We start from the raw sequence: 71,265 nt of genomic DNA on the forward strand, positions 1-71,265 counted from the left end.
GGAGAGCCAGCCAGTTCTTTCTTTGCCTCAGTTGAGCAGCAGAGGAAAACACTGGCTAACATTTAGAACACTGAAACAGAAAGGCTTATCTCTGTATGATCAGATGCTGCAGTGATCTGACCAGGGAAGGGCCTGTTCATGCTCTATGTTATACACACACACACACACACACACACACACACACACACACACACACACATATACTCGTGTAAATGCACACACATGTATACACACATGCATGTACACACACACATATATACATACACGCACATGAATGTACACACACACCTACACACACATATACACATACATGTACATACACACATGCACATACATACACACATGTAGTGGAATATCTTCACACTACATTTGTATAAAGCTTGGCAATTGGGCTGTATGAGAGGTAGGAGGAGTGAGGAACCAGAAGGAGAGGAAGAGAAGGAGGAAGAGGAGGAGCTAGGGGAGAGATGTAGGAGCGATGGAGAACCATGCACGGATTCGGGATGGTCCTGGGTAATGATTTATATCATAAGATTAGATATTGGGTTACAACTCTAATTGTATGGGCATCTTGTTAATTGAGCATTTCCAATTATATAAAGCCTTTGGATAATATTGAGCATTAGAGTCTCATTTCTACCAGGTACCACGTGGACGGCTGGTATTGTTTGGCATTCAGCCAAGCTTTGTAGAGACAGCATAGTAGATTGGCAGAGCCGTCTCCCACGCTGGCATCTCGTGGGTGGCAGGGCCGGTGCTTCTGCCCGCCAGAACCGCAGCGGAGAGAACATTCCGCCGCTTTTGGCCTCAGGCCTTGCGTAGTCGGGAACATGGCGGCCCCATAACAAGAAGCCAGATTGGGCCATGCCGATTTAAATTTTCACAGCAACACACACACACACATCACCATCTGCAAAAGGAGCAATAGAGCTGTACTGTGTCTCTATGCGCCAATACATCACTGTACGAACCTCCCGCCACTCTATGAGCCCATCCCCCCCCAACCCTTTCCAGCTAAACCACACCAATGACTTGATGCAAACTAAACAGGCCCTTCAACTAACCTCACCTTTATACCAGCACCTCAGTCTCATCCACCTTGGGTTGTCGATCTCAAATTCCTGACCCATAGAAACCATGTGCTCATAAATGCCTATCATTTTAAGCCACTACATGTGAGGGTGATTGGTTATGCAGAACACACATGCAGAATGCTAACACCAGAGTAACCTGCAGGTTGAGAAACACTCTGGTAGAAGGAGTTTTGTGGTAGAGTTGCTGAGACTGCAGTTGCTTTTATTTATTTATTTTTTAAGATGTGTTTGTTTGTTTAGAGACAGGGTCTCACTATGTAGACTAGGCTGACTTTGAACTCACATTGATCTGCCTGCCTCTGCCTCCCTGGTGCTGGGATTGAAAGCATGCACCACCACATCCCATTATTTTTACTTATTTATGTATGTATGTATGTATGTATGTATGTATGTATATGTGTATGTATGTATGTATGTATCTGTGTAAGTGCATGCCTTGTATGTAGAGTTAGAAGAGAGAACTGGATCCCCTGGAACTGGAGGTACAGGCAGTTGGAAGCCACCTGACATGGTGCTAGGAACCAAACTCTGATCCTCTGAAAAAATAGTAAGTGTTTTTAATAATTCCCCTGACACAGGGTTTCTCTGTGTAGCTCTGGCTGTCCTAGAACTCTCTTTGTTTGCACTGTGCTTCCTCTAGACAGGCAGGTCATATTCAAAAGGGGGATGGAGTGGGACAAGTGTGAGTCCTCAGGTTGGTACCAAAAGTAGGACCATGGCTAGGCCACTGGGTGGTAGCTTGGGCAAGGGAGAGATGGCCTCCCCAACCCCTGCCCCTAACAGCAAGAGAGCTGGCCCCTAGGGTATGAGAGCAGGAGAGCTGGCCTTACCCCTGCTGGCTGTAGCATTGGGTGAGCTAGCCTGGGTTGTGCTGGAGAGCTCACCCTGGTGGTGTGGGCACAGGAGAGCTGGCCAGTGAACCAACTCAGACACCATCCAGGGCTTTGAGTTGGCCCACTCCAACATCTACCCCATCTATGAACTCCTTGAGCATGTGAAGGGGCTGGTCCTGCAGATCCAAAGAAGAACGATCTCTACGACACAGGGCAACAACAGGATATCCGAGAGGAGTCCCAGCATTGATAGTGTAGAGAAGCCAGAGGTCTCAAACCAGACCAATGACTCATTTAAATAAATGTTTGCAAGCAAAGATGTGTGGACAAAAGGGAATATATACTGTGTGACACACTATGACACACTGCAGTTTCCATGATGAGATTTTTTTTTATTGTTTGTTTTTTCTTTTAGTTGGGAGTTTGCAAGGGCAGAGGGAGGATATGAAGGAGCAGGAAGATGGCTGGGATAGGGGTGTGTGATATAAAATTCATAAAGAATCAATAAAAAAAGTAGGGTCAAGTTAACTTACCGCATAGAAAGTAAAGGGCCAGACACCATGGCACTCACAATATTCCTGTCACCTGGGAGGCAGATGCAGGCAGATCTCTGAGAGTTCAAAACCAACCTGATTTACAGGGTGAATTTGAGGCCAGCCAGGGCTCCATAGTGACAGCCTGTCTTAAATTAAATAAATAAATAAATAAATAAGGCATAGAATCCCAGAATTTGGGAGGCTGAGGCAGAGGATTACCAAGACTTTGAGACCAGCCATGGATATACTGAAAAATTTTGCCTCAAATGAACAAAAAAAAAATAAACAAAATGCATTGTTTAACTGTTTAAAAATGAAAACATTACTATCGCTAGGCACCTACTGATCCTCTGTGTACCTCATAGGACGCTTATGGACTCAACTGCAACCTAGCAGACGACGTGTAGAATAACATCTGGATGGCACCGAGTCCTGCTTCCACTGCACTCCAGTAAAAATAAACCTCACTGTTCAAATAGAGCACAGTTAGAAGTGCCATGTTTTACAGAAGAGGCAGTTATTTAACATTAAAAATAGACAAGTTTTGGCTCCCTCAAATAGCCAGGCATTAGCAATGTGATTTTCAAATGGAAACGGAATAAGACACTCACACATATCCGGCCTGACTCAGCTATTTAACAAGCCTACGTAGGGTTTATGCAGTGTGGCTGGCACATGCCTTTAATCCCAGCACTTGGGAGGCAGATGCAGGCAGATCTCTGTGAGTTTGAGGCCAGCCTGGTCTACAGAGTAAGTTCCAGGACAGCCAGAGCTATACAGAGAAACTCTGTCTCAAACAAACAAACAATTCACACTTAGGTCTTGGTATAGTACTCACTTGTATTCACTGAGCCATCCCCTTTCCCTTCATCCCTATCTTTGTGAACTGGAGATTGAACCTGGGGCCTCAAGCCTGTTTGGAATGTGCTCTACCATCAAGTAACATTCTCCAGTCCTTTCCCTTTCCAACAGGGTCTTGAACTCTGTCTTATAGCCCAGGCTAGCCTTGAATTTGTGACCTTCTTGCCTTAGTCTCCCAAGCAGTGAGGCACAGAGGCTTATGCTACCACGTTACCCTGGTAAAAAAGGAACCCAGCCTTCAGTTTGCCTGGGGGAATGGGTTATATGTAGAAAGGCAGGAGGCTCATCTCCACCACAGAGGCTGCCACTGTTGGGTGCCAGAGGTGGCAGGGACTGTGGCACATTCCCTTCAATGCTTTGAGGCAGGCAAAGCCAGGCAGTAAGGGAAGGCTGAGGTGCTATTACTGTCAAGGTCATCCAGCAGGTGGAGGCCAGAGCCTGGACCCAAACCCAGTCTGACCTCTCCAAAGCCCCTCTGTCCTGAGGCACTGGGCATCTGTGGCCCTGCTACTATGCAGCCAGACTGTTCTTCCCAACTCCAAGAAGTAAAAGACCTTGACAAGAGTCTAAAACCTCTGTTGGTAACTTAGGACAGCAGGGGAGAAACATGTTAAGAGTGACACTCCCTCCTGTATTTTTAACACACCTTAGAAAAATAAAGAGGCCGGGCAGTGGTGGCGCACGCCTTTAATCCCAGCACTTGGAAGGCAGAGGCAGGAGGATTTCTGAGTTCAAGGCCAGCCTGGTCTACAGAGTGAGTTCCAGGACTACACAGAGAAACCCTGTCTCGAAAGAAAAAAAAGAAAAAGAAAAAAAAAGAACAGATTTGCTTTAAATGGTTTTATTAAAAACTGTACCACTTGATGGGTGAGAGGATATTTACACATGTATACATATAAAGAACCAAAAAAAAAGTCAAATATTATATACAGGTTAAAAAATAACGGTCCCCATCCCTTTCCTTAAGGCAGAATGCCCAGACCCCAGGCTAACCAAACTGGGGATGAAGGAAATGCTACATCTCACTGGGTCTCCCCATGTCAGTTCCTGTGGACCCAGAGATAAGGTGGACATCAGACAACTGTAGAGAGAGCCAGTGCAAGCCTGGGGCCACATACCTCATAGCACCTTGGCCAAAGCTGGCATAGACAGAAGAGCCCAGCTTTGCTCTGCTGTCTCCTTGAGGCTCTGTCTCCTAGGCCTGAAGCCCACAGGGATCCCAGGAAACTTTAAATGTCTGTGGCTCCATCCTGTATCCCTCTGGGTCCAACCAGGGTACCAGGCCAGGATAGCCTGCCTCCAAAAGTCCTTATCTTCATAGAGCCACAGTTTGCTCCTCTGGGGGATAGTGGCTATAGTACTCATTCCCCCCCAAATCCTGCAGAGCCATATCTGATGTCTTATGTTACTCCATGCCCCCGTGCCCCATTCCCTACCAAGTCCCCAGAAAGGAAAGCTCTCGTCGGAATATTCCTCACTGACCAGGACGGTCACAGTGACTTCACTGCTTAGTTCCTGGAAAGCTTGAGGCAGACAGGGGCCTTGGCTAGACTGTCCCCAACACCTACTCCCTGCCATGCTTAGGGTTGGGCTAGGGTTTCATGTCTAGGGCAGCAAGGCAGGCCAGCCGGGCCTCTCTGGGCCCTGGAAAGAAGCTCTGCCACATAGCTCTGGACACAGCCCATCCCCTGGGGCCTGAAGGAGGTCACCGGGAGGTGATCTTTTTCCACCTCTGATTGAGCAAGACAAGGCCACTGGGGAAAACTGAACAGCACTGCCAAACTTTGAAACAGAGAGACAGGGCCAGGCAGAGTGCCCACCCCCCACCCTCCTTCGTACCACCCCAGCCTCCCTGGGGGAGTCAGTGACTGGACTGGGGGGATGTTCCCCTCCAGATCCGTTCACTGGCTTTTAGAAATGCCTCCTGGGGATTGTGAATTAGGAGGGCAGTCTGGCCCTGAATATGGGGCTTCTGTTCCCCTAGGGCATTTCTACACTGCATTTTCCAGCCCCTCTCCCACCCCCATCCTCAGCACACCACACAAGCCTCCTCCTTCAGCTGGTTACAGGTCACCACACAGGTCAGACCTTCCCTCCCTCTGAATCTGAATCTCCACTCTTCACTAGAGACAGCCAGGCTCCTGGAGTTGGGGAGAGGCAAAGGGGAGGGGTTGTCCTGGGGCTGGACTGGGAGACTATAAAGCCAATTCACCAGGCAGAGATCACCGGTCAATTAAAGCAACCAGCCAGGGGGAACTTCTTGCCTCCTTGAGCTGGCCTCCTTGAGCTGGGCTGCCAGCGGCCTCCTAGAGGTTGGGGGAGGAGGAGGTATTTAGATTTATTTATATTTTACAGTCCTGGGATCCACCCAAGGGTCTCTTGACTGACAGACAAGCCCTTTACCATTGAACTTCAACTCCAGCCTGGATTCAGGTCGGAGGAAGATAAAAGAGGGTTTCAGTTTTACCCTGGCTTGCCCAAGTTACTGAGTTTGGTCCAAAGTGGAGACAGTGCATTCTGACCAGCTTCTGCCTGGTCCCAGGCTCAATGTTCAGGTCAAACTCTGGGCTCGGTTCTCAGGGCACAGGGTACCCAGCCTGCACCTGGCAAGGTTGCTGAAGCTGACAGTCATGCCTTAGCATAGATAAAAAGTCTACTAAGTCATGTTAACGGTGACTGATGTACAAGGTTCTGTATGGGGAGGGGCACACATGTACCATCAAGCACATGTATCATAGCACATATACCAAGCACATGCCAGAAGCCTGCCTGTCATAGCCTTGATCCAGGAAAGGGGAAGACCACATATGTCCCCCACACATCTAAACTGCAGTGTGTGGGGGGGATGTAGGAAGGATGGGCTTCACAATAATGAATGTGCCTCAGAACCAGTCCTCATATTCATTACTTGGGTCCCCTCTCCTTGCAAACAGGAACCCATTTTCTTAGCTGACGAACCATGGTATACACCCTGAGAAAATGATTGTGGCCAAGAAGAGGTAATATCTCCAGGTCATCTTAGCAGAAAAACACAAAGGCTTATCCACATGCTTTAAGGCCCTCCTCAGGACCACTGAGAGCATACACAGTACCTTTGTGCAAATCAGGAAAGACATTCCTAACTCTGGGTAGACCCAGCCCACATCAGGACGTACAGCCTACAGAGCAGAGCACAGGGTAAACTTCAGCCTCTCTGAGCCCCTCTGTAGGGAGCCTTGTGAAGTGAGAAACCTGCCCAACTGTACACCCAGGAGATCAGGTGCCCTTCTATGGTAGTACTGAAACCCGCCTGCTCTCTGAAGAAATGGGGAGTCACTGGGCTTGTTCAATTTGAGTCTACTCTGAGTTCCTCCTCCACGTTCCTTGAATAACCTTGTCTAGGCCCTTGGATCTCCTTTGTTCAGGGAAGCCATCTTTTCTTTGAGCCTTGGGTCATCTTCATTATAGCACCAATGTCTTTCCTTACATGCATAAAAATTAGGACTTAATTTCTAAGGTCAGCTGCTTTACGTTCCCTCCCTGAGCACTACAGCAGGGAGAGAGGGAAGAAGTTCAGAGGCAGCTGAGATCCTGCTGGGTTCTAGAACTCTCCCTTCTGGCCTAGCTGAAAGCTAAAGGCAGATTCGAGATGTGTCAGCTCTGCAGGTTCCATATTCTAAACACTGTCTGTTACTTCCAAAGTCACGTTTCAGCTGACAAAGCCACTGTCCTAACTTCTTCCTGTATCCCACTAGGTACAGAAGAGGAATGGGGGTTAGAGGGAGGAGGTACACGTTTCCAAGGAAACCAAGTGGTCTAGGATTCCCCTGGGACAGACTTATCAGTGGGATGGCTGCTTGGTTCCCACGTCCCCAGCAAGCCCACCCCATCTTGAAGTGCTGCTGCTGAGCTGGATGCAGTCCAATCCAGTCCAGTCATTGGCAGGGTCTTTTGAAAGCAGAGCTGACAAAGGCACAGGCCGCTGGGTACAACAGCATGGTGACTGGCTACTTGGGTCCCACATGGTTGACACCCAGGCAGCAAAGGTGGCAGTAATTTGCACCCTTGGGACCAATCAAGGGGCTTCCATGTAGGACCAAGTCAGACTTGAAGCCTCTCAAGTTTGATTCATTTTGTGGCACCTTCGAGGGGTTCTTGGAGAAGTCCAACCCTCCCTGAGGTCTTCTGGAGGTTGACAGCGTCTAAGTAAGAATCCCTGAGCCCATGCAGTGGGCACTGACTGTGCCAAGTAGGAACCCAGATGTAAAGCTGGCTAGCCAAAGCACAGCTGTTCTTAGCCAGGAAGCTCGCAGGCAAGGTCCTGGTGGGTTAAATCATGATTCCATCAGGCACGAGGGAAGGCTGATATGTTTGATGGTACTGGGAGTCTAACCTGACTTAACCAGCTCCAGTAGCAGCCTTAGTCCACTTCCTGGAGAACATCACCAACTGGTCATCTTCAGAGCCGTAGAAACTCTACCACCAGACACAGCTGCCTCTCTCTCCTTCAACAGTGTTTGACAAAGGTCCCCATCCCCAGTGGAGGTTCTGGACGGGGAAAGAAGATCCCACTGGGGTATGTAATATGTACACATGAAAAATTAAGAATAACAAAACTTGACAAGACAGTATCTGTCCTCCCAGAATGTCTGTTGCAGACTGCATTCCTGGTGATCCATCCAACAAGGGCAGGTCAGCCTCACCAGGGACCCACCCCTTCCCTGTTTTCTTGTCTGTTCAGGGCCAAGTTTTGAAGGAAGAGGAAGACCTGCCACCATGCTCGGTCTCGGTTCTGCTGGTGCTGTAAGGGAAAGAGAGGACTATTAGTACCAGGCGCCAGCTTAGAACATAGGCTCTTTACTGGTTTCCAAACAGGCTCCCACTGCCAGATCTCAGGCTGGCACCATTATGCCATCCAGCAAACTGGGAGACAAGGGACAAAACTCCAAAGACAACTGCAGATTGGGCATTAAGAACACCACGCTGGGCTGTGCGCATTGTGCACAGGAGGATCAGCCTCTCTCCCTTGCTTGCAGGATTTTTCCAGAGTTTAGCCAAGTACTGCTTTTAATCAGATTGGCTCCTGAGCCCCCCCCAACTTTAGCTGCATGAACAACAATCTTGCCTGAGCGAGAAAGACAAGAAGTCCCTCCCTATCCCCCATTCCAAAGGAACACAGAGAACAAGAGAGGGGAGGGGGAGGGGGAGCCTCCATCTGCAAGTGATTTGACACTGTGAAGGTCAAAGGGTTAATCTTCAATTTAAACCACACTGCTGAGGCAGCAAAAATCTGATTTCATCCAGTACAAACACACACATACACACACTCTCTCTCTCTCTCTCTCTCTCTCTCTCTCTCTCTCTCTTATGGAGAGCCCGCCCTCTCTCCACTTCAGCATCCCCAGCTCTGGGCTGCCCTTTTTATAGCTGCTTTTGACAGTAAGCCATAAATAATCCCTCTTGGAGTGCTTTCCTACTGACTGGAGCCAATTAAACGTTAAGCAAGAACACACTTGAAAACAAAACAAAAACAAAGAATGCACACCAGCTCTGGAGGTTATCCCAGGTCCTACTGTTAAGCTGGGAAGCCAGGGGCCAAAGTTCAGAGGTCAGAAGCACAAAGGTTTCTGGCTGGTGTCCTGTCTATACAGGTACCATTTCCCAGAAGCCAGCAAAGGCCTGAAGGGGACAAGGGAGTCCTAGAAGAGGCAGTCTTTGTTCTCTCCCTGTCTGTCAGGGAAGAAGGACAGGCTGGGGCCTCTCCATGGGGTTCTTAGTGGACAGAGGAATAAAATCCTAGTGTGCAGAGAGGAGGCCTGCACAGGCTGGATTCGGATTCCTTCAGTACCCAGTGAGCAAGCAAGTTTGCGTGAGGTGTCCAGGGGGGACGGGGGCCATCTCTCAGGCAGTCTTTAACCACAAGCCCTGTTGAATCAGCTCCTACCAGGAAATGCCTACTCACATGGGAGAAGAGTAAGAAAAGCAGGTCATATTCCCAGGTTTCCTGGACTCCTGAAATTTTGAAGTTCCATCCTGCCCTGGGTTTCCCCAGGGAACCAAGCCAGCTGTGAGTCCCCTCCCCGCTGTCCTCAGCCACAAAAAGGAATATAGTGTCTAAGTGAGGTTGACACAGAATACCGCACGTCCACGGCAATGGTGGAGGGGAGGGTGGTGGGTAGGCGAGTGAGTGAGGTATAGTGACTGCCAAACGGGTTAAGGGAAATGGGGTGTGCCACAGAGAAGCCTGGCAGAGGCGCTGAGGAGACTGATAGCTTCCTCATGTTTTGTAAACAAAGATGAGCAAAAAGAGGAAACACACCCTGCTTAACAAAATCTGGTTCCAGTAGAGCAGCCTGAACTTCAGCTGCAAAGCTAGAGACTCAGGCTGTGACAGCTGGGAGAACTCCCTCCACCACGGTCCCTCCCCACCTGCTGTCTACAACAGGTGCCAGGGTCATGAGTGGAACAGGAGACCCCGGGAAAAGACAGGTCCCCGGAGAGGCCAGTCTGCTGGCATTGTGAATCTCCTCAGGTATGTGTTTGAAAAAACAGAGTGATTCGCAACCAGAATAGAAACAGACTGTAGTGGTTCCATACTGGGTGCTCTCCACTCCTGCTTCTTAAAGTGTGGTCCCCAGGACAACAAGTGCTCACTAGAAAATGCTGGCCCGTTGAACCAGAATGTGCATTTTCAACGAGACCCCCAGAATTTTGAGGTTTACAGTACGGAACAAGATAAAGAGGATTCTTCTATCTATGGTAAAGCCCATCACCTCCCAAACCCTATGAAATGGATCTATATTATCATGACCATCTCAGATGAGGTAACTGAAGATCTAATCCAGCCATCAGATGGCTAGTAAGTAGCCAGGACTGGCTAGAACACAGAGTAATATCCCTACCTATGGTCACTGGACATCAAGTGCCACCAGTCATCACTCTTTGTGCCCAAGAAGATTCTCCCTCCTCCTCTTGCTACATCATCTCAAAATAGCTTAATGGCCAAGGAAGGAAACCATAACTCAACACTTACACCAATCCCAGCTCCATATGCCTTGGTTTCTCCCAAATTCTACCAAGGGAGGTCATTTGCTACAGAGGAAGCTTCCTGGGCCACTGAGGTCCTCTGGAAGTAAGGCAAGGCAACAATCTGACCACATCTTTTGGCAGAGTTTAGCATCAGAAAAGCATCTTTGAGCTGGCAAGTGGTCAGATAGAATGGCTGAAGGCTTGCAAGGGGCAGGGCAAGCATGGAGCACACAGTGGGGCGCAAAGGCCAGTCGGGGCAAGTGTGGAGCACACAGTGGGGCGCACAGGCCAGTCTTTGATACCAACAGCACCAAGCCTCTGTGGTGAGGTTTCAGGGCTTATGAGCTAGAAAGAAAGTACTAAAGGGGGGAGTTAGAGCTTCAGATCAGGAACCAGAGAGCCTGGCTGTAGACTGGATCTCTCACTGTTTGTAAGGAAAACACTGGTGTTATAATAGATATATGACTTCTAAACCCAACTATGTGCTGACAGGGTCAGAATGTCCAGGGAAGGAGCCCAGGAGTGTACATACTGAACAAGCTCCATGAAGAACAGTTTAAAAATCAGAAGAGGCAGACAGGCTAGAAGGCTCAGTGATTAGGAGTGTGTACTACTCTCGAAGACCCAAGTTTGGTTCCCAGCATCCACAGCAGTGGCTCACAACCACTTGTAATTCCAGCTCCAGGGAATCTGATGCTCTGGTTCCAAGGACACCTGCACTCATGTGCACATAAACTCACACAGACACAAATACGTGCATATAATTCAAAATAAGTATTTTCTTTTAAATCAGAAGGGGGCTGGGAATGTGGCTCAATGAAAGAACATTTGCCTAGCACACAGAGAGGCCCTGAGTTCAATCCCCAGTGTGGCAAAAACAAAAGAAAGGAAGAAAGATCAAAAGGAAAAATGCATTAAATATTTAGACAATAAAGGCAATATATATTCATTGTAGAAATATAAAATGGAAGAAATTACAGAGAAGAATATAAAAGCCAGCCATGATCCTACAGCCTAGAAGAAAACACTTCATAATTTGGCACCTTCTTCAGAGCCTTTTAACCTCTTTCCATTGAACCAGTGTCTTGCCCTGGTGGCCGAGCCAAAGGTAGATCCTGCCCAGGTGCCTGTGCAGCAGCCAGGCCACAGACAGGCTTTTGGAAACCATGGAGGTACTTTCCAAACCCAAGGAGTTTGTGACCACAGTTGCCTTCAGGAGTACAACACAGTGCCAAGGCCTGAGTCTTGTCAATCGTCCTAGCAGTGCTTGGGCAGGCCTGGACACTGGCTAGGGAGGGCTGGGAGCCTATTCCCGAACCCTGAGCACTCTCCCAGGGCATAAACCAAGCCTAGAATATTGTGCCTAGGTCTATCCTGCACACCCCAAAATAGAAAGCAAGTTCACACACACCAAGAGTCAAGATTACGAGGAACAACAATAAACAAAAATATTTCTACAAGTCAAGCAAAAGAGATTGATGAGAAAGAAAGAGAAAGGACCGGAGAGGAGGTCAGAGAGAGCCACTGCTGAGGAAGGAGGTCTGCCTCTACCAAACAGGATGAAAGTTACAAAGACAGCAGAACAGCAAACAGCACTTGTCCTTCCAAAGGAGCAAGAAGGGAGGGGGAACCAGGAAAGTCTCTGCCGGCCTCTGGGTCTCAGGCACCTGGCCCAGGACCCAGCATACAATCTGCAATCTCTGAGGGCAAACTCCTGGAACAGGGCCCAGCTTTCCTTGACAGACATATGTGCCTTGGGCTGGAAGCTCCCAGAAACCACAATGGAGTGACCCAAAGATGAGAGACTGGGAATAAGGTATGGAACACTTACCCCAAAGCCCCCTACACACACACACACACACACACACACACACACACACACACGCCCACACACAAAGCTTTAGACCCAAGAGTGGAGGGAAAGACTAGAAACTGTTCAAGGGGGCTGACTACATGACTCAGAGGATAAAGGTGCTTGCCACCAAGCCTTATGATCTGAGTTCAATTCCTAGAACCCACAGGGCATGACAACAACATGCCTTTAATCCCAGCACTCAGGAGGCCTGGTTTACATAGCAAGTTCCAGGCCAGTCAGGGCTACATAGTAAGACCCTGTCTCATAAAAAAAAAAAACCCTAGAATCCATAAAGTGGAGAGAGGGACTCCTGAAGGTTGTTCTTTGAATTCTGTTGCACACATAGGCCCCCACCTAACCGGAAGCAAAACAAACAAAACTTAAATGTTTAAGAAAGAGAGCATGAGTAACCCCAGCAGCTAACCAAAGGTCAAACTCTCCTCCTGCTATGAAATGGGAAAGGGAAGTGTTTAAATGCCCACTGGGAACAAGACACTACAACTGAATGTCTGGCTACTCATCCTGTGCAGTAGGGAAGCTGGGAGACACACTGTGGCTTCTCAACCGATTGATGCACATGGTCTGACTGCAAAAGAGTCAGACCTTCAAGATAACCCAGGTGTCTAAGGCCAGGAATACCAAAAGTCTGCCCAGGTGAAGAGATGTCCTTTATGTGATAGATTCAGCCTCTTGTCTGGGAGAGGCCAAATAGTAAAAAGAGAAAGAGAGAGGGAGGGGGAAGGAGAGAAAAGGAGCGAAATCTAGCTGCCTGTGGTATCTGACACAGCTAGATTACACAAATCAAACTCTGTTTGGTCCCTCAGGGCCTGTGCATTAAGCACAAAGCATGTCCCTGGCCCTCCCTGGATAAGAATCTCCCTGTGCCTCTCCCTAATCCAGATTCAATTCCGGCCCTCTGGGAGCTTCAGGTGTCACCAGCGTTCCAGAAACCCCTGCGGCTAAGTCACCCAAAGAATCAGAAAAAGAGGTTTTCAAAAGATCTAACACTTGAAAAGCAAATTTACCAAACAGCAATTTGTACCATGTCAGGCTCAGTGATTTTGTATCTCTTCACTGTGTCATAGGACAGGCAGGTATTACCAACCCCGTTCTACAGATGGGGAAGCAGAGTCTAAAAAAAATACTCAAATCCCTGACTTCTGGATGCCAAACTATTCTGTTTAAAAATGAAGGAAGGAACGGAAGGAGGGAGGGAGGGAGGCAGGGAAGCCTGGAGAGGTTAATAGCACTTGCTGTTCTTACAGAGGACCTAGTTTCAATTCCCAGCACCTACAAGATAGCTCATAACCAGCTCCAGGGGAGCTGCTGCCCTCTTCTGGCCTCTGAGGGCAGCAGACATCTACACCCACGTGCTGAACAGACATTACCTCCAGGCAAAACACCTATACAGTTGATACAAGAAACTTGTTTATTTATTTACAATGCTGGGGATCAAACCTAGGGTCTTGGGTATGCAAGTAAGTACTCTACTTCTGAGATGTTGTTCCAATCCTATAAGGCTTTTCTTTCCTTAATTCACTGTGGTGTCAGCTGGACATGGTGGCGTACACCTTTAGTCCCAGCACTCAAGAGGCAGAGGCAAGCAGATCACTGAGGACAGGGCCAGCCTAGACTACAGAGCTAATTCCAGGACAACCAGAGCTATATAGGGAAACCCTATCTTGGGAAAAAAAGTTGCAGTGTTTACTTACATTATGCAAATAGTATTACCTTTGCAAAGAGAACCTCTCCCCTAGTATGCTTAAAAACATTGCTTCCAGATCGTTAACTATTCAGAAAGGATGATGTGTGGACCACAAAAAGAAAAAAAGAAAAAAAAAAGAAAGAAAAGAAAAAAAACCTTTCAGAGAAAGAGCTAACTGAAGATCAAACAGAACTAAAGACTGGTCTGAAATTAGGACCTCAGAGCATGGTTTGAAACCACCCTCATTTACTTCAAAATGCAGAATTGCATGGTCTACGCCACAGAGGGATTTTCACACTGGCCTCTCATTCTCTCATCACACTGTAAACCTACCCAGGCCAAGGTTGAAGGAAAGAGCCTGTGGCTGAGAGCAGGGACAGTGATAAAGCAACTTTAGGAAAATTCCACTCTCCAGAGGTTGGGAAGATGTTTTTGCTGAAGCCACTGAGGTTCTATGGCACGCAGAGAGCTAAGAGTCACAAGGAAACACAAAGGCAATTCAGGTATAATATCATTCTCAGTGACTTTACAATCTAATGAAGAATAAATTAAGAGAACAGGATTAAGTGTCAGATTGGTTAGGGTGGTAAATGACAGCTCCATCATATCCTTGCCTTTGAGCATGTGTTTGCCAAGAAACAGGGATGGGGAGGTAGAAATGTCATTGTTTTAGAATCAGCGGTCACAACCCCAGAGTTCCCCACTTACAGAGTAACTTAGGCATGCTGCTTTGCTTCTATATGCCTGTTTTGTATGGAATAGGAACAATGGAATTGGATATTCAAGGCCACTCTGCTCATGACTATACATTTGTCCTGAGGCCTGGTGGCAGCACTAAGCAGCGTGGACACATTCTGCTCACAATCCTGACCCTGCCCCTGCCCCAGCAAGCACCACCTCCTGCGAAGACTCATGCAGTCCTTGGGACAGGCCAGCCTTCCTATTTTGAGACTGGTCCAGTAGCCAGAGGCAGCTGAGCTCAGGTTTCAAGGCTTTCAAACTAACTTGGGGTCTGACACCCAGAGGGTCATCCAGGGACCCAGTGAGCCGCTGCCCAGACACTCTATGATTGGCAACATAGCAAAATGAAAAAGGAAAGAAATATTCCTTCCCAAAGGCTTTCTCAGCAAGGGCAACAGTATTAACAGGATCTGAGAACTGCCAAAGCAAAGCCCATCACTTCTCCAAGGAAGAAAGGATGGCCTAGAACAACCACTTCTTGAATGGAGGTGACAGGGCTTCCTCTGACACAACTGAAAGTCAGTGGATCTGGCCACTGGGAGTCAAGTGGCAAGACAGGAGACAGTGCTGTGGAACACTGTCGATGTCCCTACTTCCATAGCCAGGAAGTAGAAACTCCTGACATCCTTACCAAACTCCCTCAGGGTGTTTCAGTTTCTTTGTCTCAGACCAGCTTTGGGAGTCTACAGGACAAGTTCTGAAGACCTCTGGAGGGAAGTATCTCAGTTAATGAGGAAGGAGGGAGGAGGTGAGCAGGAGGGGTGGGCCTGTTCCAAGACTACACTGCTATGGAGAATGAACCCCCAGGCTCATTCTCAACTTGGAGCCTTGGCAGTTGGCTACTCTTTTTCTCTATGGGGTCAGTCTGCTGGACAGAACAAGAAAGACTGGGCAAGGAAAAAGGTTGGAACCCTTCTCTCAGCACACAGGAGACTATTCTTGCTTTGGTCATGGAATGTGCCCTCTTGGCTTGCCAGGCATGGATCAAAAGGCAAACCAGGCACTTTTCTTTATTCTTCTTTGTGTTTCCTCCAATCCTGTCTTCCCACCACCTCCCCCAACCCTGAAAACACACCAAAGCTAACTCCCATCCCCATGGCCTGTCTTGGTGGGCAGAGAGGGATGAACTGCCCGGAACTAGAAGGCCTTCTCTTGGAAGAAAGAACAGTCAGGTGCAGAGTGTGTGGGGAACTTGGCCTCTAGTCTGCCACACGGATGACTCAGAAGCTAAATATAGCGAGTGATATAAACAGAGCCAGCCACAGAGCAAACACAGGGCCCCCAAGCCCCAGCACAGACTCTCACGAACACTGAGCTTTCGGCGACCCCTCCCCCAGCCCCACTCTTCCCCCAGCATTGTCCTGCATAGACCTCCTTCTCCTGGGACAGAAGATGGCTTCCCAGGGACACCTCTCACTCTAGGACAAACCTCTGGGGCTCCTGCACCGGCTGTTCTCTCTAGAGCATGAGTGGTCTCATCAGCCATAGTCTCTGCTCCAGAAAACTACTGAGCATCCTAAAGATCAGGAAGCAGTCAGGGACTCCCAGAATAAAAGGATGCTGGGTAGAAAAGCTGCCAGGCGATGAACCATCGTAACACCAATCTGGATACAGCTTCCAAAAGAGCTCCCCAGGAATTATCAAGTCGGGTCCAAGCAAAATCCCCAATCCATCATGTATGTGTGCACACACTAGGCAAACTTTCTACCACTGATCTATATATCCTTGGTTACATTTTGATACAGTCTTCTTAAGTTGCCCAGGCGGTCCTTGAACTTGCATTCTTCCTTTCTTCCTCCAGCCCTGCTAGTAGCATGTGTTCAATGTTCCAAGCCACCATGATTTCTTGGTTTTGTTTTTTTGCAGTTGGGCATCAAAGCCAGGGTCTTCAGGATGCTAGGAAAGCATCTAATGCCTACCTGAGCTACAAGACCATGTCAATAGTGCTTTGCATTACAATTCCCAAAGGCCTTTCACAGCAACCCTGCCAGATTAGCACTGGAACCTGAGGCTGGATCAGCAAAATGATCAGCTCTCACTCACAGCTTGTGTAAGTGGCAGGGGAGATATTCTTCCCAGATCTGCTGTTTGAAAGTCCACCATCCTTCCTTTGATAATTGCAAATGAAGATGGTTTCAAACAAAGGGCTGAACATGTCCTTAGATTTCATTTCCAAAATGTCTAATTACTATTTAGAGAATTTCTAAATCTGACTTTTATAAATGGACACATTCCTGGTCTCCATTCCAAGTAAGAAAAAAAAAAAGTCCAACATATAGAACTCTAACCTTCTTGTTCACCTATTCAATGGCCCACAGTAACTACTTTTTTTGAGCTTCTCAACACCATCTAGAAATATCACTTCAGACTTGGCCACAGCAGACTTTTCCACAGGGAAGGAAACAAGTTATTGACTCTCCCTAGGCCTGCACTGGCTGGAGGGGGGGTGAGGAGGAGCAGCACTCACAGAGAACAGAGAGACACAGAGGCTCAGACATCCTGATCAGGGCAGCTGTGAGTTTGTCAGGAACTGAATCTGATCCTCCCTCCTCCACAGAGAAACTGAAGGGACCACTCTCTCAGAACCCATCCTTGTCATCAGAATGTCAATGTCATTGAGATTTCAGACATCCCTCCTGCAGCCTGCCAGCCAAGAAGAATAGAGCCTCCCCCAACCCCCTGACCCTGCAGAGAGGTGGATACACACACCAGCTTGAAAAGGCTTTCCCTTAAACTGGACATGGTGGTACATGCCTGTAATTCCAGAACTCAGAGAGACTAAATCCAATTTGAGTTATATAGCAAGACCCTGTGGTACCTACCCAACCCCAGAAAGAAAGAAGGAGGGAAGAGAGGGAGGGAAAGAGGGAGGAAGGAAGGAGATGAGAGAGGAAAGGAGGGAGGGAATGAGAGGAGGGAGGGAAGGTGAGAGGGGAGAGAGGGAAGGAGAGAGAGGAAGAGGGAGGGAATTTTTTTTTTTTTACCTCCACTCACATCACCACCTGCTTTAGAAACCTGAGGAACTAGCAGTGAGTAGTGCCTGACTGATTTCTGCCTATAAAGCCTTGTCTGTGACTCTAGGGGAGCCACTCTGAACCAGCCACCTGGGGAGCCAGATAAGTCTTCCCCCAGACACACTCCTCAGGAAATATGTGAGAAAGACAAATGGCCTAGAGGTAGGCTCAAGGAATATGGCCAACATAAACTAACACCCAGGGCAGTTTGACACCTGCTGCCTTGGGGCCACAATTGATACACCCAATCTGCCAGCATGCCATTCTACACCATTGTTATGTCCCACATCTCGCTGTGCAGGAAAAGGAGAAAACAACAACAACAACAGCAACCAAGGTCTATTACAAGGACAAAAGGGCAGCTAAAAGTCATACTCTCATGCAATTCTCCTTCCCACCTCTTGGGGGCGCTCTGGATGAGACAATAGCACCATATCTAGAACTGACCTGTGCCCTCAGAGAAGCAGCCCTAACTAGGAGAATTAATTTATCAGCCAGTGAAGAGGAAAGAGATCTTAGGACAGGGTCTTCTGAACCTACGTTCACCTGTGAGGAGGCCTCTAGCCTAGTCCCCAGCATATCAGAGCTCACTAATGGACAGGGGACTATCCTGGGAAACAGCTGCTGGGAGAGGCTGGATTACTGTGAAGAAAGGATGCCTTCCAGACGTGCTCTAGATGAGGCTAGGGATGATGGCCACTGTGTCTTCCCATCCTCATCAGTACCAGGACCAGATACCACGAGTTAGCTGGGCTGAGCCAAGTGGATTAAACCAAGGTGGATTAAATGTGCAGGAAAGAATCAGGAGGCATCCATACATGGACTGGGAGGGACTCGCTAAGCCAAGATTGTACAATATAATCATAGAAGGAATGGGGACCGTGGCTGGGCCACAGCAATTAGCCAGGCAGCCTTTTAACCAAGCACAGAGCCACCCTCTCTCCAGATCACTTAAGGACTGGGAAAACCCATCAGAAATAGCTGTAGCCCAAAATCCCTCTCAGACGCCCTGACAGAGAGCATTAGTAAACTAATAACACCCTGTGGCCTGTTTTCAGAAAACTCAGGGTCAGCTCCACCCTCTCCTGCCCACAGTGGTGTGTGTCTTTCAAGTCAAAGTTACTATTACCAATAACTATTCTGGTTATCTGAAATTGCCTATCTAATCTGCGGTTATGCCCAGCCCTGACAGTTATTTGTTCCTGTGATCTAAACACACACACACACACACACACACACACACACACACACAACTACAGAGCAAGGATAAGAACACAGTCCCACAGATAGAGACTGTGTTCATTCCGCTGTCTGGTGGCTTTGCCAGGTAGCAGTACCAGCAAGGATCCAGCCCCAGTCTCCGCCCCTGCCTTGGCAGCCATTCAGAAAGCCAGCCTGCCTGGGAAGGGTTAAGCACCTGGGGGCCCAGCACAGACGGTGGCTGGGCTGTCAAGCAGGACAACCTCCCATCCATGGCACAACAGGCTCCAGCACGAGCCTGCCAGCCGCCGCCTTTGTTGATGGACTCTGCCACATGCTCGGCTGACACGCGATGCTCCGCCCTGGCGGGGCTGGTGCCAGGCTGCCGGCCAAGCACCAGGCACAGCGCCCTGCCGGCCGCGGGTCTGGGGAGACTCTGAGGTACAATCTCCAGAGTCCTGCGCCTGGGTTCCCAGACACAGACAGTGAGGACTGGCTCCCCAGCTGGAAAGTGTCAGGTTTCAACCGGTTCTACCACTTTCCCCCACTCAGGCCCCATCTCAGGACTGATTACTGGTTTCCCACTGTTCCTTGGCCAGGCACACCCCCAACTGCTCAGTTTCACTGCTGCATTCTGCAAGAGGCAAGCCCTCCCCTTGGGTCCGGAGAGTTTGACAAACCAGACTGCAGGAAGCCATCCCATTGGCAGGGAGAGATGGCAGTATCTCCCACCTCTTGTGAAGCTGAGTAGGCAGCTTGGACAGGAGTACTCATCTAACTGTGCCTAACCCAGTCCATCGTAACTGACAGTAGCTAAGACCAAAACTCTGAAACACACCCAGAGGTCTAGTAACCCTTGGCCCTGGCTTCCCAGCCTCAACCCCCCTCCCAACCCTCATGCCTACTTGTTGCATATGAAGCCGATGGAACTGGTCTGCAATGCACTGAAGCTTTCTGGCGATCTGTACCTCTGCTCGGTGCTGAAGGAACTGTCCTTCAGGGGGCTGTTCCCCAAGGGGTGAGCCTGCAGGGAAACTGGTAGGGAGAGGAAGCCTGTAGCCAGCATTGCCTGCAAAAAACAGAGGATCCACAGCTCAGCATTTTCTCCTTTCAGCCCATCTTCTCCGTGTCAGCCCTTTCTGGCCAAGACCTGGAGTTACTGGTAAATCTTAGGATAGAAGGAAGAGGAAGCAGCCTGCCTTTACCAGGGCATCCTGCCAAACTTGGACAGCTGCCCAAGAATATAAAAGTTGGTACAGGGGCTGAGGGTGTAGTTTAGAAGTAGCTGAATATTTAGCACACTTGAGCGAGTACATGCACACGCATATACACACGCACACACATGGACACACAGCTGTGCTAGAAGAAACAGAAAAGAATATAGACCCTGCCTTCTCCTCAGCACTCTGCTTTCAGTACCATGGCATAGTGCAGGGTGCTAACGTGTATGATGGACATGCCAATCTTCTGTCATTTATCAAGCTCTATGAGACCTTAATGTACTACTCATGTAGCAGTAGGTGGAAGCTCTCCTCTGAGATAATTCTCCAGAGTTCCTGGGTTGTACAAAAGCAGACAGAAAAGCAAAACAAACAAAAACCCAAAAGTGTCTTTGTTTTTCTAGTACAGTTAGGGAAAGCTGGGCTCATCACTCAAAGATCAGAGCAGCAGCAGAAAAGCGGATCAGAAAACTCCTGAGGCCCACAGAGCAGCCAAGTCGGCTCACCGAGCGCTGGCACCAGAATGGCCGCTGGGGGCGCCCGCCACCTCCTGCCTCCTCCCTCTTCCAGCCCGAAGCAGGCCTCATCCAGCTTCGCAGACTCCCGCCAGAACTGCTTTTCCAGAAGTGCCCTATGGGCAGCTCCCTCTGAGATTAAGTGCAGCAGCTCCTCAGTCTGTTCCCGCAGACACAGCAGGATGACCTCTGAGCCTTTACCCTCCCTCCACAGGCCAGTGTGCTAAAAGAAGAAAACAGACCGAGTGTCTAATCCTGCCCTTTTGCCAGAGGAGGGCATATTTCTCATAAAACAAACCATTTAAGCCCACAAATGAAGGGGTCTTGTCTGATTTAGCCTTGGAAACAGCCCCTCTCCTGGCACTGAGCCCAGATAGGCCCAACCTCTTTCTCCAGTTCCTCTTCCAAGCACAGAAAGTCCCAAATGGCAATTTGAAGCACCTTCTGTCTTTAGGAACCTTCTGTATAAGAACTGGCTGAGCTTTTTCTGCAGTGGTAACAGTAACACATGGTTTAACATTCCCTTCCACCTCGAAAGGCAAATCAGCACTGGGGCACAAAGGGCAGAGCCATTGAAAGGAGAGAGGATGCAAAAGGAGATTGCATGGACCAAGAAACTCCTCCAAGAAGAACAGAAAGAACAAAGCAATTTGTTCTACTGGGGACCCAGGCTCAGGTGAGGAAGGTTAAAAGCTCACGAATAGATAGCCCTGGCTGTTCAATTTGAGGAAGGAAATAGTACAGAGCAGGTTTAGGAAGGGAAAGCCCCCTCTTTCCCCCAATCTCTAAGGTTAAGAGCACTCACCGTAAAACAGTCTCTGAGGTTCCTCTGTCACCCCACAAGGCAGCATGACACCCTGGCTTGGGGAAGCTGGGCTGAGGGTCTGAGTGGCCTTGTCTTCCTGGCTTATGGGCCGGAGCCCAGGACCACAGCAGTGGGTGAGAGGGAAGAGCTGCAGCCGACTGAGGGGACAATCCAGCTGGCTCTGGGCAAACAGGTCAGCAGAGAGCAAGCTCCCAGGCTGCGTCCCTGGCTCTCCATCCTCTGGCTGGAACACATCATCTTCTAGGTCCTCCACACACTGAGGTGGCTCCATCTCTCCTGCCAGAGAACAATGGAAGCATCTGGGCTGCTGTCCTACTGAGGCCAGACCTAGGATTCCCCTCCCTTCCTTCCTTTCCCGATCTTCTTATGTAAGGGAACCAAGCCAACTTCTGATGATACACAACCCTGGTAATAAAACACTGCCAAAGGTAACATTCACCTCCAAAATGTAGTCTCTATGGTCAAGGTCCCTTCATACTTCTTCTCTGTAACCACCCTTCCTCCCAACTCCCCCCCCCCGCAACTCCTCTGACCTAGGCTGATCACAAAGTTTGACACTGAGGATTGTGAGCAGGGGTAGGATCAGGTGCTAACCCCAGGTACCTGGGAAAATAGAAGCAAGATTAGCCTCTGTAAATGACTGTGGAGGCACAGAAGGAGACACTTACTGACTGTACAAAGTGTACAACATACATGTGCACACACACACACACATGCACACACACACATGCACACTTCCTAAGGAGGAACCTCCGGGTTCTCGTCTAAGTCTGGACTCCAGGCTTAGCAGCAAAAACAAGAGCCAGCAATTGTAGAGTAGCCAGGTTCCCTCCTAAAGTGCTAAGCCCCACCCTACTGCACATCTCCACCCCCTCCTTGCACAACACAACAAACAGGCTCTGTGGTGTGGTGAGTGTGTCCTGGAACAGGGGACCTAACTTAGTCACTCCAGCTGGCCAGCTGGCTTAGCTCCTGTCCAGAGGAGCAAAGCTGTCTGCCTACCACAGGTTAATCTTAAAGGTTGAATCAGCCTCTAACAAAGTGTCCAGCTAATTCTTCTCACTAATCTTCCTGACTTCAAATTCTCATCCACTCAGCCTCCCATTCCTGCCAGAGCTGAACCTGAGATAGGTGCAATGTGCCTCACAAAAGGAAGTGAAATTGAGCCCTCCTGCTGTGCTCTCTCTCCCAGCCTACACAGTGGGGCTGTTTCTTAGTGTTAAGTTCCTCTCGATCCACCTGACAGCTCATGAAATTCTGCACTCGGAGTCACCCAGCAGCTTGAACTTCCAAGCTGACCTCGCCTCAGTCAGGGCCCGTGGGGCAACCAGAAGCATCAACAAGCACCTGAATGGTTAAGGCAATGCAAAGACAAAGTTTGTCATCACCAGTCTGCTGGGGATTCCAGGGAGCTCTAATGCCCACTTTCCTGCCTTTGAAAGACAACTGGTTTGTGGGGTGACAACTTTAAAGAAATCTCAGTTGAGTTCAGAAACCTTCCTTTCCCAAATGCAAGCTCTACAAGGTTCTTGCTTCAACCCCATCCCATCCCTGAGCTATCTGTGGTCTTGTGCCCTCTTCCCTGGAGAATCATGCCTGCTATTGTTCTGATAGGTAAGGGGTAACTCCAGCTTATCAGCAACAAGAAATAAATTTCCCAGATGAAAGGACCAAGAGATGTCACCTAGCAGAGCTTCTTCTGTCCTTCAACCTCTTCTTTGGAGTGTGGCTATCCCAACCAAACTAGAAACTCTCCAGAGCCAATCACAAGCAGGAGTCATTGTCTTGGTGTTTCTTTTGAAGCCTATCACTCCCCTCCCCCTCCCAGCAAAGCCCCAAAGTTCAACCCTGGCCTAGACTGGGCAGTGGGGGAGGTGCAGCCAGAGGGTGTGGCTCTGAAAACGCAGAGACCCCCCCTCCCACTTTGTACAAGAACTGCAGGTGGCTCTCCAGTTGGTGTGAGCCTCGGAGGGGACTCTGGGCAAAATCAAAAGTAAACTGGGAAAGAGTGGATAACCTCAGCTTCCCGGAGCTAAAGCGGTAATGTCCAGACTGGTAGGAAGAGGGCACTTCCTGAGAGCACAGCCAGGGAATGCTTTATTCCTAGGAAAGGTCTTAAAGTCCTCTGGAGCCATCCCAGAACCTCGGGCGCTCCAACTAGGATGCTCAATATAAACTCCTCCTCTTCTTAGGAGTTAGCGCTAGCCTTGGACTCGATAGTGGCTAAGATCTCAGAACACACACGCACGCACATGCACACGCGCACACACACACCTGGGTGACTCCAGGACAGCGTCTCAGCCTCCGAGTCGTGATGCCAGGGCTCTGCGCCAGGGTCCAGGGTGACGAACACTCGGGGGGCTTGGCGCCCACACTCGATTGGGAAGGAGGGGGCAAACTCCAGCTGTTAAGAAGAGGTGCCTTCAGACTCCGCAGGGAGGCAAAACGCACCACAACTCACGGTCCCATCCCACAGTTACACCCGGAGGCCAGAGCGTCCTGGGAGCTTGGCAGTGGACCCCAGGATCATTTGTTCACGGACTTTCAACTCCGAATTCCAAAAGCTTCCCGAAAGCCCCTCTTGGAGCAGCAACCACAACTTTACGCTCTGCACCTCGTTCCCACATCCCTGCACCCCAATTCCCCGTGGTCACCCCAGATGCCCGCAGTCCAAATCCTTCCCCAGGCCCCCACGCGCTGCGCGACTCCGCTCCCCACTTCCCCGAGGAGGTACGATCCAACTCTGCCTGGCCCCCGGCCGCCCGAGCGCTCACCGGGCTGCAGTGGGAGGCGGTGGCGCGGGCTGGGGTAGCGACTGCTGCGGGCGCTAGCTGGCGCGGGAGGAGGCCACGGCGCACCGCGCGGTATTGTTTCCAAAATACGCCCGCTCCGGGCATCCCGCAAACAGCTGATGAGGCCCCGCCCCCTTTGCGTCACTCTAATCACTGACCAATGGCAAGTGGAGCTCCAAGTCTCAAGCTGGGCAGCCGCCAGGGACAGTCACCAATGTACGAACCTTCCCTTGGAAACATTATAAGGGGCCGGGCGCATTTCTGACCTCCGCCAGAAGCGCAATTGGAGCGCTGTAGAGGGTGAGAATTCGGTTCCTAATGCAAGTCCCAGAAACAACAGAGAGTCCCTGGGTTCTCTACTAGGTTGTGGGGACAAGACACCTAAGTGACTTTTGTCTATTTGGAAATGGGCTGAATTATTGCGGAACTTCCAGAAAGCAGGCTCAGGATGAGACTGGGAGCTTTCAGCCGCGACTTGTAAAGTATAGCGGAAAAAAAACGAGCTGCTGATCCCTAGTGAGAAAAACAAAACAAAACAAAAAACTGAAAAAAAAAAAAAACCCGCCCTCTTGCCTGTTGGGCGTGTCTGAGGAAAGCTAGAGGAGAACACGTGTGTCTGTGTGTAGAACCAAATGACATTCGGATCCATCAAGTGCAAAGAAAGGCCATGTCTTCTCTCCTAGACTGTGCAAGATCACTGTTGAAAAAGGACTCTGGCAGAGGAGAAATCAAAGGGGGCATCTTGGGCAGCCCTGCTTATGGCAGCATCAGAAGGCTGTTCCTGGGCTGCTAGGAAAGCAAAATGCATCTCGTGTACTATAGCCAATATAAGGATGACTGCACATTTTTTGAACACCTAGTGTGTGCCAGATACTGGTCTAAGTGCCAGACTTCTGGTGCCTGACCTCGGTGAACTTAGACTCCACTTGTGAATGACGGAAACCAGCATGAACGATGCTATTTTAGGGATAATATGCAAAGACTTTTGAATTGGGCATTGAAGAATGAAGAATTTTTCACTAAATAAAAACCAAATAAAACAGTCCTGACCCAGAGAGGGCAGGGAGCTAGGATAAAGTACCTAGCTGGTCTGGGAGGCAAGGTCAGGCCCCTCTATCACGCTATCTGGCATCCTCACTATGATTTAGAATGTGAAGTATGGCCAGGTAGATACAGGTCAGATTGCAGAGGTGCCCCCTGGAATACCAGGCTAAGGAATCTGTACTTTAAAAAAATAATTTATTTATTTTTACCTTATGTGCATTAGAGTTTTGCCTATATGAATGTCTTTGTGACAGCGGGTCCTCTGGAACTGGAGTTACAGACAGCTATGAGCTGCCACCTAGGTTCTTACAATGGAACCTGGGACCTCTGGAAGAGCAACCAGTGCTTTTAACCACTAAGCCATCTCTTCAGCCCCAAGGAATCTGTATTTTATAGAGGCCCTTTACAGAAGGTGAATTTTGGGGAAAACTGAGGGTGGGGCCAGAAATCAGTGAAAGGAACCAAACCCTGCTACAACCTAAATGAGCTGCAATAGAGGCTTGGTCAAACCCGAGCAGCTGGGGTCAGTAGTCTCTGCCTACAACTGGCTCTAAGATACATGCTGGGTGGAGCTGGGGCTCCCAGACTTAATTGTCTTTGGCTATTTTCATTTTTAAAATTTTATTTATTTACGTTGGTTTCTTTCTTTCTGTTTTTCTTTTAAAATTGTTTTTAGATGTATTTATTTTTACTTTGTTTATGTGGGTGTTTTGGCTTCATGTATGTTTGTGTACCTTGCATGTGCCTGATGCCCCAGAGGATTATAAGAGGGGATAGAATCTCCTGAAACTGGAGTTAAAGATGGGTGTGAACCACCATGTGGGTGCTGGAAACCAAACCCTAGTTCTCTGCAAGAGCAACAAGTGCTCTTAACTGCAGAGCCTCTCTTCAGCACCCCTCCCTTCCTTTTTTTTTTTTTTTTTTTTGAGATAGTGCCTTGTGTGTACCAGGCTGACCTCAGACTCTGTGTAGCCAAAGATGACCTGATCTTCCTGCCTCCAGCTCTCAAAAGCTGGGATTGCAGCCGTGCATCATCATGCCAGGCTCCTGGGCCTTTACTGTCTATTATGCCAGGCTCCTGGGCCTTTACTGTCTATTATACCAGGCTCCTGGGCCTTTACTGTCTATTATACCAGGCTCCTGGGCCTTTACTGTCTATTATGCCAGGCTCCTGGGCCTTTACTGTCTATTATGCCAGGCTCCTGGGCCTTTACTGTCTATTATGCCAGGTTCCTGGGACTTTACCATCTATTATTTCCTTTGTTCTCTCAAAACCCACCGGAAAGAAGAGTAAAGAAGGCACATAGTGGGGCTGTGCTCTGTGGTTGCTCATGTAAGAAAATATTAATCCCAGAGGACAGAAACAGGGGTGAAGACAGAAGGAAGGGTCAACTAGGATTGGCCAGTAGCCCAGGCCTACCAGGAGTTGACAGCTGTCCAATAAGAGATGCTAAAGCCAAAAGGAGGTGCATTATCTTACCAGGAGGCTTGGCCAAGTGAGAGTGTCAGAGGGTCAGGGTGACCTTGGACCCATGCCACATATGGGGAGATGAAGCATGAGGAACCCACCACTGCTCCTCATGCACTGAATTCCTTCCATCCCTTCCCTTCATTCTCATCATTGGCGTTCCACTTGGGCCTGTGCCTCAGGCTGCCTTAAGTGCATCTCTGGGGGTCTGTCTTAGTCACTGTTCTATTGATAGGAAGAGACATCTTGATTATAGCAACTCTTACAACAGAAAGCACTTAACTGGGGGCTTGGCTATAATTTCAGATGATTAGTCCATTATCATCATGGTGGACAGGATGATAGCATGGTGCTAGAAATGTAGGTAAGAGCTGTGTCCTGATCCACAGGCAAAGTAAGACTGGGTCTGGCATGGGCTTTTGAAATCTCAAAGCCTACTCCCAGTGACACACTTCCTCAAACAAGGCCACACCTCCTAATCCTCCTAATCATTTCAAACAGTTCTTCTCCCTGGTTACAAAGCATTCAAATATATGAGCCCACAGGGACCATTCTTATTCAAGCCTTGGCAAATTCTCTGTGCATCAGTCTGTCTTCCCACAAAATAATAGTAATAATAATAACAGTAACAATAATAAACTAAACAAGTGTAGAAGCAATATCTGTAATCCCAGCCCTGGAGACATATGGCAGGAAGACTGCTGTGATTTCAAAGAATATTCCAGAACAGACTGGTTTCTGCAAGTTATGCACATGGAATAACTTGATGTGCAGGTCAGTGAACTTACTACTCACTTCTTATGTTCTTGGGGATTCAGTAGAAGAAGCAGATGCTGAAGAGACAGCATCTCGGGATTCAGAAACCCAACGTAGAAAATGGTTGTGGAGTTCAGGGTCCTGTGCTCTGTGATGCCCAGCATAGGCTCAGTCTTGTTTCAGAAACTACTCAGTACATATCTGTGGAGGGAATACAGGAGTGCACGGTTTCCCATTTCAAAAGGAACAGAAACAAGAGTTACAACACAGGAAGAAAGCAGCCTGGGGACATCTCAATAAGTGCCTTATCTAAATTGTGTTTGTCCTTGGGATGCCTAGCCTTCCTTAGGTTCCCATCTGCAGAGGGAATCCCTCTAGGAGGCAGAGATAAGATCAACTGACCCTAGTCCATATTTAGGACATTGCAAAGTCTTTGTCTGTGCAGACAGTTTACTTAAAAAATCCCAAGCCAGGTACCAGAGCTGTGCTCTGGAGTCCTCTCCTACCTGAGGCCTAGCCCAAGGGAAAGAAGTTGGTTTCATCTTTCTGGGGGTTGGAAAGATCCAATCAACGTATACTTCCTTCCGCTTCACTAACACCAAAAGAGGGCGGCCGCTCTAGGACAGAAGTGCATCAGTGCATCACTACACACTTTTCTCTGAGATTAACAGAGAAATTACAGGATTTTCCAGGGGAGACCAAAGAGGTGGGGTGCTAGCAAGGAGTCCTGACACTGTGCTGGGGTGGGGACCAATCCTTCCTAACTTAATTAATATCTGGGGTGGTTTGGACAAGAATGCTCCCATAGTCTCAGGCATTTGGACACTTGGTCCCCAGGGCTATCTGGGGAGGTTTTGCAGTTGCAGCCTTGATAAAGCAGTACTTCTCCAGAGGCTTTGCGATTAAAATCCCGGAGCCATTCCCAGTCTTCTCCCTCCCTTTCATGCCCGCTGTTGAAGCTTTTTGCTCTCAGCGCTGTGTTCCTCCTACCAGCTTGCTACCCCGGGTACCCATGCTTCCCCATCACGATGGGCTTATCCCTCTGGAAAAAAATCCTCAAGCAAACTCCTGCTGTTGAGAAAGCAAGTTGGAACAGCTGCTTCCAACCTAACCCTTTTGCCCTCACTGGGCTGGAATAGGAATAAGTCTCTAGCAAGGAGGGAGATATGAGAGTTTAGCCAACATGTAACTGTGCTGAGTGTTAAGCTCCATGCCAGCGTCTAGGTATCCTGGGTTTCCCTGAGCATACACACACTTCATGACCGTTTACACACTGCACCCAGGATCAAAGGGTCACTTGGAACAGGAGCAGAGTATAGCAAAAAACTAGAGAGGCAATAGAAAAACAGCTTCTCAGGGAGGCTGAGCTTCCTCCTCAGTGACTTTGCCTTTGCTTATATGGAGATATCCAGAAAGATCTGATGTCCCACTTCTCTCTCTCTTTTTTTTTTTAATATCATTTATCTAATGTATATGACTACACTGTAGCTGTCTTCAGACACACCAGAAGAGGGCATCAGATCTTATTACAGATAGTTGTGAGCCACCATGTGGTTGCTGGGAATTGAACTCAGGACCTCTGGAAGAGCAGTCAGTGCCCTTAACCACTGAGCCATCTCTCCAGCCCTGATGTCCCACTTCTCCTGTTCCCCAAGCCAACCTATCATTAGGGAGAGCAGGAACCCACATCAAACATCAGATCTACCATTCATTCTCATCCTCAGCACCAAAGGTTGACCTTCCAACACTCACACTTACCTCCTGGTTATGTGGACCTTTAAGTGAAGTCTGACAAAACAGGGGTTAAAACCAAAGGCTGAGAACCAGACAAGGTGTCTCACGTCTTTAATCCCAGCACTCAGGAGGCAGAAGCAGGCTGATCTCTGTGAGTCTGAGCCCAACCTGGTTTGGTCTAAAAGACAGTCCCAAGACACCAGGGCTGTTATACAGAGAAACCCTGTTTCAAAAAGTCAAAACCAAACCAAACCAACCGAACAATATGTATATATATATATATATATATATATATATATATATATATATACATATACATATACATATACATATACATATACATATACATATACATATATGCATGCTAGGCGGTGGTGGCGCACACCTTTAATCCCAGCACTTGGGAGGCAGAGGCAGGCGGATTTCTGAGTTCGAGATTTCAAGGCTAGCCTGGTCTACAGAGTGAGTTCCAGGACAGCCAGGGCTACGCAGAGAAACCCTGTCTCAAAAAAATAAAAAAATAAAAAAATAAAGAAAAATCAAAACCACAACAACCCAAAAAGCCAAAGGCTGACAACAGCCTCTCCTTTCAGTCCTTCCCTGGTCCCTATGCTGGAGCTAAACCAACCCTTACCCCTAGCCCACCCCGCCCCCATGCAGCACTCCCAGGAGGGAGACAGACCTGGTGTTCAAAATGAGTCTCATTCCATCTTTGACAACCCAAGACTGAGCTATTTTACATTTAAGAAAACTAAGGCCATTTCTCCAGCAGCAGGTGAACATTGGAACTATAATTTAAATTGTTAGCTCTATCTACTGACTTAAAGGCAGGCAAACCCTGCCTCCACTCATGATACACCACCCTACTGTCCCTAGAATAGGCACGCCACGCCTGCAACAGCCTAACAAGGTCAATCCCAGTCTGTCAGTGGCAGACACTCCCACAGTCTGCCCAGTGCCACCTGTGGCAGAAGCTGTTGCATCATGCACAGGAAGCAGCCCCAGCTCCGGCTCTGCTCTGGGGCATATTTTCAGTTCCTACTTCCATCCTCTGTCTGCCACGCTGTTTCCTAAACCCTGCCCTGACCCTGTGGGTTCAGGCCACTGTGCACAAGTACCGTGTGACGGATCTGTCATCAAGATGGGATTTGTGTAGGACCAGTAGGGTTTCCTCAGTCCTTTTCCAGACATGACCTGATGGGTAAAGCAGGCTCTGGCTGAAGGGACTTTCCTAGCTAATAATCACTTAGGGATTCTATGGGCTCAAAGTAAAGTCTTTCTGGGAACAAGAGACACCTGAAGGAAGGGAGTGTCAGGTAGTCACTATCAACTTACATTTACCTTTCAAGGATCAGTGGCCCACACGTCTGGGTTAGGTCCTGCTGTCAGGTGAACATGGAGGGCTGTCAACACAGGTGGAAAGTCTCTGATGTGGTATCTAAATCCAGTAGGTGCTGCATTTGGCTTGTATTCTTCCTTCATGTTTCTATAGAATCTTCTAGAACTTCAGATAGATAGTTCTTTCTGCTCACCCTGAATTTTTCCTCCTTGCTTCCTTCTCTTTCCCACAGATCTTTTGATCTCTTAGCCTCCCTATCTCTTTTCTAGCTAAATCCTGTATCCTCTACCTCTCTCGGGTCTCACCTTGAGCCACAATGGCTGTCAGCTCTTGATCAGCTCAAAACTCTCCATGGCTTTTGCTTTTTTGAAGCAGGGTCTCCATTTGTCTCTCTTGTGCTAAGATCAAGATCAAGAAAGATCTTGAGCTCAAGAACTTTCTGTCTCCAACCCTCCATCCAAGTGGTAGGATATGCTACCACACCCAGCAAAAAGACTAAAATAGCATATTAGTGGAAGTCTCCAGGAAGACACTAGTTTTAAGGTTATCTTCCCTATTTGAAAATGGTTTGCCGGGGCTGGAGAGATGGCTCAGTGGTTAAGAGCACTGACTGCTCTTCCAGAGGTCCTGAGTTCAATTCCCAGCAACCACATGGTGGCTCACAACCATCTGTAATGGGATCTGATGCCCTCTCCTAGTATGTCTGAAGACAGCTACAGAACTCATATACATAATAAACAAATAGATAAAACTTTAAAAAAAAAATGGTTTGCCGGGCGTTGGTGGCGCACGCCTTTAATCCTAGCACTTGGGAGGCAGAGGCAGGCGGATTTCTGAGTTTGAGGCCAGCCTGGTCTATAGAGTGAGTTCCAGGACAGCCCGGGCTATACAGAGAAACCCTGTCTCGAAAAACCAAAAAGAAAAAAGAAAATGGTTTGCTCATGCCTGAATTACTGTTTATTTGCGTTCTCTCTCTCTCTCTCTCTCTCTCTCTCCCTCTCTCCCTCCCTCCCTCCCTCTCTCTCTCTCTCTCTCTCTCTCTCTCTGTATATACCAGTATATATGAATATGGTAATCTTCCTTCCTCAGTAAGATTTTGTTTAATAATTTTTTATGTTATTTGCATGTGTGTTTTATGTTTGGACATATGTACCTGTGTATACGTGTGGAGTCACAGATGAGAAGTGTGTGTGTGTGTCTGTGTGTGTGTGTGTGTGGTGTGTGTGTGTGTTTCTTTTCTCTGCCTGGCCTGGTTTAGTATTTGAATAAATATGAAAGTGTCCTTTTTTGGCAAGCTCAGCTTTAATTGCCATTATTAGATTAGTTTGTCTAAAGAACTGTCAAGCTACAATGTGAAACTGGATGGTAATAAGGTCACTTCAGGCTTTGCTGTAGCCAAGTCTGTTCTAGATAGAAATACCCTTAAGCAATGAAGGGGGAAGCCTATGAATTCTGAACTCTTCCCCTGGATCAGACCTGGTTCGGAGACTGCTCCAGTCTGCATTACCAGCAGCCATCGTGACCTTTTGATAATGAAACTAAATAATCCTGAATTTCACAACTGTAGAAAATCATCAAAAAAGTTTTATAATAGATATATAGTTTAATAAAATGTGTTTCATGTTTGGCCTCTCTTACAATGAGGGTACAAAGTATGTAAGACTGTTAGATCCACATTGGGCTCCCCAAAATGGCAGTGCTGGTGAAAATGTCTTAAACAGAAGGATTGTTACCAGGTAAACGGAGCCTTAAACTCAACATTCTTCATGAATCTCCTGATGTGAGTTTCTGTATATCAGGAACCTTAATTCACCCCAAATGTCAATTACCTTAGACATCTAATTCTGGGTCAATCCAAATAAGCCTATATTAGGTCAAAGCCCCCCACACTGCTAACATATAAAATGTACTTACTTTTCTGCAGTTTTATGCTCCCACACACCCAGAGATAGCCTTGGCAGCTTAATCCCTAGCAAACTTTTATTTCTACCCATGGAGTGGTCTAATCATGATCCCTGTATACATTCTCAGTATACATTCCTACTGACTTCTCCAGCATCTACCAGATAGATGATTGTTCCAAACTGTGTTTTGGGACTAGGCAAGTTTTCAGAGGTAAGAAGAAAATAATCTTGTTTTGGAATCCAATTCCTTGGCCAGTGTTCCTGAAGCTTGCTAGTTTTCTTATCTGTGGGAAGGTTGTTTTTGCTTCAGTGCTTATTGCTTGACTATTCCCTGTAAGTAGAAAGCTTTCTGCTTCATTGTGTTGGGTTGAGGGGCTGTTGTTGTTACAGTTCTAGAAATAGGACAGGAGACTTTTCAAACGCTAGCAAGGACTTTACCACTGAGCTACTCCATCCAAGCTATGTTTCTTTGTCACTTAAAAGAAAGTTTTAGGGTTGACAAAATTGCTCAGTGGTTAAAGATGCTCGCTAGGAAAACTTAGCAACCTCAGTTCTACCCTGGTGCTCAGGGTGGATGGATCGAACCAACTACACCTGCGCTATGGCACACATCATCTTAATAAATTAATTTACAAATTTTTTTTTTTTGGTTTTTTGGGGCAGGGTTTCTCTGTATAGCTCTGGCTATCCTGGAACTCACTCTGTAGACCAGGCTGGCCTCAAACTCAGAAATCCACCTGTCTCTGCCTCCCAAGTGCTGGGATTAGAGATGTGGGTCACCACTGCCCGGCTAAAATTTTTATACTATTGTTAAAAAATTATTTTGAGGCCGAGTGGTGGCGGCGCACGCCTTTAATCCCAGCACTTGGGAGGCAGAGACAGGTGGATTTCTGAGTTTGAGGCCAGCCTGGTCTACAGAGTGAGTTCCAGGATAGCCAGGGCTATACAGAGAAACTCTGCCTTGAAAAACAAAAACAAAAACAAAAACAAAAATTATTTTGAGCTTTTAAAAATTTAGCCCTTTAGCTGAGTGGTGAAACCTTTATTCCCAGTACTGAGGAGGCAGAGGCAGGTGGATCTCTGAGTTTGAGGCCAGCCTGGTCTACAGAGTGAGTTCCAGGACTGCCAGGGTTACATGGTAAACCCTGTCTTAAAAATTCAAAAGAAGAAAAAAAAATCTTTTCAAAATATTTCCCATCAACACACAGAAACCACAACTCTTACCTCAAAGAGGATAAGAGATTGTTGGGAAGCCAAATATGAATAACCACAGCCTAGGAATACAGATTTAGCTTCCTTAACTTTCACAATGTTGTTATAATAACAGAACAAAGTCTTAATTAATCTAGGCGTTTTTTCAAATAAATTTGTGGAAATATTAAGTAGGTGGTCACAGAAAGGAGAAAATCTCAGTGCTAGGCCTCAAATGCTGGCTGATGATGCTCTGAGCTTTTTGATTGGTGGAAACTGGGTTTTATTAAGTTAATTACATTCTAAAAGGCTTTAGTCAAATGATGTTAGGTCAGACACAAAGTCAGGCAAGGAATGACTGTTTAGGGGCTAAAGATAACCCATGGTAATTGTAATTAGACTCTGGGCCTGTAACATGCCAGCCTCCCACAATCATTCCATTTTTAACCAGTTGATTGTCCTTGGAGAAGATTTAGTCTAAGGTGCAGCTTCTCTCTGGGAGCCTTCATTCACAGCCCACTGGTACAATAGTAGCACGAGGGGTGTGGGGCCGACCAGCTGCATCTGATTGGCTCTGAGGCTCGCCCCACAGGCGGGAACTCATGTGTGGTACTGTAAAATGTGTGAAAAGCCCATGTCTGAAGATGTTATAGGCCCTAGGAGAACCTACTATTGTTTATTTAAATGGGTATGTTGTCAAATTTCTATCTAAATATTTACCTAGATTTGTGTACTACTCTCAGCCGTGGTCAGAGAAGCCTGTTTTTTTTCAGAGGGCCTGTTGGTTAGCATAGTGACTTCTGGTCAAGGTGTGAGACTGAGTGACTGTCAGTTTTCAATGCTTAAGGTCGGGGCACACTAAGGAAGAGGGTGCAGAAAGAACGAAAAAGCAGGAAGATGGAGAGAATTGTCTTCTGACATGACAGGACTGTCACATTCATGGACCCACAGCAGCTGAGGTTACCCACACAAGACCAGGCCAGTCAAAGTCCCAGCGAGGATGAGGGGAAGTTCATGTGGCTTTACCCCAAGCTGAGGAACCACTGGCATTGGTACTAGGAGGAGAGTCATTTTTCCTTGGGGGTGTGGCTACTGGTAGGTACCCATGTTCTGGTGGGTAGTTTCCCCCACCCCCACCCCCCATGTACACAGGACAGTACTAATTGGACTCAGTGGGTTGGTTGTTTGTCTTTTTAAATGAAGAAGAGGATATGAAATGGGGAGGGGCACATGTTGGGGGGGTCCAGGGGAAGTTGGAGGTGGGGGAGTAGATATGATCAAAATATATTGTATGTATGTATTAAATTCTCAAAGAATGAATACAAATCATACTAACACAAAAATTAGGTATTTTGGGGGTAGACAGTCTCATTATGTAGCCCAAGATGGCCTCAAACTTAGAGTGGGCTTGCCTCACCCCTACCAGTGCTAGGATTACAGGCATGTGTTTTTGTGTTTTATTTTGAGAACTTTGTTTCACTTTGCCTTTGGCAATAAGGTCACTTCCTAGTTTCATACAATCCCAGTGGGCTTAACTGAAATAATTATCACTTCCTCTCTAAAAAGAAACTTTCACGGTATTTATTAAGCACACTCTATGTGCCCCAAGACACACAAGGAGGACTAGGGAGGCAACCAGGTGGGTATCTCAGTCCTCTTCCATTTCCTGTGGCCCATTGGAACTGAAGAAAAAGCTTGGAATCCATGGAGAGTCGATAGGTTCAGCACAGATAACACCTTAAGATAATGCTGTTTCTTAAGCAGCAGTATAAACTAAACGTGGTGGGTCCATGTCTATAACCCTCCCAGTTTGGAGGCTGAAGCAGGATGATTCCCACAAGTTTTGCCTGGTAAATCCTAGGCTATCCTAGGCTACAGTGATAGAGACTCTGTCCCAAAAAGGAAGTTTGTTTTTAAAAGAGCTAACATAAAAGGGTAAGAACAGCCTTTAGAGTCTGACACATAAAGATTCATGCCCAGCTTTGCAATTGTTACAAAGTAACTTCTAAGTTGCCACTTCATCTATCAGATGGGGCCCTTATATAAGGTCGGAGAATGAACGGTCATAAGTTAATAAATGGATACAAATAAATGCAATAAGTAAATACAAAGCACTTTTGCAGAGTGCTTTTGTACATGAGAGATGTTCAACAAACTGTAGCTACTACCTGTGTTCCTTGTGATAAAAATTCACACACACACACACACACACACACACACACACACACACACCCATCGAGATAGCTCAATAGGCAATAGGTAAAGGTACTTACTGCCAAGACTGACAAGCTGAATTTGATCCCTGGACCCTCTGACTTCCATACATGTAGCATGACACCTGCCCCCAAACACATCCACTCACATATTTTTAAATAAGTAAATGCAATAAAAATATTTCAAATCCACAAAATAAATTAAAAAAAACCCACAAACAAAACCATTGGTCCTGTTTTACAAAAATCAGATGAAAAATGAACTGTAGAATGTTAAAAACATAAGTTATCTTAAAAAGTATATATAGAATATAACTACTATAAGAATAAATAAGACTATGTATATAAATGCTTTATACCAAAATTTCTAACACATAACATTTGCTTGGAGGTTGTCTTTGTTAGGGTTTCTATTGCTATAATGAAACACCATGACTAAAGCAAGTAAGGGAAGAAAGAGTTTATTTGGCTTACACTTCTATATCACCGTTCATCCTGAAGAAAGTCAGAACAGGAATTCAAACAGGGCAGGAACCTGGAGGCACCGGCTGATGCAGAGTCCATGGAGGAGTGCTGCTTACTGGCTTGCTCCTCATGGCTTGATCAGCTTGCTTTTTCACAGTACCCAGGACCACCATCCCAGAGATTGCCCCACTCACAGTGGACTGGGCCCTACTTCATCAATTACTAATTAAGAAAATGCCGGATCTTATGGAGGTATTTTGCTCAATTGAAGTCCCCTCTTTTCAAATAACCCTAGCATGTGCCAAGTTAATATAAAACTAGACAGCATACTAGTGGTAGTATTTATTTATTTATTTATTTATTTATTTATTTACTAGAGGTATAACTCTCCTGAACTAGATCCAGTTAGGCAAGTTCTGTACCATAAGATGCACACCTGAAGTATCAGAAAAGCAACAACCTCCCACTCCCCCACCACCACCTCTCTCTCATCTTCCCCACTCCTTCCCCACTCCAGCCCAGACCTCTCAGTGGTAAACAAAGAGGGTGGGACTCAGCAACCAGAGTTGTCATAAGCCCTCCTGGTAATAAGGATGTGGTTCTCAGCAGGGCTGCACATTAGAGTTGACTGGAGAGAGTCAGTGAGCTGGCTAAGTGGCTGAGGACACTTGCCACCAAGCCTGATGACCTGAGTGTGATCTCTTGACCCCACATGGTAGGAGAGACCTGACTCCCACGGGTTGTTCTCTCACTTCCACACACAAGCCGTGATATGCCAGCATAGGAACATATATAAATAAATGTAAAAATCAAAAAAGGATAAAAGAATTAGCTGGAAAATTAAAACAATCTGAGATATCTATGCTCCACTGAGACCAAGTGTCATCATCTGAGGGATAGAGACCAGTCATATTTTTTTTTTGTTTTCTTGGTTTTTTGTTTGTTTGTTTGTTTTGTTTTTTTGTTTTCTTTTTTTTTGGGGGGGGGGTTTCGAGACAGGGTTCTGGCTGTCCTGGAACTCACTCTGTAGACCAGGCTGGCCTGGAACTCAGAAATCTGCCTGCCTCTGCTTCCGGAGTGCTTGGGATTAAAGGCGTGCGCCACCACTGCCCGGCAAGTCATGGAATTTCTTAAAGCTCCAAGATTGTACATATCTAAGGCTTAAGAATATACCTCTTAGGGCTGGAAAGAAGACTCAGCAATTAAGAGCATTGGCTGTTCTTCCAGAGGACCTGGGTTCGATTCCCAGCACTCACAGGGCAGCTGATAACTGTCTGTAACTCAATTTCAGGGGATCCAATACCTCCACATAAACACACATGTAGACAAAATATCAATGCACATAAAATAAAAATAAATAAATTATATATGAAAAAGAATATTCTTCTTGGTAGAGCTTTATAATAACAGGATATTCAAATTTTAAAACTGGTAAATCTAGCTGGGCAGTGGTGGCGCACGACTTTAATCCCAGCACTTGGGAGGCAGAGGCAGGTGGATTTCTGAGTTCCAGGCCAGCCTGGTCTACAGAGTGAGTTCCAGGACAGCCAGGGCTACACAGAGAAACCCTGTCTCAAAAAAAAAAAAACAAAAAACAAACAAAAAAAAAAACTGGTAAATCTAATACAGGTTTTTTATTTGTTTGTTTGTTTGTTTAGAAACAGCGTTTTATTTTGTGTCCTTGGCTGTCCTAGAACTTGCTTTGTAGACCAGGCTGGCCTCAAACTCACAGAGATCCATCTGGCTCTGTCTTCTAATTGTTGGTATTAAAGGCGTGTGCCACCACTACCATCTGGCTATGCAGGTTTCTAAAAGGCCCTAAAATGTATCCTTTCCATCCTGTCATCCTCTTTGCAAACTGAGCCTGTGACATCAGAGACCAGAGAGGAAATGAGCTTTTCCCAGCCTTAGGGAAGTGTTCCTGGGTTCCTGGAGACACACAGCCTGGTCTTTCTTATCTCTCAGTTAACCTTGAGAAGAAACACTTGAAATACTCAAATTTTGACACCCCCAACCCCATCCCAACCCCAGCCTCAACCCCAGCCTCAACCCCAGCCCACCCTAAGTTCCGGATTACAGGTGTGTCCCACTATACCCAGTATCTGCAGTGCTAGGAATCGAACCCAGGGCTTCATGCATGCCAGGCAAGCACTCTACCAGCTGAGCTGCGGCCGCAGCCCTGGTTCCTTAGTTTTGAATCCTAGTTTCTTTACCATTTTTTTTTTCTAAGTAGGGATCAAAGAGATCATGAATGTAGAGTTTCTCATGATGCCAACTGTGCAGATGCTTGTGACATGTTAGTTTCTCTTCCCTTCTCCAAAAGGGGAACATGCTTCAGGAACACAGTCGGACCGCCTCAACTGACCCCTAGAGCCACCAGTGTCCTTACACTGTGTCTTTCAGAATTGCCGCTAGTTAAAACAGGCTAAGGCTCACATGTTAACTACTTCTCCGATGATTCCTTAGCTCGAAGAATTAAATGTCTGCTTTAATTCACACGTAGTTACAATTTACATTTCCAGGAACTAAAATAGCAGCATCTACAGCTTAGTTCTTGTCAAAGACAAAGTCACAACAAACTTAGAGATATAGTTGGCTTTTACTTATGATTCATGAATTCTGTAAATAGAAGGAGCTCTCTCTAAGCAATAATAACATTACAATTTCGTAGTATAGAAACAAGGAAGGAAAAAAAAAATAGAAGAGCTGATAGGTTAACATCAGGCTACTCCAGGCTAATTTTTTTGTAAGGGTTAAAGCAGGGGCAACTTCCTTACTAGCTGACTCAGACTGGAATCACCAGTTCTCAGTAAATGTTGGTCTGTTTTGGGATCTGCCTGGTTGTTCCTTAAAGTTTCAGTATAGTAATGTGGTGCTTAGCATAACTAACTCCATTTTTTTGGTTGAGTTGTAGTGACCCTACTAGTACAACAATTCAATTCAAAATAATAGCTTCATATGATCTCTGTTTAACAGAGATTCCAAATTCCAGAATTACTGTTATAAAAGTGATTTTGACAGTCCTAGGAGCCTGTTACACATGTTCACTCTATACATATCCCTGTTTTTGTGAAAGCCTGGGCTTTCTTATAGGTTTCAGTTTTACCTTCAGAAGTAGCTTCATATTTCTCCCTTTTCTGCATAGATATGTGTATATATGTGTACATATATATATATATGTGTGTGTGTATATATATAGTTAATAGATAGTTACATATAAGATATTATAGTTATTACATATTTTATATTATATATATTTTAAATGGGTATTAGGAATTGAGGCCTTGTGTATGCCAAGCAAGTTCTCTACTACTGAGCCACACTTCCAACTTTTTTTTTTAGAATCTGCATGCAAGAAGAGGCAATCAATCAGATCTCATTATAGATGACTGTGAGCTACCAGATGGTTGCTGGGAACTGAACTCTGGATCTCTGGAAGAGCAGCCAGTGCTCTTAACTGCTGAAACTCTCCAGCCCTACACTTCCAACTTTACAGAGCTGAATTTCTAAAGGAGAGAGAGAGAGAGAGAGAGAGAGAGAGAGAGAGAGAGAGAAAGAGAGAGAGAGAGAGAAAATAGCTTTTAAAAAGGAAATTGCAAACAGGAGTTCGAGTGGTGTGGCCCAAGCCTGTAATCTGAGCACTCAGGAGGCAAGGAGAGGAGAATCAGAAATTTAAGACCACCATTGACCACATAGGGGTTTGAAGTTGGCCTTGGATACATGAGACCCTGCCTCCCAAATTAATCAATTGATTTAATTAGTTACTTAGTAAAAAATAGCTCTGTCCTTCCAGTGCACCTGGGCTTCTGGAATGACCACGTAAACCCTACATTTCCAGCTTGGGATTCAAGAATAAAAGTAGTGTCAGACCTATTGGGCTAGCCGCAGATGGTATGCTTCCTCGCATGCATTTACATATACTGAGGAGAAAGCAGGAACTATAAGTTCATTAGGCCACTGAGTGATGACTACAATCAACCTCAATATCAGAAGCTGACCTATGCAAAGCAGGTGACAGAACTAGAAACTACAGGCCACAAGTAGGTAGTGACACTTCAGGAACCCCCCTAAAGTGAGGGCCAAAGGCCCATTGCAGACTCATTCTCCCAGATCTCTCTGCCTTCCCAACTCCTGTTTCTGCCTCCTCTAGATCTAGGGGAGACCTGGCTCTGCCTAAGTACCAGAGGATCCTTGGGCTACTGTTGGGTTGTAGTGTACATAGGTCTGTTATTGGGTTGAATTGTGGGTCCCACGTCTGCCCCTCCAAGGGGCTAGGGCTGCTGCTCAGAGAGACAGAGGCACAGGAATTTGACTGTGTTTACTCCACACTGGCACGGAGCAGGACAGTGGAACACAGTCTGAGGTCCTGCGGGGAGAGGGAGAAGCTCTGGCTGTGTCCCTCGGAGATGAGAGTTCACTGCCACTCACTTGGCTGGGTCCAAAGACTCTGGGCTTCTGTAGCCCATGCTAAGTTCTTCAGGTACCACAACTAGAACCCCTTCTTTGGAGTCCACAGGGCCCTCGTAGGACACAATTATTAAGCCAGGAATAGTGGCACATACCTGTAACCCTTCTCTTGAGAAGCGTAGACAATATAGTCAAGAGTTCAAGGCCAGTCTCAGCAACACAGAAAGTTCTATGTCTGCATGGGCTGTGTACATGAGGCACTCGCTTAAAACACACACAATTAATAATAATAATATAATAATAATAACTAAAATTTACAAAAAGAAAGAAAAAAGCGCCGGGCGGTAGTGGCGCACACCTTTAATCTCAGCACTTGGGAGGCAGAGGCAGGCGGATTTCTGAGTTCGAGAGTTTGAGGCTAGCCTGGTCTACAGAGTGAGTTCCAGGACAGCCAGGGCTACACAGAGAAACCCTGTCTCGAAAAGCCAAACCAAAAAAAAAAAAAAAAAAAAGAAAGAAAGAGAGAGAGAGAGAGAAAGAAAAAGAAAAAGAAAGAAAAAAGCTAGCAGAGACAAAGAGAGGAGAGATATGTCCTTTATTCCTCTTGGAGAATAGGGAGCAAAGAAGGCTGTTTGATTGGCTTTGAAGCCAGTCTAAAAGTGCAGAGATGTACCTAGTGATTTAGTGCAGAGGGAGGTCCTGATGTTAAAATCTCATTCCCCAACTGTTTCTTTTTTTTTTTTTAACCTTTTTTTTTTTTTTAGATTTATTTTTTTTAATGTATGAGTACAGTGTAGCTGTCTTCAGACACACCAGAAGAGGGCATCAGATCCCATTATAGACGTCTGTGAGTCACCATGTAGTTGCTGGGAATTGAACTCAGGACCTTTGGCAGAGCAGTCAGTAGTGGTCTTAAACACTGAGCCATTTCTCCAGTCCCCCAATTGGTTCTTGATTTGTCAATAAAGAAGGCTGGGGAACCAATTGCTGGATGAAAAGTACAGGTGGAACTTCGGGTTGCAGGAGGAAAAGGCAAACACAAGGAAGAGAGGGGCTTTTCTGCTATGCTTAAGAAGAAGAAGAATGCAACAATCATGTAAGGCCTTGGGGGTGGGTTGGGGGAGGGGACTAGGGCCTTCGGCCTCTGCTACAAGCAGGTAGCCAAGGATGTTTGGCAGGGGCTAGGTGGAACAAGCCACTAAGTTTAGGGCAGGAGAAGAAACAGAGATAATAAATTGATAAGGGCACATTTTTCTAGGTGGGAGATATCTGTGCCCAGTAATTGTGCCTAGTAGGCAAGTTATAAAGTTACAAAGCTGTGTGTGTCTTTATTCTGTGGATTCAAGGGTCTTACGAATGGGCTGGCATGGTGACCCCTCCAGGAGCAAAGGTGGGTAGAAAGGGAAACTGAGAGGGGCCAGAGCAGTCCGATCCTGGGCAAGGCGGTAGCGTTTTTTTTAAAAGTACACAAAACAATTTTGTCCTTTAGAGGCAGAAGGAAGAAAGGCCATCCTACTTGACTGTTGAGAGCAGTATAAGTCAGCCAGGAGTATTGATCCCTTTTGGCCCCAAGTGATAGAGCAGAAGCAGGATCTAGTAGGCTCCTGCCAAAGCTTGGCAGCCAGGAGAGCGGGCTTGCAGAGGGCAGAGTAACTACATAGGAGGTTAAGTCTGATTGTCATTTTAGCCTTGTATTCCCATGGGATCCCGGCTATGGTGTAGGTGTGGTTCTTAGTGTGTCTTCCAATGGTTCATGTGTTGAAATTTAATCCACATTAAGAGGCATTAACAGGGTGAATGTAGCTAGCTCTCTAAGATGTGATTAGGATAAGTTTATTCAGTCTTGGGGATAATTGAATCCTGGTGGCTTACAGGAAGAGGGAGGGATGCCCAAAGACAACATACTCCCCGTATGTGTATGTCTGTCTCTGTCTCTCTGTTTTGTTGTTGTCATTGCTGCTGTTCCTCCTGTTGTTTAAGACAAAGTCTTATGTCACTCAGGCTGGCCTGGAATTTACAGTACAGAGTATCTCCCTAAGGGCTGAGATAGAGACAGATCTGTGCTGACATACCTGCTACAACGAATGGCCTTTTTGTTTTTTTTATTACAATTATTTCTTCATTTGGTGTGCGTGTGTGTGTACATGTGGCAGACAGTACATGTGAGTGTCAGTGAGTCAGTTCTCTCCTTCCACCATGTGTGGCGTCGTGGGGTCTGAACTCAAGTCAGTGTTTCAGACTTGGTAGCAATGCCTTACCCTCTGAGCCATCTTGCTGGCCCTTTTATTTATTTATTTATTTATTTATTTATTTATTTATTTATTTTTGGTTTTTCGAGACAGGGTTTCTCTGTGTAGCCATGGCTGTCCTGGAACTCACTCTGTAGACCAGTCTGGCTTCGAACTCAGAAATCCACCTGCCTCTGCCTCCCAAGTGCTGGGATTAAAGGCGTGCGCCACTACCGCTCAGCTTGCTGGCCCTCTTAAAGAACAACAACAACAAAAAAAAAACAAAACCCAAAAAACATATTTTGGTGTTTGCTGTTTGACAGTGCATCATCTTGGAACTGTGCCAGAAAAAAATAAATAAATAAAAATTTTTGAAAAATCCCATATATGGCTCCCCAACCTTGGACCACCAGAAAGAACCACAGCCAAAATAAACCCGAATTGCCTGAGTTGGTCTCATAGGCTCAAATGATCCTCCACCCACTGCCTCAGGAGTAGTCTGTGCAGCAGGTACACACCTAGTTCAAACATCTTTTCCTTCCTTTTTCCTTCCTTCCCTCCTCACTTCTTTCTCTTTTTTCCTCTCTCCGTTCCTTTCCCTCTATTTATTTGTTTGCTTCCTAGCTTTTTGAGTCAGAGTTTCTTGTAATCTATACTTTTCTCTAACTCTGCATAGCCAAGGATGACCTTGAATTTGTAATCCTCCTGGCTCTATCTCCTAAGTGTTGGGCACATTATAGGCAGGTGTGACCACACCTCCTTTATGAGGTGCTGGGGATCAAACCCAGGGCGCTGTGCACACTAGACCAGCATTTGACAAACTTAGCTATGTCTTCAGTCTCACTCTTGTTTCTTTATGGTTTGTCCAGTTTGTAGTATAGTGTTCTTGGTGACAGTAAATAGACTAATACAGACCCCATCTTTTTCTTTCCATGGAGACTGGGTGGTATCATATCTGCCCAGCATCCCATAATGACCCTCAAACTAGGGTGTGGGCCAAATTTTATCCCAAGCCTGAAACACCCATGAGTTCCACACATGTAGACAGTGCCAGTCCTCTGAGGTGTTCACACTGCTCCTCACATGATACCAGAGTCGAGGTCATGGGTGAGACTGCACCTGGTGCTCTGCTTAGCCAAGGAACTCTGGTGAGAGTCTCAGGAGAAAATCCATGAAGGACCAAAGGGCATCTGGTCCCCAAGATCCTCAAAGGCTCGTATTCCTAAAGAATTTGTAGAACAAATCTGCCATACTTGGCATGGCCTGCCCACCACAGACATTCAGTTAACTGAGAAGCAGATGTCTTATTGAAGGCAGGCTCACCTTGTGTATTTATTACCCAGAGACAAAGCAAGACATTGCAAGGTGTGGTAATATACACCTGTAAAGTAACTTAGGAGATGGAGCACGAGAATCAGGAGTTTGTGGCCATTCTCAGCTATGTAGTGAGGTTGACCCCAGCCTGGACTTACTGTTCGCACTCCATTTAGTCTCATGTATAATTTGAGAAAATTAATAGTTGACAAGGATAAACAAGTAAGAGGCATGTAATAAGTACAGGGTAACCATTATTTCAGAAAACCTGAGTTAGTGATAGTTATTATAACTGCATGCACTATCTCATATCTAACTTCCTCACAAATGTTCAGATAGAGGACACCTGGTGACTCACAGACTTCTCATTTATCAGTGAGGGTAGTCGAGAAACACACTTCCGGCACCAGGACTACCAGGTCTGATACAAGGCAAATTTGTTTTCAGTAGGCAATTCTGCTACAGGGAGGTAGCAAGAGAGAATCCTGCACTGGATCATGAGGTCCCTTCTTCCCAGGATCACACACACACACACACACACACACACACACACCTGCCATGCTTATCTCACCTGCTTCCTCCTCCACTCTTCCCCTAACAGTCTCTTCCTGGAAGGCCTGCATCAGCTGGTCTTTTTGCCCTCTGAATTCTAGTTCATTTGGCCAATGGGAAGCTCTTGGTGAAGACCAGAAAGCTGAAGGAACGGGAACCTGGAGGAGGTATCTTCTGGGGGGCCATGATTGTTGGGGGCTCATCTTGACCTGCTCCTGTCAGGCTCAGCCTTTGTTGCTGTTTCTCAGTGAGCTCCTGGGTGACTGTCCTATCTTGCACCATCAGAACTAGGGCCAACTGTTTCCAGCCACAGCTGTCCCTCAGTCTTTCATTTCTGTTCCCAGTCTCTTGGCTCTTATCTTTGTAAATCATCTTGACTCATCTCACTTAAAATGTGTCACTGGTTTCCTGCTAGGACTTTGATAGAATGTGTTTCCTTAGAAATGGATATGTGGCCAGGGCGATGGCTCAGCCACTCGTGTACATGAGAAGCCAAGCTTGAATATCTAGAGTCTATATGAAGCTGGGAATGGTAGCATGAGTCTACTCTCCAAAACACTCCTAAGGAGAGACGGGGGTGGAGACAGGAATCCTTGGAGCTCACAAGTCATCTACCCTGTATACACAGGAAGCCAACAATAAAGAAACCCTGTTTTACATGAGGTAGAAGGCAAAGACTAATACCAGAGGATGTCCTCAGACTTCCACACATGCACAGTGGGGCGGGGACCAAAGGAAGGGAGGGAGGTGGAGAGGGAGTAAGAGAGGTGAATTTGTTTCTATAACAGAGAACCCAGCAAATGTGGTGTAAATAAGGAATATTTTTCCCCTACATATGAGAAGCTCTGGGACGTCCATGGCAGGACACTTTGCTTTTCGTGTCTGCTTCTCTTTAGCATATAACTTGTGTCTTCCAGATTGTTTTCATCCCATAGTCACATGATAGAAGCCCTGCTCCAGACATCACCACTGTCTCCAAGACAGGCAGAAGGGTAAGAGGATCAGGCAACTGTGCTTCCTCTACCTTCTCCATCTGCAGACTTTTGTTTGGGTTATAACTAAAGCACAGGGACAAGAGAGACTAAGACACTGGGGAACAATAATCTACTGCTTGGTGAAGTTACAACGACATGCTCTGGCCCATGCACTTATCTGTGGAACATTTTCCTCCCTCCCTCCCTCTCTCTCTCTGTGTCTCTCTTTCTGTCTCTCTTTGTGTCTCTCTCCCTCCGCCTCTTCCTCTCCACCCCCTCTCTGTTTTGTTTTGTTTTGTTTTTTCAAAACAGGGTTACTGTAGCCCTGGGTGTCCTGGAACTCGCTCTAGACCAGGCTGGCCTCAAACTTAGAGACCCGCCTGCCTCTGCCTTCTGAGTGCTGAGGTTAGAGTCCTGAGCCACCATTGCCTGGCTAGTTTTTTTTTTTTTTTTTTATTAAAAAAAACCAAAACAAAACATTTTCTTGATTAAGAGTTGCTATGGTAGGGTCTAGCCACATAGCCACAGTGTTCCTCTAAGACCTCTGCCTCAGTTTCTGTCTCCCGGTTCCTACCTCTAACTTTTCTCATTAAAGGACTGTAATCTGTTAGAGGGAAGAAACCCCCATACCCCAAGTTGCTTTTGGTCAGTGCTTTATTACAGCAATAGAAAAGCAAACTAGGACACATCCTAAACAATCATCTTGACATTGCAGGAGAGGCCAGGGGTTGGTGGTGGGGAGTCGCGCAGACAGTCAGCCTCTATGATGACGTTAGGGCTGAAGATGCAGCCTATGCCCAACATGATAGTGAACACTGGTGTAGGAAGCCGCGCATGCGCTGGCTAAAGCCGCGTTTGCCTGACATCCGGGATTTTTCCTGGTGAATAGGTGAATTGCGCATGTGCCATGGAAAAGGCCTGCCAAAGTTAAAGCCCATCCCACGGCGTTTGGCACGCTACGAGTAAGCAGCCAATCAGAGGTGAATGCACCGCTCCAAGGGTATATTAAGCAGTGCTTTTCCTGGGCCTGGCGTCTTCTTCCACCATTTTGTATTTGGGAATAAACGTGTTTTTACGGAAGGATTCTGGTGTGTGTGTGTGGTGCGTTCTTGCTGGCGAGACGATTACACGCGCGCCTCACACACTGGTGTATGTGATGGTGATAGTGGGGCATGACAATAAAGAAGAATGACTTCAACTGGAGACAATCTTGAGGGAGGAACCACCTGTCTCTAAAGCTGCCATGTGTCCAGTACCTCACCATACTGAGAATAATCCAGACCACCTATGCAGAGGCAGAATCAAAATACGACCTGAAGGCTCTTTTGTGAAATCTTTCTTCCATTCCCAGAAGTTCCCCCTCCCTCCTCCATGTACCCTCAACCCCTGAACATCTGGTCTCACTGCATTGAAATTGGTCTTTTCACAAGATGATGTCCTAGACAATTGGACTAAGGCCTACTTTGAGATCCTGCCTTAAAGAAATGGAAGGAGAAGGAGAAGGAAGACGACGAGGGGGGCAGGGGGGAGAGGGAGAAAGATGAGGAAGAGAAAAGAAAAGAAAAAGAAGAAGAAAAAGAAAAAAGTGCCAATGGAAACATCATCATAAAAAACAGGCATGGTGACATACACCTATAATCCTAGCCCCTAAGAGGCAGAGGTAGGAGAGTCAAGGCCCACCTGGGGTGCAGAGTAAGGTCCATCCCAGGAAAACTCTCGGCTACAAATAACCAAAAAAGACTAAGAAGAGGAGGAAAATATTTTTGCCAACAAAGTCATTGCCCCGTCACAATTGGTGGTGTTGCCACAGCTCTTTTATGCTTATCTAGTTCACAATAATGTAAAGAACACCCAGGAAGGATCACCTAGTGCAAGAACTAAAGCATGGTCCCCTCCACCTGCTCAGGATCCTCCATCCCCTCCCCCTCTGCTCCTCCATCCCGCCCAACTCTGCTCCTCCATCCCGCCCCCCCTCTGCTCCTCCATCCCGCCCCCCTCTGCTCCTCCATCCCACCCCCCTCTGCTCCTCCATCCTGCTCCTGTAGCAAATTTTCTTTTCCTTTTTTCTTCATGTATTTTTAAGAGAGTGTGTGTGTGTGTGTGTGTGTGTGTGTGTGTGTGTTAGAATCTCCTCCCAGTCCCCTCTCAAATTTACAATCTTCTGGCCTCAAACTCCCAAGGGCTAGAATTACAGGTATGTACCACCATGTCTAACACTCACAAAGATAAAAAATAAAAAAGTGTCTTGCTAGCATGGTAGCTCACTCCTATAATGGCACTTGAGAGGTGAGTGGTCAAGGCTATATATCAAGTTTGAGACCAGCCTGAGCTAAGACCTGCCTCAAAATAACAACAAATATTTTTTTAAATTGGGTGAGGCCACGAGTAGGTGTGAAGCTTATGAAGTATTTCATCCTACTATGGTTTCAATATGATGTGTCTGGCTGGAGAGATGGATCAGAGGTTAAAAACATATGCTGCTCTTGCAAAGAACCCGAGTTCAGCATGTAGCACCCATGTCAGTCTCAAAACCATCTGTAATGGCCGGGCAGTGGTGGCGCACATCTTTAATCCCAGCACTCGGGAGGCAAAGGCAGGCGGATTTCTGAGTTCGAGGCCAGCCTGGTCTACAGGGTGAGTTCCAGGACAGCCAGGGCTACACAGAGAAACCCTGTCTCGAAAAAACAAAAAAAAAAAAACCAAAAAACAAAAACAAAAAAACAAAAAACAAACAAAAAAACCCAACCATCTGTAACTCCAGCTCCAGGGGATCCAGCGCTCTCTTCAGACTCATGGGCACCTGTACTCATGTGCACACACTCCCTGCCACAAACAAATAAGAAATAAAATAAACCTTTAATTTAAAAAAAAAAAAAAGTTGTGTCTTTGAAGTAGAACTTCCTGGTTTCTTTAACAACCCAGTTGTGTCACGTGATGTTTTTCTGGAAGCTGTCTTGTGAGAGGGCATGTGATGTTTGGAAAAAAATATATGTGGAACCCACAAACAGTGAGAGAAGGCTCTTGCATTATTACACCATGCAACACTTCGCTAGACTTTGCTGGTCTTCACTTTCTAGAGAGAAACACACCAAGAACTTCTCATGGTATTCCAGCTGATTCTGGCTGCTTCCACTGTCCATGCCAATTTGGTGGAACTTTGCTGTTTCTGCTGGATCAGGCTGCCACTATTGATTCATGTTTAGTGTTTGCTATTGGACTGAACTGCTGGAATCCTGACAACAAAGAGTGGAATCGGACCAAGGGACTACTTCTAAACAGGTCCATAACACCCTTTTCCTATTAACCCTCTTTTTCCCCTATCTCTGGACTGTGGGGCTGTAGCTCACGCATGGGTGTGAGTCCTGTTGAGCTGTGTTGTGGTTCCCTCGGGGCTGCCATGGCTCAGGGAGGCAGAAGCATGGGAATTTGACTGAGTTCACTCTATGTGGCACTGGGCAGATGCAGGGCTGTGAGAAGATGTGGGGCTCCGCCTGGGCACAGGGAGATCTCAGCCTGAAGTCCCATGGGGGCAGAGCTCCTGAGTGGGGAGTCTCCCGGCTGACGCGGCTGACCAGGAGACCAGTGTTCTCTGTCCTTGGGCTCCCAGACGCTGCTGGGAGCCGCAGAACAGCCTAGACGAAGTGGGCATACTTGCTGGACCACTGGTTGGAGCAGCAGCAGAGAGGGATGAGGGAGAGAAGCTCCTGTGGGGCCCTCAGGAGACACGACTCTTGGTTACGGCACTCGCTTGGCTGGGTTGGCTAGCTTGCTTAAATTGACAGGGCTCCATGGCTGGAATGTAGAGGAATCTTCTTGCGGGAGATTAAGCAGCTGCTCAATAGTCAAAGGTCTTCTCCACGGTTCCCCACAGTGGGGCCCCAATGACACAAGAACATCCATAGTTTTAAAAGGTTTATTGTCATGGTGGAAAGTGGATGAAACTGTACTCCCGTACCCCCAAGGTGGGCCTTTGGTTAGATACCATTTGTAAGGGGGAGGATCTGGGAAGGAATGCTTAATTGGCTACGCCCTCTGGCCTTCAGGTATCTCATTAATATGGAGATCTCTTGAGGCTCTGAGGCCTGTAGTCACACCCTCTACCTGTGCTAGGTGACACAAACCTTTCTTCGGGAGGAGCTGTAGGAGCATTCCCCCGACATGACTGAAAGGTGTGGATCAATGGAAGTCTTCGGCCACATGTCAGGAGCCTGGAGTCTGGGAGTGTGACAAAATGTATGCCTTCCCTTGCAGGGTGGGTCTCCGGCCATCTCTAGCCAGTGCTCCACCAGAAACCAAGCTATCCTTTCACGATCCCACACTGGACAATGAGATGGAAGGGAATTTGAAGTGCTTAAGAACACTAAATAAAGCAGGTTTTGAAAAAAAAAAATCTAAGCACATATGTGTGTGTGTGTGTGTGTTCTCCAAACTACATGTTGAAACTTGGTGCCATTGTGGCAGGATTGGTAAGCAGAGCCTGCAAGCTTGTTCTTGTTAAAAGGGATTAAGGGATTAGATTATTCTGAAGCAATATGAGTAGCCATGGTAGGTAACCTGGACTCAGGTGAATAAGAGATTACACAAGAGATTACGTGAACTTTAATTATCATACAGAAACAGTACACTCATGAATTAGTGAATCAGAAAGAGCATCAGGCTGGGCAGTAGTGGCGCACGCCTTTAATCCCAGCACTTGGGAGGCAGAGGCAGGTGGATTTCTGAGTTCGAGGCCAGTCTGGTCTACAGAGTGAGTTCCAGGACAGCCCGGGCTATAAAGAGAAACTTTGGTTTTTCCCTGTCTCGAAAAAAAAAAAAAAAAAGACAGAAAGGGCATCAGATAGATTGGTGTGGTAGTTTGAATAAGAATGATCCCCATTCTCATGAGTGTAAGATGGAATCTCAAGATCATTTTGATTTGCATTTCCCTGTTGACTAAGGATGCTGAACATTTCTTTAAGTGCTTCTCAGATATACCAGATTCCTCTGTTGAGAATTCTCTGTTTAGCTCTCTTCCTCGTTTTTAGGTTGGATTGTTTATACTTTTGGTGTCCAAGATTTGTATGGAAAAACAAAAAACTCAGGTTATTTCTTGAATTCTTTATATATTTTGGATATTAGCCTTCTGTTGGATGTAGGGTTAGTGAAGATCTTTTCCTAATCTGTATGCTGTCATTTTTCCCTATTGACAGTGTCCTTTGCCTAACAGAAACTTTTCAGTTTGATGAGGTCCCATTTATCAATTGTTGATCTTAGAGCCCAAGTCATTGGTGTTCTATTCAGGAAGTTGTCTCCTGTACCAATGAGTTCAAGGCTATTCCCCACTTTCTCCTCTATTAGATTTAGGGTATCTGGTTTTATGTTGAGGTCTTTGATTCACCTGGACTTGAGTTTTGTGCAGGATGATAGATATGGGTCTATTTTCATTCTTCTACATGCAGACTGTTGGGTGTAGTTTTAAAAAAATATGCCACTGCCTTTTGCCTGGGACCAAGGCTTGAGCTTTGGCCCCTTCCAACTCCCAGCTTAGCTCCAGGATAGGCCACCACCAGCCCTAACCTGGCTTCCTTTCTACTTGCCTTTGCTCCAGGTCATGTTACCAGCCTACTCCCAAGACCCTTGAATCCGTGGATAAAAGACACATAGACGGCTTTATTACTTTAGAATTTGTCTAATAGGCACAATTTCTGGGAGCAGATGACTCCTGCCTAGAAAGATGTGCCCTTACAAATTTATTATCTCTGTCTTTCCCTCCACCCTAAACCTAGTGGCTTTTGTCAGCTAGCCCTGCCAACATCCTTGGCAACTACCTAAAGTGGAGGACACAGGCCTGGAGACCTTACATGATTGCTGACTGCTCATTCCAAAGCATGGCAGAAAAGCCCCTCGTTCCTTCCCCATGACTCCTTCTCCTCTTGGGACCTGGAAGTCCCACCAATACTTTCTACCCAACAATTGGCTCCCAGTCTTCTTTAGTGACAAGTTAAGAACTAGTTATGGAACTAGACCTTAGTATCAGCACCTCCTCTTACAGCAGACATCCAGTTAGACCAGTGTGGGGCTGCAAAGGGATGGTTTGGTCTCCCGGGTAGAGCACAGAGTTTGAGATAGCCAGAGACCCAACAGGGACATGGCCTGTGAGGGACAGCATGTATCTCCCCACACCCCCCAGACTCCAGACTCCTCCCACATGTGGCCCACATCTCCATTAACCTGCGCCTTGCAGACACGTTTTGCTCAAAGTAGCTCCTCCCAGAGAAGTTTGCATCACATCACCATCTACAGCTACAGGTCAAGGGCGTGACTAACAGGCTTCAGCCTAGCCTCAAGAGATTTCCATATTCATGAGTTATCTAGAGGCCAGGGAGCATAGCTAATTATGTCATTCCTTTCCCCAACCCCTCTTCCCCCTCCTGTATTTAAACCAGCTCCCCCTGGGTTTTGGGGGGGGGGTACTGCAAGATCCATCTACATCCGCCATGAAAATAAATCTCTTAAACTCATGGACTCCACGTGTCTTTGGGGCCCGCCATGGGAATATGTGGAGATGGCCTTTAATGAGCCACTGTAGCTGCAGCCGCTGTACCTAACTTCTCATCTAGAGGACCTCTCTGCGTTCCAGCCACAGGGACCGGCATCTTCATGCATGCTAGCAGGGCCTGCCGAGTCTGCTAAGCAAGTACAGTAACCAAATCTCTCCCACAGGGCACTGTTGGGGCCTCTTTCTCCCCCCCCCCCCACATTTCTCTTGGCTGTGGGCTGGCCAGTCTCATGCCCACACGCCCCCAGTCTCAGTCCTTTTTCGGCCTCTCAGTGGCATCTGAGAGCCCAAGGGCTTGAGACCAGTCGGTCCCAGGCCACCTCCTGGCCCAGAGACCCCCAATCCAAGAGCTCTTCGCCCCCACGGAACTACCAGACTGAGTGAGAACTCCCCCTGCTGGGCTGGGCCCCATAGCGCCCACCCAGTGCCGTGAACAGAATAAACTCAGTCAAGATTCCTGAGTTCCAGTCTCTTTGAAGCCATGGAAATCACAACAGCCCAACGAGATTCAAGAACACACGCCCACACATGAGCTAATCATTCCCCACAGACCAGCACCATTTTTTTGACTATGCTTTCTTTTTTCCATTGTATGGTTTTTGCCTTCTTCATCAAAATCAAGTGTCCATAGGTGTATGGGTTTATTCTAGGGTCTTCAATTCAATTCCAACCTGTCTGTTCCTATACCATTAACATGCAGTTTTTATTATTATTGCTCTGTATATAACTTGAGGTCAAGAATGGTGATACCTCTAGAAATTCTTTTATTGTTCAAGATTGTTTTAGCTATCCTGAGTTTTTTGGTTTTCCATATGAAGTTGAGAATTGCTCTTTCAAGATCTGTAAAGATTGTGTTGGAATTTTGATAGGAATTGCATTGAATCTGTACATTGCTATCAAGTGACAATACATGCTGGTGAGGAAGTGGAGCACGGGGAACACTCCTCCATTGCTGGTGGGAGTGCAAACTTGTACAGCCACTTTGGAAATCAATTTGGCATTTTCTCAGAAAACTGGGAATAGTTCTACCTCAAGACCCAGCTATTCCACTCCTGGGCATATACCCAAAAGATGACCTACTATACCACAGGGACTATGCTCATAGCAGCTTTATTTGTAATAGCCAGAAGCTGGAAATGACCTATGCCCCAGCCTGTAGGGTCTTCAACCAGGGTACCCTGAGAGAAAGGGGGAGAGAATGGAAGAGACAGGAGATGCAAGAACGAGACCAAGACAAGTTTTCTGATCAAAGACCAACAAACTGTATCTTCTTAGGCTCTTTATACAGGTAGGGGAGGGGTTGGTGCAGTGACCACTTTCTTCAGGGCATAGTGACCATTGGCCACCTGTTTTCAGAAATAGCTGAGGGAAAACAAAACTTAAAACTATTCTTTTTAAAATGGAGTCTAAATGCAAAATGGAGTCAGGTTGGCTTCTGGCAGACCTAGATGTCTCTCAACTGAAGAATGGATAATGAAAATGTGGCACATTTACAGAGTAGAATACCCTTCAACCAGTAAAAACAAAGACATCATGAATTTTGCAGGCAAATGGATGGAACTTGAGAGTATCATTCTGAGTGAAGTAACCCAGAGCCAGAAAGACACATTATTCATTTAAAATGTATGTACTCTTTTAAAAGTGGACATTATCCATAAAGTACAGGACAACCATGCTACAATCCACAGACCCAAAGAAACTGGGTATAAAGGAGACCTCAAGGGAGAATGTGTGACTCTCACTCAGAAGGGGAAACTAAATAGTTATCAGAAGTGTATGAAGAGAGGGAACTGTGTAGGAGAAGGGATGAGGAGTTAACACAGATGGCGACCAGGTGTGGGGGGAGGAGGAGCAAGAGAGGGCTAGGAGTGAGAATGGAAATCAGCAGCAGGGGCATCTCTGGTGACCAGCTGGAGGCCTGAGGCTGGGGAGGATTCAGGGAGTCTATAGGGGTGACCCTAGCTGAGATTCCTACCAAAGGGGGTTATAGAGACTGAAGTGGCCACCTCCCGTAGCCAGGCGAGATAGACACTATTAATGATACCCTGCTATGCTTGCAGACAGGAACCTAGCATAACTGTGTCCTGAAAGGCTTCATCCAGCAGCAGATGGAGGCAGATGAAGAGACCCACAGCCAGACAACAGGCCGAGCCCTGGGAGTCTTGTGGAAGAGTGGGGAATAGAAGTGAGCAAGTCGGAGGGGTCAAGGACACTACAAGAAGATCCACAGAGTCAACTAACCTGGGTCCATGGGGGCTCACAGAGAATGGACTGCTAACCATGGAGCATGCAGAGGCTGGACCTAGACCCCCCTACACATTTATAGCAAATGTGCAGCTCGGTCTTCATGTGGGTCCCCTAACAAGTGGAGCAGGGGCTGTCTTGGTGTCTGTTCCTGGCCATTGGATCTCTTTCCTTCTACCTGGATTGCCTGGTTGGGCCTCAGTAGAGGCGATGTATTTAGTCCTGTTGGGAATAGACGATCCAAGGTGGAATGGTGCCCAAGTGTGGCTCCTCTTCTCTGAGGAGAAGGGAAGGAGGTAATGGGGGGAGGAATTTGTAAGGGTGGGACTATGAAGAGAGGAGGGAGGGGCCCTGTCATTGGGATGTAAAGTGAATTTAAAAAGAAAAAAGAAAAAAAAAAAGAAATAGTATGGAAAAATGCCAAAAGTACTGTGAGACCAAGGACGAATTAAAGACACAACTACCCCACTGGTCAGGATGTTCCTGATAACAGGGAGAAAGTTTTAAAAAATAAAATAAAAAAATAAAAACAATTCAGAGAAAAACCACAGAATGTACTGATTAGTAACCAGCTGTGTCCTCTATAGCCCTAGATAAACATAGCCCACCAGAAATAACTGCCTGAGTGAGTGTGGCCAATAAATTTAAAGGGTAAGCAAAGTGTCCAATTAGGTTTAAACAAGTTTTGCTGTTGCTAAAGTCTGCCTATGCTAAAGTATAAAAGGTGTGTGCTTCAGAAATTCAGGGTCCTTCCTCCTGCGAGAGTAAAGTGATCCCATGTGTTGGAATAAAATTCCTCTTGCATTTTGAGCGATCTCTCCTGTCTGCATGGTTCTCTCAGGGGGTCTCCGGTAAACTTAGGCTCTGCTCGTTAGAGTCTTACAGTATACTGGTCATAGTATTTGAAAAAAAAAGTCAGTACACATGAAAAATAATGGCCCCTATGGGCTCATATATTTGAATGCTTAATCATCAGAGAGCAGCACTGCTTGAGAAGGATTGGGAGGTGTGGCCTTGTTGGAGGAAGTGTGTCACTTGAGTTTTGAAGTTGCAAAAGCCCAATCCAGGCTCAGTGTGTGTCTCTCTTTTCCTGCTACCTGTGGATCTGGATATAGAACTCTAAGCCACTTCTCCAGCACCATGTCTGCCTATGTGCCACAATGCTCCCAGCCATGATGACATTGGACTAAACCTCTGAAACTGTAAGTAAGCTCCAATTAAATGCTTTCTTTTATGAGAGTTGTGTTGCCATGGTGTCTCTTCACAGCACTAGAATGTGACTAAGATACTCAGTTACAGCAGAGTTCAGGGAAGATGGCTCCTATAGATTTTATATTTTATATTTCACCACTGTTAATTTTAGGGTTGGTGGGCGCCAGTGGTCTACTAAGTAGATACATTCCAAAATTTTAGCTAATAGCCACAAATATGAACTCAGATAGCAGAGGTCGGGGATAAATAGCTATTGAGGAGACTAAAGACACCCCAACATAATTTGGCTCTTGAATGACAACATTCTACCTTTGCACAATAATTAAGTTCTAATCAGTCAGACTGCACAATCTTTAGCTCGGATGTGGCTTCTTCAGGGTGAGCTTTAGTTCATAGGCCTGTGTGAGGTAGTTGTGTCATTTAAGGAATTAATGCCTTCCATGTAGGACTAGTTAATTCTTGAGGTAGTGAACAAGCTCATGGTTTCAGGAGACTGGTTGCTTCGAGGATGGAATGATTAGAAAGTGAGGCTGCCCTTGCATTTTCTCTCTTGCATGTATGCCTGTAGGGCTGTGAAGGACAGCCTGGTTTCTGGTCGAGCACCAGCTGAAAACTGCCGGAGACCCCAGGTGATCCTGAGGGGGCCCCAGGCGGGACACAGGTGACCCTAAGGGACAGCATGCATTTCACCATGCTCCTAGATTCCAGGATTCTGACATGAGACTGTAGATGTCCATAGATATGTGCCTTTCAGTCATGTAGGACAATGCCCCCAGCCCCTCCACAGGTAGAGGGCATGACTACAGGCCATGGAGCCTTAAGACAGATCTCCATATTAATGAGATACCTAAAGGCCAGAGGGGTGAAGCCAATTAAATATTCCTTCTCAGACCCTCCTCCTTGCAAAAGGTATTTAACCTCAGGCCTGTCCTCAGGAAAAAGGGGGGAGGTGTTAGTTTTCATCTACTTCCGGCCATGACAATAAACATCTTAAGACCATGGACTGTTTTCTCTTTTTCAAAATCTGCCATGGGGAATAGCGGAGCAGGCCTTTATCCACAAAGCCACTGCCTAATCTCCCTCAGAAGAACTCTCTGCATGGAGACCACCAACCCAGCTACCCAAGCCAAGCGAGCAGCCTCTACACAGTCAAGTGAGACTCTCATCCCTGTGGGAAGCAGCCAGAGCTCATCTCTCCCCATCTCCCCTTCTGCTGTGGGCAAATCCAACCCATACACCCCCACTTCGTTCTTGGCCCTTCTGCATCCCCCCAGCAGTGTTCGAGAACCAGCCTGAGAACTAGCCAGTTCCTGGCTACCTTTTGGCCTGAGGACCCCCAAGCCAAGAGCTCTAGCTCCCCATGGGACCTCAGACTGCACTCCCCAACCCTGAGGTGTCGGGAGAGCACAGTCAACTTCCCATGCCTCTGTCCCCTCAAGAGGCCTTAGCCCTGTGGCAAGACAGACAGGGGACCCACACATCAACCCAACATATGCAGTCTTGCCTTTCTGCTTTCCACCATGAACTGTATGAGGCCTCAACCCTATGCTGCTTCTTGAACAGTGAGCCTTACAGTTTGCCTGGTCTCCAATATTCCACCATCCTATGACGAACTGACCAAGTTTACTGCCTCAGTTTATATTCACCAGGACCAAGAACTTGTACCTCCAAGCGCTAAGTGGCTGATTTGCTGATGCTCAGAGGTAACTCAGGCCTTAGACCATAATACGTGTTCAAATCATGGCTGGAGTTCCCATCTTGCTGTGAAACAAGACTGCTCTCAAATATATTTTATATTATTTATAATTTTCATCTCGCCTGAGGTCTCCCAATCTCAGCAGTATCCAACTGGTTGGGAGGAGGAGCTGGGATCCCATGGCTCTCACTGCCGCTCCTGAACTAGTGAAGACGGCAGCAGTTTAACAAGGATCACACCCTACAACTGTGGCCCTAACAGATAGTGATTTGTGAACGAAACCATTGGAAACTGAGTGGGAATGAGAACACACTGTCCCCAGATGATTCATCTACACAATAAGGTTTGGGAAGCAATAGAACAATAACTAAGCAATCTGTAGTGTTTATTCAAATTACTCTTCCTTGAAATATGTGGGCCCCCAAGTACTGTTTCTTAGTGTGTGAATGTGGCAGGGGGATGCTGACATTTTGTAATGGTTAGTTCTTTTTTTTTTAATGTTTTTATTCTTACAATTTTTATGTCCATTGGGGTTTTCCTTGCATGTATGTCTGTGTGACAGTGTCAGATGCCTTGGAACTAGAATTACAGACAGTTGTAAGCCACCATGTGGGTGCTGGGAATTGAACCTGGGTCCTCTGGAAGAGCAGTGGTGTTCTTAACCACTGAGCCTTCTTTCCAGCCCCGATGTTGACATTTTGTATAGGACATTCTGGTATTGTATAGAATTATCTTCCACTTTGCAATACATCCTCTCAAAGCCCAGTGTGCTTTGTGTATCCCATAACAAGTAGAAATATCCTCTAATAAATATGTTCTAACATTCTGGGACACACAGCTAGGTTGGGGTTCTTTGTTGTATAATACTGGAGATTAGTGTTCTTTGCAACCAGAAGAGTCCTTCTCCTCATAAGACCATGGGTACATGCAATTTGCCTGACTCCAGCACTACCTGTCTACAGAGGACCCGGCAGTGAGGAAGGATGCAATAGTTAAAACATCATGGTAGAGGCAGGAGATATAGCAGGATGTCAGGCACAAGCCTGTCCTTCCTCAGCCAGTGTCCATGCTGTGGGCAGCAAAGCAGTGAAACGAGAGACTCAGAAGCCCTCCAACCAGTAAGACCAGCTGGGCCAGTTCTCTTTGGCCCTGGTACTCTCAGTAAAGCAAACAAGTGAGAACAATTTGACATCAGAGAGTTATGTCTGGGGTGAGGAAGGGAATATGTCCCGGGGGAGGAGGGATAGTGGCTGTTCTGTGCTCTGCTTGCTTCTGCCCTAAAGCAAGACTAAGAGATTATCAGGCCCTTTTGTCAGGTGAGAGGATTATATAGCTCCATAGTAAAGCCAATAGAGAGCTCAGAGGAAGCACCCAGACAGAAGCTAGACACATATCCCCCCAACCCCCAGACCTGAGCAAAAGAGGCTGGGTTTACCCTCCAACCTAGAAAACGGACCAGGTCTGTTAGGTTCAGTTTGGCCTCTGACCTTGCTCTCACCGGGCTGTGGGCCAGGCTAGCTCCTGCCAGGACCCTACACCTCTCCTATGCTCCAACTATTATGACTGCCAACAGTTCTCAGATGTCCAGAGAGCATTTGTTTTCTCTCCTTTAGAATTCGCTTTTCTTTTTCAAGACCCCTCTTATTCACTCACACTGAATGCTCCTGACTCTAGCCATGTTACCAGTTGTTTGTCTTGACCACAGGACTTACACTGTCATCATATATGTGTCTCCAGTGCCTGGCGTAGCAGCTGACACAAAATATTCAAGAAATGTTTGTTGAGTGAACGTATGACATTTTCATAATCTACTAAGGCCACATGCTGGTGTTTACTGAGCTCCTGCCTCAGGGCAGGTGCTGAGTATTTGATGTACAGCAGAAGCTGACATGCCCTGTCCCATGGCTCCTACACTCCAGCCAGGAGACAACACTGATCCAGAGCATGTCAATGGTAGAAGATCTTCCGATCCATTTCTTTCTCCTTGTTCACAATTACGGAAGATACTCTGGCCCATAGGCTTGTCATCCTAGAGGAGGGTTCCTCATGATAGCAGTCATAAGTAATTATGTTCAGCATGGGATCCACATACATCTTACCATTGGCAGGAGCTAGCCTGTAGAACAGTGCACAGTTCCCCAGCTGAAAACATGGACAAGAGTTACCAAACATTCCCACCTCTCTCTAGGAATGCCTGTTGACTTCCATGATTCCTTCCCATGGGCAGAAAGGTGGGTACAATTTCCCAAGTAAATTAGGAAAACAAAGCCCCTTTCTGCTGATTTGCAGTGACTCAGGTTGTAGTGGTTTGAATGAGAATGTCTCCCATAGGCTCAGGGATGTGAACACTAGTCTCCTGCAGCTCTTAAGTCTGATCCCTCTGCCTCTAGGTCATGGTGGTTTTTCTGTTCCTTTCCCACTCTCCTAAGTCCCTTGCCCATAGTCTAAAAGTCCTGCCTCTGTCTCCCTGCCCAGCCATTGGCTGGATGGCAATTCTTTATTACCAGTCAAAACCAGCTGGGGGCAGGACACCTCCAATGGTCCTCAATCTCTTAAGGTTATATCAATATAAGTTCAATGTTGGCCAATTCTAGCTGAGGCCTACCATCCAATCAAAGTGAGAGTGAGCGATGGAAGGAGAGAAGAGGGAGATGGAGGAGACAGGGACAAGAGACTTTGGGGAAAATGGTATAGATGGGAACAAGGGCCAAAATACCATATCTTCTCATTTAATCCTTCTCTGATTCAGTTTACTGACTACATTCAGCCAAACTGTATAGTTTCCAATGGTATGGGGATCTCTGACTTCTGCCCTTTCCTCAGAAGTACACTGAGGAGCCCAGACTGACAGGAATGTCCTTCCTACCACCCATTCCCATGCCCTCTCAGAATGTCAGAGGCAAGCTTCATACAGTGTGTACCAAGCCTCAGGAGGCAATGTCTTGAAAGAGCTGAGCCAAGGAATCCTGCCTAGCAGAGAGGCAGTGAGAGCTGGCTACATTCTCTCTACTAGACACTCCCCCATCCTGTCAACCAGCCATGTTTGCTGGTTCATTTCGGAACCACCCTAGCCAGGTAGGTTCCATCATCAGCTCCTGGAATACAGACTGAGTGGTACGGTAGGGTGTCCTTGAACATGGACTCATAAGGACACTCCATTGCTCTTTCTTGGGACAGAGGTCTGGCACATAGTGCTTCAGGTAAATTAAAACAACAAGGCTTCTTTCTGTTGATGGATCTGTAGTGTTGGGGATGGAACCCAGGGCCTTTCATGTGCTGGGCAAATATTCTACCCCTAAGTTACACCCACAGCCCTTAGTATTTTGTGGCAGGATCTCATTATGTAACCTTACATTGACCTGATACTAACAACTCCTCTGTCCTTGTGCAACCTTCTTGCCTTGGTCCTGGAACCCTGACTAGGGATGTTAATGAGGAAAAGAATAGAGCCTACAGAAATGACAGCCATGTACTCAGGAAAGCTGGGATACTGGGGAAAGACTAAGACTCTCTCTCCAAGATCTGCCAAGAGCACAGATGTGGCTGGCTGATGTGAGGGTAAAGCAACCCCAGCTTTGTACTTTCTGCAGTTCCCGAACTTATTTCATCCTGCATCTTGTCTTGTTTCTTTCTCAATTTTTATGGAGAGAGGCTACTTTGTTTGTTCCATAAAGGGTCACCTGTAGCCCAGGATAGCTCAGAACTCACTGTGATTTGAGGATAACCTTGAACATCTGGTTCTCCTGCTTCCACTTCCCAAGTGTCTTAGGGTTTTACTGCTGTGAAGAAACACCATGACTAAGGCAACTCTTATAAGAACAACTGTTGCAGGAAATATTAAGGTGGCACCAATTTCCCGCTACACCCAGCTACTCTTAGCCCCAGCAGTCTTGCTGGCCAATTCTTATCTCATGGAGACTCTGACTCAGAGCTCCAAAAGCTCTCCACTCAGCTTGCTAAGTTCCCACTGGCGGGTCGCTACCATACCAGCCCCGTGATTCAAAACCCCCACAGCCTTTCGTGGTGCAAACCCACACTTTGCCACTGTACCTTTCTCTCTGGAACCCAGACAAGCCTCCGAATGAAGGAAAACACAACACAAATTTAGGTCAGAAACAAGAGTAACTCAATCACTGGGCACAACAACTAGAATCCTAATCTTGTAAACCATAATAAATCTAAATCTTTTGGTGGCGAATCCTGGCAGATCCACCATTGAAACTGGGAGACACTTGTAGCTACATCTTGTCCTTTCACTATCCCTGTCCAAAAAGCCCTTATCTCTCTCCTGCCTCTGTAAGGGACCCCCGAGGGGAGTCCCTACTCTCATCCGGAGTTGCAAGCATCCAAGGAAACACGGAGACCGGCTTGATGCAAAATAGCAAAAGGTAGTTTACTGGCGAGGGGCCCTCAGGTCAGGAAACACATTCCATGCAAGGGAAGGATTTCGACCCCCATCTCTGACAGTTTGAGATTTTTATAGGAAGTGGCGCAGGGGGAAGGGGAGAGCGGGAAACTTTGGCGCGGTTACATTTGATTGGATATTTTAAACATCAGCAATAGGTGTAAGTTATCATTTTGGCGGGCATAGCAAGCTTTTCTTGGTGGTCATGATGACTCAGTATTTTTGGCCAATAAACCTCAGACCTCCCGATAGGTGAAGAAAAACACCAGATGGCCCATTTTTCAATTGGGCATGTTTAGACTTGTCAAGGCCTGTCCTTGGTTGTTCCTATATTCGTGGTCACTCTGCCCTAGGAGGAACTTGTTATTTTTGTTTTGGCTATTTTCAGCAAATTGTTGGTGGTCTGGTGGGTTCTGCTGAGGTATTTTAATTTTTTGTCCCCACACCTCCTCTCTTCCCCTCTCCAACCCAGAAGTCCCACCTACTCGATCAGTGATTGGCTCCTTTATTCATTAGGGGATGGTTCACAAGAAGTCGCCTGAGTATCACTCATTCCTCATTGGCAGCCCCTCCCTGGGAAGTGAAATTAGCATCAAAATACAAGCAACATCAGGACCATCCACAACAGATCACATTTAATTGAGGCTGGCTTAAAGGTTCAGAGGTTCAGTCCTTTATCATCAAGGACAGAACGTGCAGCATCCAGGCAGGCATGACAGAGGAGAAGTTGAGAGGTCTACATCTTCATCTGAAGGCTGCTAGCAGAATACTGGCATCCAGGCAGCTAGGATGAGGGTCTTAAAGCCCACACCCACAGTGACACATCCACTCCAACAAGGCCACACCTACTTCAACAGGGCCACACCTTCTAATATTGCCACTCCCTGGGCCAAGCATATACAAACCATCACACCAAATGTTCAAATTAAATGCTACTATTTTCTCTTTACAACCCTCCCTATGGCTTGCATGTTCTCAGTCTGTGGTCTGTTCTGAGTTTTTGGTCCTCTTCTGCCAGATGTCGGAAAGTTAATAACTGGTACCTCCTTGTTCTGCAGAGACATTTATTAAATATATCAGTGGAAATTTGAAGTCAAATGATTTCCAGTGTTGAGATCATGAAAGTAGGGTACTTCTGTAGAAAAACAGAAGTATGGTTCAGAAAGGAGTTTCTACTGTACTGAAGAGAAAACCCCAGCTTTTTGTGGAGAGTTCCCTAGAACCCTGTCAGCAACAGCTACTATGGAGACACAACTGGGCAGCAGCCAGCAGCTCTCAGTCTTGGGCCAATGTTCTTTCCCACCCTTTATTTCCCTTCTTACTGGCAACAACTAAGTTGGCTCATTATACTTCGGTCTCATTGGTTCTCCCACCTCAAGACACCTAATCATTGGTACCTTCAACAAGTCTCTGCTGTTCTGATTGGCTGATCTGTTGTCAGGGTAAAGGCTCCAGAGTAGCATTGCTTTCCCATATGTAGTAACCTCTAATTTTGAACACTGTTTCATTATCCCTAACTCTGTTCTCCCAACCTTACTTCTACCCCTACAGAGACTCTGTAGTGGAGAATTAGTTAAACTGCTTTGGCTCCCGGCAGGTTGCATGTGGGCAACTGCCCAAGAGCTCTCTGGATTTTCTAATGAAAGACAAATACATGCCAGCTAATTTTGATACGCCATGACTAGCTCAATGGCTGGGCATTTCTAATACTCCCCAGGGCTAGCACACATTTCTCTCCGGTATTCCAGGTTTAATACTTTCTAAATTTATATTTTATCTTTGCTGTTCTGTTACCTTCTGGGAATCCCCATCATCATCACCACCGTAGGGAGTTGGTTCTGATGCTTTGATCTGTGTTTACTGATACTGAAGGTCCTTGCCCCTAGTTGGTTTTTGATCTATCAATAAAGATGCCAGTAGCCTTGCCGGGCAGTGGTGGCGCATGCCTTTAATCCCAGCACTTGGGAGGCAGAGACAGGCGGATTTCCCAGTTCGAGGCTAGCCTGGTCTACAGAGTGAGTTCCAGGACAGCCAGGGCTACACAGAGAAACCCTGTCTCGAAAAACCAAGAGAAAGAAAAAATCGAAAGATACCAGTAGCCAATGGGTGGGTGGAAAGAAAGAGTCGGGACTTCCAGGTTCCTGACCACTAGGGAGAGGCAGAAAATCAGAAGACTAGGGAGAAGAGGAGAGACTCAGTAGCAGAGGAGAGAAAGCCAACCAACCATGTGAGTTTTCTGGTAAGTGGCCTCTGGCCACTTCCCTGACTGGACTTGGAGTAGCAGGGAAGATTTAAGAGTGCCCAGTCATTGAGTCAGCCAAGGGATTTCAAGATTAACTGGTGTATGTGTGCGCATTTTCTATCTGAGGATCCGAGATAGCTCCTGGACAGGTGTGTTCCTGCAACTTGCTGGAGCTCAAAGCTGTGTAGCAAAACTCCACGCTACAGGACACATTCCCTTTCCACCTACATTGTAGGATACTTTCTCTCCTGCAGCTCTTAAATCTGATCCCTCTCCCAGTGAGTCATGGGGATTCGCTTCCTCCCCTCCCTCGATTCCTTGCCTGTGCAATCTAAAAGTCCCACCTCTTTCACCTTTCAGCCATTAGCCATTGGCAACTTTATTTTCCAATCAGAGCCAACTGGGGGCAGGCTTCCTTTAGCGTCTGAATGTGCAGATTTCCATATGATTCTGGGAGTCGAACTAAGACAAAGCATTAGAACCAATCCCCAATAACTCTCTCCTTGTTATTGCAAAATAAACAGTCAATCCAGGGATGTCCTGGATTGGACGCAAACCCTGGACCATGAGTTCCCATCTTTGGACAATTTGTCATGCCAAAGCCAATTTTGTACAGCCCATGAAGGCAAAGCGAAACCGGGCAATCTGCCATTGCAGATTCACAACCTCACAACACTGAATAGATCACATATAACCACTAACTCCATCCAAGAGCCACTCATGCAGAAAGATATGTCTTTGACAAGAGTAAGTGCAAGAAATCAAGAAACATTTTTAGAATAGTCCCAGACTGTCAAAATTGCCATTATGCTTAAAATTCTACCAGAAAAAAAAAAAAGTTTCACTATTCAGCCTGGAACTGTCTGAGTAGACCAGGCTGATCTTAAACTCATAATGCTCCACCTGCCTCTGCTTCCCAGATCCTAGAACTAAAGCCAAACACTATAATGCCTGGCCTGACCTTTCTTCTATTAAAACTTCCTGTTAGGGGGCTGGAGAGATGGCTCTGCAGTTAAGAGCACCGACTGCTCTTTCAGAGTTCAATTCCCAGCAACCACACGGTGGCTCACAACTATCTGTAATGGAATCTGATGCCCTGTTCTGGTATGTCTGAAGACAGCAACAGTGTACTCATATACATAAAATAAATAAATAAAAACAAACCAAACTCCCTGTTAAAATATAAAATTCCCTGGAGGGGGCAATATGTGAAGTAACATATTCCCAAATCCATCCCAAAAGAAGCATGGAAATTGTTCTTTATGATTAAATTATTTTAGAGGTACTGTCTTGTTAGAGTTTTATTGCTGTGAAGAGACACCATGATACAGGGGTGATGCAGGATATTTATTTGATCACACTGTGAACCCTGAGATTGTGTTATTTACTGAAAAGCTCCTAGCAAACATCATTAATCCTCTGCCTGAAATAAAGACAACACCCTTAGTATACATTTTATATCCCAAACAATCAAGGTAAAGCTAGTTTGTAAAAAGAACCATCCATGATTGAAAGTGATGTTTAATTGAGTGGCAGACAAAGTGACAAATCAGAGGAAAGATATGAAAGAATAGGATATGTCCAACTCTCAAGAAGAGAGGAAAGGGAAGCTACTTAAGAAAGAGTGGTGCAGAGAGGAAGGAGGGAAAAAGGAGGGGGTTTTACTTCGACAGTTATAGGGAGACAGGTTACAGAAAGAGAACAAGCCAGAGAATAAGAAGCAGCCAGAACATTAGAATATTATTGCCAAAGGTTGTATGAGGCCAAGCAGAGCAATCCAGGCAGAGGCCAAGACAGATGCAAGATTGAATTGGTCAGCTTGGAGAGAAGTTTTGAGCCAGAACAGTTGAGTTGACCAGCCAGCCAGGAAGAGCTAGAAAAGGTGAACTTACTTAGCAGTTAAGTGACAGAGGCTGAAAACTTTCTAGGCCTAGATTAGATTATATGGAGGCTAAAGTTTCCAGGACTGGGCCTAGCAGTAGGATTAGCAGACCGAGACAGTAAGCCTCAGAAACAATTACTCCAGGCAAATAAAAGATACAATTACATTGGGGGGTGCAAAGTTATGCTGAATTCTCCAGGTGAGTCCCATTTGATCTCATGAGCCTTTAAAAACAACATTTCCTGACTATGATCAGAGAAAGGCAAGTAATGCTGGAAGCCTGGCTGAAGACATGATATATCCTTAGCTCTAAGGATAAAAAGGGAAGCATCAACCAGGGCTGACAGTGAAGCCTCTAGAAAACTGTCAAAAGAGAAACATATTCTCCCACAGCAGCTCTAGAAAACAAGACAGGATTCTCCATGTCAACCCAGTGAACCTGTGTCAAACTCCTCATCCATCAGACCAGAACACAGTGAGTTTGTGTCATTTTAAGATATCGAGTTGTGGCACTTCCTACATGTGCATCAGGAATACTGACACCCTAAGAGATTCCTGGTGAAATCTGATGGATTAAGCCCTCAGGGGAGCTGTTCACATAACCCAGCGCTTCAGAAACTACCAAACACTACATCTCTAGTCTCCCATAACATGTATCGGTATCTTAATACACTCTCAGGAGCATCTCAGCACCATTTAGCCCTGTTTTCTATATGATGGGTAGGTAAGAAAGTGGAGCATAATCTGGTAGTCTCTGATGGGGCAGCATGGACATCCGAGAGGGGAGAGCGGAGTGAGGAAACCCACTGGACAACGGTGAATAGAGAGGTGGAAATCTACCACAGATACACTTCAGTTGCTTCAGAACTTGGTTCGTTCTGATCAGTAGATTGTGCCAACTCATCCTTTCCCTCAGGTTCACTGTCTTCTGTAGAGAAATTCCCATGGCTTCCCTTTCTACTCCAGAGCCTAGTTGGAAGCTCCTCCTATGTGCTCATCTGACTAATTTATCTGCTTCTGCTCTGGGTATCAATGCCCTGAAATTACTTATTTGTTTGTCCCCAACTACGAACAGAGAAAAATTTGACAGACTAGGCTATGGACATCTCTAACAAGAAGAGAGAGGGAAGGGAAGCTACTTAAGGGAGAGACAGACAGTACAGAAAGAAGAGAGTGCAGTACAGGGATACAGTAGACATCCTGGAGAGTACAGTACAGTACAGTTGAGCAGAGCAGCACAGAGAGGGAGAAGGAGGCAGTTTTATCAGGAGAGTTTTACAGAGACAGATTGAAGAGAGAACAAACTAGACACAGGTAAAGACACAATGAGCAAGAGAAGGAGCCAGAAGATTAAAAAATTGAAAGGATTGGTAGATTTAGTTTGAGACCAAGTAGAGTAATTCAGGGGCCGAGAGAGAAGGCAGATTGAGTCAGTCAGCTGGGAGAGAAATTTGAGCTAGAACAGGTGAGTTGAACTAGCCAGCTAGAGTTCAGAAAGAACAAGAAAGGGTGAGCTTATTCAACAAGTCTCAGAGGCTGACATAGATTAGATTTTATGGAGGCTAGAAGTTTTTAGGACTGGGTCTAGGTTAGGAGACAGAGGCAGAAAGCTTCCCAGACAACAATTACAACAGGAGAATAAAAGTTACTTTTATAGCCTGGTCTACAGAGCAAGTTCCAGGACAGTCAAGGCTACACAGAAAAACCTTATTTTGAAAAAACAAACAAACAAACAAACCAAACTAAACCAAGCAAAAAACAAAAGGGAACTTGTTGGGAGCCAAGTCCTAACAGAAAGCGGCTATCATCTTTGCAGCCATCTCAGGGCATATATCCTGACAAGAGACTTGTTTTCACCAGCCCACAACAGCTGAGCACACTCTGATAAACATCTTGTTTTTCTCACATATCTTGTTTTGCTGTTTAGTGCACAGCTGCAAGGTACACGTGGTAAAGTGTCTTCAGCTGTGTTCTCCTGCGTGTGCTTATATATACCCAGGATTCCCTTCCAATAAACGGGCCTCAATCACACGCTCTGTCTTGTCTCTATTCTTTGCGTCTCTTGTCCCTCAAACCCCATTCTCTCTCTTGCTAGACACTGTTGACTGACCCGAACGAGCCAGGACAAAGTGGCCCTCAAACGTGGGGCAGAATGGGTCGTTACACGAACTTTTTATTGTAAGGTAAGGGCTCACTAAGTTGCCCTGGATGGTATTGAACTCTTGATCCTCGTATCTCAGTCTCCAGAGTAGCTGAGATATAGGCCTGTACCATCAAGCCTGTGACCTTTAGCCCCAGTGAAACAAGCAAAGGTCTTACCCTGTTTGTCCGTAGTTTACAGGACATCTGTCTAGGCTGCATGAGAGAACAAATGGTACACTTCCAAGAGAGTTTAAAGGAAGTTGGTCAAAGTTGAGAAGTTGTAGAGGTGAAAGGGCTTGCTGGGGGAAAGGAAGTGCAGTGCTAAACCAGGTCTTGTGTAAAAGATAAAAATGAGAACACAATCTTTCCACAGGAAACAGCTGGGTAAGAGTGGCCTAAGGATCCCTGGACAGGTGTAAGACCTACGGGACAGACAAGACCTAGGGGAACACAGTTAATTGTTCTGAGCAACCCAGAAGTGCACAGACAGGCACATGTACTCAAAGACATGTTATAAAACTGAAAACATGAAAGAACCTCTTGTTATTAAGGTGTCCCTCCCTGGGTTCGAAGACTTGCCTTAGAAGAAACACTGAGCAAACCCGAAGTGCTAGAGCCTGACTGCAGTGCTCGGACAACCATTGGTCGAAGCGCCTCAACCCTGAAACTACAACTCCCATTATGCATCGCGCAGCGTGGGCTTAAACCCAGGATACACTACAATCCCCAGAATGCTTTGGGAGGGGCGGGGGACGGCGAGGCTACGTCTGCGTCAAGAGACGTTAAATTTGAAACTTGGCGGCTCGGGCGTGATGGGGCGTGAGGTAGCTACTTTGAGAAGGAATCGTGTATGTGATTTAGTTTAGCAGCACTAGGTGACGGTATTCGCAGGTCCAGAGCCAGCTGAAGATTGAGGGAAGTTCAGACAGTTGGCACTCTGAGGAAAAAGGTCTGCAGCCGTCGAGAGCAAGAACTGGGAATGCAGGATGGCGGCGGCGAGGTAAGGACCGTAGCCAAGTTGTTGCAGCTGGGTGCTCTTGTGGCGAGGAGGATCGCGGAGATCGGCAAAGAGCAGGTCCTCCTAAACCCCCTTCCCAACGGCGTGGAGCCCTGCATCCAGCCAAGGAGCAAAACTGAGAGAGCTTGGAATTTGCCTTGTGATCAGAGTCTGAAACTCACCTCAGCCCTTTATCTTTGACCTTGAACATGTTTATATGGGGAGGAGGGTCACGCAGATATTAATACTGTTTTATGGGGTTCTGGGAGAATTCAAGTTATTTGTAAGTTATTTGCTTTCAACTAATAGGTGTTCTCATTTTGCTAGTAGCATAGGGATCTAAAGAGCAGAACACTTGAAGCTTTTCCTCATCTATACAATATAGAGCGGTTTTTCTAGGTTAGAATTTAATATGCATTTTAATTATGGAACTCATAATAACTGGGTCATTGCCCTGTCATAAACTGCCATTCATGGAACAGAATTTATTGACTACCGTTTGAGCACTGAAGGCGAACCGTAAAAGACACAAAATCCCAACCTTTGTGCAGCTTAAGTTCTGGGGAGGAATGAATTGGGTGTGTGTGTAAAACAGTAAGAGATTTAAAAGCAGAATCGGTATTAAAAGTATAAAGCAAGAGATGGCAGGCAGCACTGGAGGTGGGATTTGTGCAGTTTCAGAAAGGTTTGGACGTGTAGCTCGGGTAGGGCACTTGCTCAAGGGACATAAGGCCTTAGATTCATTACCTAGCAATGAGGCTTGGGGTGGGGGGTAGAGGCAGGGGGAGATTTGAACAGAGTCCTCACTGATGAGATGGTATTTGGGTTAAAACTAGACAGGTAAGATGACTTTGGACAGAGATGATTGTTACCATGACCAAGGACCTGTTTGCTCATGCCCCATGGTGGATGGAGAGAACCACCTCCCCAAAGTTGTCCTCTGACTTACAGAGAGGTGGGGGGGGAGGGGGAGGGGGAGGGGAGGAGAGAGAATATATATTTATATTTTTTTTTTTTTTTTTTTAAAGAAATAGGAGTGGAGGCTGCTGCTGGCATCTCATTGTCACGTGAACCCATGTCATACATAGAACTGCTAGCTTTTTTTTTTTAAAACTACTTTGCTAAAATTATGATGCTTTTAAAAATTATTTTTCCTGGCTTTAACTTATTTGTATAATATTGTCAACAACCCTCCCCCCTTGCCAAGTTCTCTCTTCGTCGAGCATAAACTTGGAGAGCATGTAATAGGCCCAGAAGCTGAAAAGAATAATAATGGTCCCAATGTACCAGCTTCGTCCAACCCCAAAGATCACGAAGTCACCTCTCTGAAGATGGTGTCACAGGGTTGTGCTGTAACAGTGTTGGCGTTGGGTTTATTTCTGTTTCCTTCTTCATAGTGAAGCCATGTGCCTGGAGGGAGATGAGTGGGAGCTGAGTAAAGAAAACGTACAGCCCTTACGGCATGGCCGGATCATGTCCACACTTCAGGGAGCTTTGGTACAGCAGGAGTCAGCTGGCAACGCTCCTCTGCAGCAGCAGAAACGGTATGGAGAGGGGTGGTTTGTGTTCAGCTTGTTAGTCCCAGGTGAGGTAGGCAGTGTGCGGATGAAGCTGCGGAAGGCCCTGAGGCAGTGAGTGCTTCTCAACCTTCCTAGTGCTGTGACCCTTTAATGTAGTTCCTCATGCTGTCGGTGTGTCCCCAACCATCAAATACTTCGTTACTACTTCATAACTGTAATTTTGCTACTGTCATGTGTCTGATATATAAGATATCTGCTATGTGACCCTGTGAAAAGGTCCTTTGACTCCCAAAGGGGTTGCAACCCACAGGTTGAGAACCACTGCCCTAAGGAATACTCTTCAGTGATAGTATGGGAATCTGTTCTCTCCGTTTTCTGATTGCAAGCTTTTCAGTTGCATGAGATAGTATTTATTTCAGGCTAAAATGTAAAGTGCAACCATACTTATTGAATTAGATCTTTGAAAACAGTGTTCTTATGGTTTCTCTGTAGACAGTAGTAGTCTGTTTGTTTTTTTGAGTCTGTCTCTTTCTATAACCCTGGTGGGCCTAGAACTCACTATGAAGTTCCAGGGTGCCATTGAACTAACAGAAGTCCT

At 46.5% G+C, this 71,265-nt stretch overlaps 2 protein-coding genes and 1 long non-coding RNA gene across 4 annotated transcripts in view; 2 read left to right on the top strand and 1 right to left on the bottom strand.

Moving 5' to 3' along the window:
• Nucleotides 1-4,149: 4,149 nt before the first annotated feature.
• Nucleotides 4,150-24,323, bottom strand: Bmf (Bcl2 modifying factor). 2 transcript variants are annotated; one of them, XM_028766905.1, is made up of 5 exons: nucleotides 24,183-24,323; nucleotides 23,683-23,812; nucleotides 21,388-21,684; nucleotides 19,753-19,916; nucleotides 4,150-8,104 (listed from the first exon to the last, which is right to left on the bottom strand). In XM_028766905.1, exons 1-5 carry the CDS (start codon nucleotides 24,303-24,305, stop codon nucleotides 8,003-8,005), a joined length of 816 nt encoding a protein of 271 aa, XP_028622738.1. In that variant the 5' UTR covers nucleotides 24,306-24,323; the 3' UTR covers nucleotides 4,150-8,002. The 2 variants fall into 2 exon arrangements, with proteins under 2 accessions (XP_028622738.1, XP_028622739.1); XM_028766906.1 differs by lacking the exon at nucleotides 24,183-24,323 and having other exon boundaries at nucleotides 19,816-19,916; nucleotides 23,683-23,790.
• A 31,402-nt stretch (nucleotides 24,324-55,725) lies between these two features.
• On the top strand, nucleotides 55,726-57,572 carry LOC114620994. The gene is made up of 2 exons (XR_003711364.1): nucleotides 55,726-55,773; nucleotides 56,824-57,572. It is a non-coding gene; the product is annotated as an uncharacterized LOC114620994 (long non-coding RNA).
• An 11,400-nt stretch (nucleotides 57,573-68,972) lies between these two features.
• Nucleotides 68,973-71,265, top strand: part of Bub1b (BUB1 mitotic checkpoint serine/threonine kinase B) — a 53,865-nt gene continuing 51,572 nt past the window's right edge. The window contains exons 1-2 of the mRNA XM_028767015.1: nucleotides 68,973-69,150; nucleotides 70,545-70,691. Coding sequence (XP_028622848.1) covers nucleotides 69,137-69,150; nucleotides 70,545-70,691 — 161 coding nt within the window. The 5' untranslated portion in view covers nucleotides 68,973-69,136. The remainder of the gene's footprint in view (nucleotides 69,151-70,544; nucleotides 70,692-71,265) is intronic.

This window comes from Grammomys surdaster, unplaced genomic scaffold (genome assembly GCF_004785775.1).
Source record: "Grammomys surdaster isolate TR1022 unplaced genomic scaffold, NIH_TR_1.0 170, whole genome shotgun sequence".
NCBI classification, from domain to species: Eukaryota; Metazoa; Chordata; class Mammalia; order Rodentia; family Muridae; genus Grammomys; species Grammomys surdaster.

Coding starts and splice junctions, on each gene's coding strand:
- Bmf (XM_028766905.1), bottom strand. CDS start 24,305: ATGCCCGGAGCGGGCGTATTTTGGAAACAATACCGCGCGGTGCGCCGT. Junction 23,813..24,182: donor CCGCCTCCCACTGCAGCCCG/GTGAGCGCTCGG, acceptor TCTTCTTAACAG/CTGGAGTTTGCCCCCTCCTT. Junction 8,105..19,752: donor ATCGGCTTCATATGCAACAA/GTAGGCATGAGG, acceptor TTTCCCTTACAG/CACCAGCAGAACCGAGACCG.